Source organism: Triturus cristatus, chromosome 7 (assembly GCF_964204655.1).
Source record: "Triturus cristatus chromosome 7, aTriCri1.1, whole genome shotgun sequence".
NCBI lineage: Eukaryota > Metazoa > Chordata > Amphibia > Caudata > Salamandridae > Triturus > Triturus cristatus.
This window is the reverse complement of record NC_140590.1, coordinates 1,133,961,076-1,134,033,164: the sequence shown is the minus strand read 5'-3', so window position 1 is coordinate 1,134,033,164 and position 72,089 is coordinate 1,133,961,076. Positions and strand designations below refer to the sequence as shown.

The window sequence follows — 72,089 nt, the reverse complement described above, 5'->3', positions numbered from 1 at the left end:
GCCAGACCACTATCCAAATCAAAGACTTCACATACAAACATCATGTAATTACTTTGAAATCATTCACCAATTGCAATGCGAACAATGTGATCTTTGGGATTGTATGTCCTTGCGGGCTCATATACATAGGTCAAACACAGCAGAAAATCAAGGCTCGTATTCTCCAACACTGTAGCAGAATAAGATGGTTAGTATAAAGGGCACCTTTAGTGGAATATTTCAAAACTGCAAATCACAGTCCTGGTGATCTTAATGGGTGGTACTGGAGAAGGCATCCCTTGGCCCGAGAGGTGGCAACATTGCAACAATTCTCATCATAAGAGAATGTAAATGGATGTCCTTCCTAGATTCTATTCAGAACGGCCTCAACGAATCCGAGATCAGTCACGCACAATTAGCCTGTCTCACACTTGAATGAACCCACTAGTTTCAACTGTTATATACATCTGAAATAGGTCTATGCAATGTACAGCTAATGCGTAACTCTCTCCCATAATATTAACAACATATGATCACTTTCTCTATGGCAAGAAACAGACCAGATAATGCAAAGGTTAAAAAATGTGGATAGAGATGTATATATTTTTATTGTAAGAACTCTATATGTACATGCACCTTGCGGTGTGTGCTTTCATCATCTGTTGACAACTACGTGATATCAGGAATGTTTTGCAAGCAAGCCACGAACAATTCCTTATACTGTGTTATGATTTCGCGCTTTCATCATGTTTTATTATTTTTAAGGGATGCTTTCCAGTAAAAAAAGAGGGGTTATTTTTACTCACTAACTACAACAGAAGCTCCCCACAATTGTAAGATAACCGCCCGTTTTACTGTACTTTATGCATATGGAACAATCTCCTCAGGCAAGACACGTCTGGGTGTTTTGCGGTCAGCCAGCCTTCTTTCCCATAATGCAGTACCCTTCTTTTGTACAACAATAGGAGATTCCCCTTCCCCGTGTCAGTCTTCAAGAGATGTCCTAACCTTTGGAGTCTTTTTTCACTCCTAATGCCCATCTGTCATGCTTGACAGGTATCGAGTGTCTGCACGCTGACATCACGCTCGTGGTCGGCCTGTCAAGCTACAGCCTATTTAAATCACTTGGCTCAGAGCGTCTTCCCTTCACCACGCTGAAGAAGACGTTTCTACGCTTCGCTACATACATGGACTAATACGTATTAAATACGGTAAGACCCTGGATAGTATGGGGACCACAACTTTGTTTCCATTTCCCTTTTAGATCAGCTGAGTAATTTACCCGAGTCTCGGCACTATCAAGGTAAATTTATTTTCCCCCAACTCCCCGTTTTGAATAATTCTGTAAATGTGGCCACAACAGTATTTTTTCCACTCTCCTGGGTGGATGGCTTCATTTCAATTTCACTTTTAGTACGGCGTGTGCCTGACTATGTAATTACAAGCGGTTTTGGCTTCTAGTCCCTGGTTAAAACATCATGATTCCCTTTTCCCATTCAGGATCTGTCTCTTAAAATAAGGCACCTTAGATGTGCCGGCAAATATTTCCCGGTACACCTTTAAACAACAAGTGAGTGATGCCGCACTGCGTAATTTGCTTTCAGATTTTTTGCAATTCCAATAAGGTCCATTCTGAATCTGCACCTTATTTTCTCAGGTGCTCTCTCTTGAAGCCTACGTGCCCAAATACATCCCTCCAACAACAGTGGAGTTTTTCCAATGGTAAATTGTGAGCCTTTTGCGCCCTTTATGTAATGATCATAAATGTAGTTTTCGATACTAAAGACCAATGTATGCTTTATCCCGAGGGACCTGCCCCTCCCCTTGACCCTGTCCTGATGAAGACCCTGCTGTAAGGGATTTAATAATCTACCAACCAGGGGTCGAAACGTCGACATCTTTTATATCTATAGCCAGTCTGTTCAACAGCGATTCATCACTGTGTCATTGTATATAATCATGGCTATTTAATACCTTTTTATAACAAGAATTTGTTGGGTTTTAAACATAAGCACATTCTGTGTAAATAATATATGTGTGTGATTTGCACTTCCAACCCATCTTTTATCCTCACTTCAAACACGTCACTCCCCCATCTCCCATTCAAGCTTCAGGGGCACATTTGAAAAGAATTGAATAAGACTATAAAAGTACATACGCCCAGTGTGATTAAATAACACTGTGTGTAAACTATAACAATGTGTGTTTGAATAATTGTTTTGATTGTTATTTTGTATACTCACGTATTGTTTACTGGGACCATTGTTCCTATGTACACACTTCACCAGTGGCAGATGCTCACACTGTTCAACAGTGCTTACGCTTTTCACTACCCTCAAGTGCACATGCCCCACACTTTCCAGTATTACCAATCACTCACACAGCCCAACAGTGACGGATCTTCACACTGTCCACAAATGCTAGATATGTCACCTACCCACATGTGCACACTCCTCATCATGCTTTGCAGCAGTGCCAGCTACTCAGACTACCAAGCAGCAACAGATCCTCACACTGTCTACCAGTGAAACGTACAATGCTCCCTAGGACCAGACCTCATACTGCCCACCACTTGTTCCTCGTAGTAACTGTAACTAGATCTTCTCACGGCACATGATTAACTGATCATGCATTGCTCATTAGCTCTATCTACATACCCTTCTCAACAATAACATTCATCCATGCAGTATACAAGCTCCTGGTGATATCCTGTAGTGCTAGGTCATGACTGCCGGTCAGTGTACATTCCTTGTACTTAGTATCAATGCTTGCTTGTCCCACTATCCACAAGCATCTGCGTACTCTCCCCGAATACAATGGGCCTTATCCTTAAAGGTAAACGTACACTTTTGGTGCAGCTAGTGGGGCTGCAAACCCCCAATGTGAAGCATCTGCCGGGACTGCAGAAGCTGTTTCTGTTACTGGCAGATCTGAATTGGGTGTGTGTGCAGTAAGCCAAAGCCATAACATAAAATCAAAGGCAGAGTGTAACCATTCGCAAAATAAATGCTGTGTCATTTCATTGCTCAATTTGTACAATAATAAGTGCCAGCGCCCTGACCAGGAGACCACTGCAGTTTGCACCACCCATTGTCCCGTCATCACTAACCATTAACCATCTCTCTCACCTGCAAGTGTGCCAGTTCAGATTATTCCAGGTCCCCAAAGTTAAATGAAGGGCTGGGGAGGCAGGTATTAGTATTTTTTAATGTATGTTGCATTCATAAACAACTGCTGTTCTGCTCATCTCTAAATTAGATGAGCAGCACCACCATGTGGCAGTGTCTCATAAGTGCGTGATGACAATTAAGTGCCTGTGCCGAACACTGGAAACCAATTAAATGGCAGTGCCGAACACCGGGAACCACTGGCTCAAATTAAGCACTGTAAAATTGATTACATGAGCACTAAAGTTGTCTGTAGCCAGGTGCTAAAAAGGAAAGCAATTGGGAAAGCACTTGTAGCATCCACCCCAGCTCTGGAGCACACAAATTACTAGGCACACGAAGCTCTGTAGTACACGTCTTATGCCTTTGGCATGCAACCGTTAACTGATCATACTGCGTCATAGACTTTATTGACCACACCCAGACACACCCGCACACCTCCCTACTGATTACATAGCTTTGTAAACAGTCCGCCTAGGACCACAAGGATCTCACTGCACAGGATCGCACAATACTACAGCACCTATACATTTTCCTGTCTCACATTGTGTGATGAAGACAAACTCCAAATCAGTGAAAATTATCACAATCCAGTATGCAGTTTCCCAATCTGTGACGGTGCACAGTAATCCCTTGTCCTCGAAGGAAGTAAAACATGTGAACAATGGGTGCATAATTTTCGGCGAAATAATTGACTAATCCAATAGAAGCAGTCTGAATGAATTTAGCTTCTGCAGGCTTTGGTTGAGGAACAACAACAATATTTAACAATGTTCATCATGGTTACACAGCTCATGTAAAGGGAAAAACACTCTATCTTTCTGTGGAAAGCTCCCCTCTTCCAGGTTTTACTTTAAGACATTTAGTTGATTAGTTTTCCGAAGGTGCATTTACTTCCATCAACAACTATAAAATGTTAAACCTTTTCATAGGCCACTGAGGGTTGATTGCAAAGATGTGCACTATGTATGGAGGCATGAGCACCAACAGGACTGGTGGCCTCCCATGTATGCAAAAACAACAATTGATGGACAGAATGCAGAACAATGTCATACATTCACCCCAGTACATAGATCTGGGCCTAAATCCATCGTTTTTTTGCTCACCATGCCATTCCAGTTTGAACCCAGCCATATGCAAATCAGTCCTGACCCTGTGCCCCATGGGAACAGTCCAGCCCGAACTGCCAAGCCAGGTCTAAGAACGGTGATGGATTAAACCCAGATCAGTTGACTGGGGGTGAGTGCTTGCAATGTTCAACACTCCGTCCATCATTTCCTTTGGTTGTTGCTTTGTTGGCCTCCCATGTATAACATAAACCAAGGGGTGTGGAAGTACAACAGACTGGCTATAAGTGGTAAAGATGAGTGGCAGAGACTGACAACACACTTGTGTTTCTAATCATGACAAAGATGTAGCCATATCTTGATGAAAAGGCCAATTAAAAGATGGAAGACAGAGGTATATATAGCCACTTTTGAGATACAGAGTTTCATGTGGTCTTTTATATGGGCCATTGGTTCCTGAGCTTGTATAGATTCTAAACTTGGACAGGCAATGACCCTCAGGCTTAACATTACCAAAGGTGTGCCATTTCGTTACTACTACTGCCACCATTTCAAGCCAATTTCCATGTCCAGGTATGATGTCAAACCTGATCCCAATCCACACTAAGGACAAATGCAAACCGACCAGGGCAACAAGCCTTTAAATGAAGTTCAAGGAAGAAACCAAGAGTGGTCACAAATTACGCTCTCTCCTTTCCATCCACCTCTTCGAAGGTTCACTACAACCTGGCCCCCATTGAATATTTATTTTGAAGGTTTTTTATAGCGCGAACAAGACCCTCTCGGGTATCAGAGCGCTTTGCATGGCAGATGTAAACAACCAAAAACAAGTGTAAAAATATAAGTGATAATAGAACAAACTAGCATCTGATACAAACATCTGATACACAATAGCAGCAAAATTACAAGAGATAAACATAGTTCATGTGAATTTGGCCATGAGGATATATTTCACTTCTTTTTTGAAGGAGGCGGTAGAGGGGTTCTGCCTAGTCTCTGGGGGCAGAGCATTCCAAATCCTAGGAGCCATCCCCGTGAAAGACTGGTGGTATGTCTTTTTCTTGGCAAAACATTGCGGCTGCAGTAGAAGGTTGCTTCAACTCCTGTAGGATCTATTACAGCGAGAGAGCACCAGTTTCTGAGCTAGGTAACTCGAGGTGTTGTGGTGTATAGCCTTGTGCATCATACATGCGATTTTTAGATTAATTCTGGCCTCGAAAGGTAGCCAGTTGAGGGCTCTAAGGTCAGGGGAGATGTGACAATTCCTTTTGAAGCCTGATATGAGTCTCGCAGCTGCATTGATTGAGGCTCTTAGAGGGGCCATCGTCGATCTGGGAAGGCCACAGAGAGACACACTCCCATATTCCACTCTTTGGATTACAAGTGCTTGGACTGCCAGTTTGAAGTCATTTTCGGAGAGGAATGGTTTCAATTTTCTCCTTTTGAAGAGGGGCTGATGTGCTTCTCCATATTTAGATTTCTGTCCAACGTTAGTCCCAGCGATTTCGCTGAGTCGATAATAAGAGGTTGACCATTGAGTGCTGTTAGGTGGTTCATCCATTCAAGAATGTTGGTAGATTGGTTAGGCAGAGCAAGAGGAATTCCGTTTTGAGGGTGTTTAGTTTCAAATGATTTTCGGCCAGCCAGGTCTGTGTTTTTTGAAGCGTTGCGTTAAGAGATTTGATGTCGTCTAGTGAGCGGATCTTTATATAAAGTTGTGTGTCATCTGCGTACATGTGGTAGTGTACATTAGATGAGCTGAGAAGTTCGGTGAGCGGTTCCATGAAGAGGTTGAAGAGCGTCGGTGAGAGGGACGAACCCTGTGGGACTCCTAAGGTGACTGGTACGGGCTTGGAACTTTTAATCTTTGTGATCAGTTTTGAAGGAAGGAGGTGAACCAGTTTAGAACAGGTCCCGCTAATCCCATTCTGTGTTTCATGAGATCTAGCAGACTGTCATGTTTGACGGTGTCAAAGGCCAAAGATGGGTCAAGCAAGATAAGTAGACATGCTTCGTTTTGGTCAAGAATTTTTAATGCGTCGTCAATTATGTGGGCCATGGCTGATTCAGTGCTGTGACCTGCACAGGAGCCAGATTGGTATTGGTTGAGCAGGTTGAATTGATCAATGTGGTTGCCAAGCTGCATGTGCACACATTTTTCTAGGAGTTTGGCCAAAGTGGGAATATTAGATATTGGGCGATACTTATTTAGGTCTGTGGGGAAGTGCCGAGCGTATCCCATCCCTGGCCCATATTTCGTAACCACGAACACCCACCTACCGGCGCTAGGACCCAGAGTCCTCAGATACGGCAGGCGGCCTTCAGAAAAATAAACAAATCCTTCCGTGTGCCGCCCCTACAGGAACCACTTGCGCAGGACATCGCGAGAGGAGGTGGGAAGGAACCCGGAAGTGGTTGTGAGAGCGAGAAGAAAACGGACCAATCCACGGAAGGCCAGGGCGAAGAAGCCAGAAGAAGGAGGAAGCTCGCGAACGACGAGACGGCGAGGGAGGAAGATGCGGAGTCCGAAGAAGACGTAGAATCGGGAGAAAACAAAGACGAAGAGGACGACGAAGACGAGAGGTGGTGTGAAGACTGGTGGTCACCACAGGAGTAGGCTGGGGAGCGGCAGCAACTCGGGAGAGTTGCGGCGGAGCCGGTGAGTGGTTCGGGACCGGGAAGGGGAGGAGAGGGTGGGGTAGACAAAGAAAGGGGAAGGAGGGGAATAGGGACTGAGAGTAAGAATGAGGGCATGCTTGATGGTCGTGAAAAGCACCTACTCCTCATACACTAACCCCTCCCTGTAAAGAGACCAATAACGTTAGCGGGACGGCCTGAGAGAGAAGCCGGTACCCCGAGTGTTCACTGTGTACTTCCCTCATCATAGTCACGTATATTTCTGAGTTTCTTACCCTCACGAGGTACACTTCCCCGCCCGAAAGATGCGTAGGTTCACCCCCTGGGTATGGTGAAGGGACTATCCTAACAAAACGGGCATATATATTATAAGACTGACGGCTCCTCTTTCTTTTTATGCTCATGAGCCTCCGTGGGAGAACCTTGCCAAAAGAAGAAGACCCACCAGGAGAGGGCCCTACTGGACAAGACGCCTCCCCGGAGAAAGAAAAGAACCCAGAGGACACTGAGGACTTATCAACCCCCTCGAACCCTTTAAGCGAAGCCTTGAATAAAAGTCGCCGACGGGCACCCTATATACAGCCTCCTCGTCTGTTTATTCGGCCCGCCCTCCCACAAGGTCCGAGGGGTCAGCCGATGGCTTCTTTAAGATGGGGGATACCTGCCCTGCTTTAAGGATTTCAGGGATGGTTCCTTGAAGGAGAGAAGAATTAATAATCTTGGTCCACATAGGTAGTAATAGTGGATTGAAGTCTTTTATGTAATTTGTGGGAAGCAGGTCTATGAAGTGGTTGGAGGCATTCAGGGCCACAAGCATTTTTAGTATAGATTCTTCACTGTAAGTGTTGAAGGAGGACCAGCATGCGTTGTTTTTTAGGTCAAACTTTGTGGCGCCTATGAGTGGGGCTCCTGGCAGGGGTGAGGAAGAGACCATGTGCGTGTCTGAGAGAAATATAAGGTCGTTGAGCAACTCCGTCTTTAGATTTTCTGTCTTCAAAGTGAAGAAGTAGGAAAATTCTTTGTAGTTGGGTAATGAGTCTGGGTTAGCTAGAGGGGGGAGGGGGACCCCCTTAACTTGAGTTTTGATTAGTTCAAATAATTTTTGGGACGCTTCTTGGGTTGGTCTAATTGATTACTGAAGAAGACTGCGTTTGATCGTTTTATCTTTCTGTAGTATTAGTTTCTCGTGGTTTATAGTAGCTTGAGGTGGTCAGAGGAAGGTGCTGTTTTCCATCGTCATTCAATTAATCTTAGTAATCGTCTGTCTTCATTTAGCCTAACATCATATCAAGGTTTTGAGTCCTTTGTGGAGACTCTTTTCAATTGTAGGGGAGTGAGTTTGTCTAGTACCATGTTCATGGCATGGAAGTAATGGCTAGTCAGGTCCTGTACATCGGTTATGCCTTCAGGGAGAAGAAGGATGTTAGGACTGGTTGTTGTGAGTAAGTCAGGACCGACCTCTTTTAGATTTCTCTTCCAGATTTTAGTTCTGCTTGGTTGGACAGAGAGATGTTTAACTGGTTCATTGATGTAGAAAGTGATGATGTGGTGATCGGACCAATCACAAGGGAGGATCGTATCGAGCTGATTGAAGTCAGCTTTGGAAATGACAAGATCGAGAGTTGAGCCTTTTTCGTGTGTGGGACTGTCACATATTTGGGTAAGGTCAAGGTCTGAGAGGAAAGCTTTGAGGCTATTGATCCCAGAGTCGTCAAAGTCATTCCAGTGGAGATTTAGGTCACCAAGGAATATTTGTGTTTTTTTTGTCCGGCATTAGTAGCTATAATATCCATGAGGTGTTCAATGAAGGTGAGGTTATCCCCTGGAGGGTGGTAGAATGTGTGCAGTGAACACACTGTTTTGTTATTACTAGTGATGTCTAGACAAAGGTATTCACAGGAGGATAGAAACGATGAGTGGGAGCGAGAAACTGAGATGTTGACCCGGTGAATACAAGCAATGCCGCCACCAGGTCTATTGGTTCTGTCTAGTCTTGTGATGGCGTGGTTTGGTGGAACCAATATGTCTAAGATAGGCTTAGAAGCATCATTTAGCCATGTTTCGGTCAGAATTAATCGGTCAGGTTTATTAGAGAGTAAGAGGTCATCTATATCAACTGCATGTCTTGAGGCAGATCTACAGTTGAGGAGCATACATTTTAGACGAGCTTTGATAGGTTTTGTATTAGGTTCTTGTATGAGGGGGATTTGCATGAGGCTCTTTTCAACTATAACTCTAGGGTTGTTTCTTGTGACTTGATGATTATTGGAAGGGATGGATTGGATAAAGGAATGTTTAAGCAAGTTGTCTGCATGTGCAGTATTAGGGGTTGGATAAAGTGGATCATGGAATGGAGAAGAGAGATTAAATCTTTGTCTGATAGTGGATTTTTCCTATGTATCGGACAGTAGGAGGCATTGGGGTAGGGCACTGTTCTCCACCTTAGAGGCTGACGTTTCGGGGGACTTGTGTGCGGCTGTTGGGTAAGTTTCTCGTAGTTAATGTGGGGTGGAGTCCTGGATTCTAGTTCAGAGCATTTGAACTTAGATTGATGTAGAATCAGGTCATGTAGAGTTTGGAGGTCCTCTTTTATTTGGGATAGAGTAAGTAATATATCATCGAATCTGGGGTCAGGAGTGGGAGGTAACATACTTAATGTAGGAAATGTGGGTACAGGAGGTGAACTTGGGCCATATATGTGGTTTGGAGGGAAGTCGTCATCTGGTTTGTTTTGAAGCAATCTTTCTATGTGAGTGTCCGTGGGGGAGCGGGTGTCAGGGCGGGATGAGAAGAGGAATGAATGTCGGGTATTATTGGGACCATGGGAGTATTGGTGAGGGGAGGAGGTGCGAGTGTGAGGGCAGAATGTGCAGAGGAATGAATGTGGGGTAGTGTAGGTACCGTGGGAGCATTGATGAGGGGGGAAGGAGCGGGTGTGAAGGCGGAATGTGAAGAGGGATTGGTAAGAGCTCTGATTGGAACAGCGGGAATGTTGGTAGTGCTGGGAGTAGAGTGGGAGTTAGAGGAGTGAGTGATGTCTCCATGGGAGTCCAATAGGTCTGGGAAGTGTGGATATGCTGAGTGATTCACCGGGGGATAGTGTCTTGGTGGGGAGACAGGCAGGGAGTTGGGACGTGAACTGCGATTATGCTCTGTCAGGGTGTAGGGATGGGGACCTACTACTCTTTCCTTGATGAGAGGAAAGAGATTATCCAGTAGGTTTAGGTTGCGGTCCGATGATTGCATGAGGATGATCCCATTATGATAGATAGTGATTGTTGCTAGGGCTTTAAAGATTGGGAAGGGGGTGATAGATAACGTAAGACCATGTGCTGTTTTCCTCGAAGAGGAGATCGAGAGTAGGGCAAGAAAGGCTTTTCTCCATTGGGCTCTTCTCTTAGTATAGAAGATGATGTCGTTAGTTATGTGTCCTTTGTTAGTTCAGAAATATGGATCAGAGATTGGGGTTTCGCGGTGAGATTTAAGTAGAATATGTTTAAATCCTTTGTCTGCTTTTTTTGTCAGGTTGGGGGGTATTTGATGGAATAAGTGTGTAAACCTGTGCGCTTCATCGTGGGGTTGAAGCTTGTTGGTGGGGTAGAGCAGGGTCGGGGGTGTGTGAGGAGATTTGCAATGTGGGGCTGAGGAGGAGATAGGTCCGACGGAGAGACTCTCACCTGTGAATTTGATGAGTGGGGGATCTGGGTTTTTTGTTTGTGTTCTCTAGGAACCAGCCTATTCTCAATGAGTCCTTCTAAGATGGCTGCCACGCTTTCTACAAAACTCTGTTCTTGAGAAGGAGTCCTCTTTCACTTTCCATAACTTGGTCTTCTTGGGGTAGAGTCCTCTTTCCGTTTTTACTTTAACTGTATTGAGTGGTCCTATCTTTGTTTTCTATGGGGGGATTTAGTGGAGAAGTCCTCCGTCTATTTCTTAATAAGCCCAGACATGGATAGTCCCTTCTCCCTAGATGTCTGTTTTGCTGCCATTTTGTCTAGAGTGGCGACCTCTGGTGCTCGACATCTCCCCCAGGAAGGAGGTCCCAAAATGGTCACCCAATGTGTTCCAAAAAAAGACACTTTGAAGCCAACAGTCAATATAAACTAATGTAAAGATGCCCCATATGAGCTCCCCTTAGTGTGCACTTCGATATACCGATGAGCTCCCCTGAATAAGAACATCCGATTGCATCCGAAAGTAAAAACAATTAGGCATGGTGAGAGCATGTAAATTATCAATAGTGCAATCTGCACCCCCAACGGGGCCGAGAAACCAATTGAATCGAGGGTCTAGCTATCCCACGCCAGTCAGGGTGCCTCTTCAGAGTATGGAAGGGCCAGCCATCAATTTAACCAACTCCCTGTACAGCACCGGCAATCTCGAGCTTTTTCACGGTCTCAAATTCGAGAGATCGCGAAAGGATACATGACAAGGTAAATGCGTCCAAGGTTTGGGGGATTTTAGAATTTTGCATTGGTCACCCTAAGTGGAAAGGGTATGTCCAGACATGAGTCCTGTGCTAGCTATGCCACTGGATTCAAGCTAGCCTTGCTGATGTGGGGTGATAACCCAAAAATGGACCCAGGATGCTTGTTTCTGGTCCAGGGAGAACCTGGCTTGGCAGTTCCGGCTTGACTGTTCCCATAGGGAGCAGGATAAGGACTGATTTGCATATAGCTGGGTTCAAAATGGAATGGCATGGCAAAAAAAACTATTGATTTAACCCAGATCTGTGACTGGGGGTGAATGTTTGATTTGTTCTGCATTCCATCCATCTTCTGTTCTTTTTTACAATTTTTGAGCTAAGAGGGAAGGGAATGCCCAGATAATGGTCTGGTGCTTGCTATGCCACTGGATTCAAACTAGCCTGCCTGATGAGGAGTAATACCCCAAAACTGGTCCCAGAATGCCTTTTTCTGGTCCAGGGAGGACCTGACTTGACAGTTCGGACTGGACTGTTCCCGTGGGGAGCAGGATCAAGGCTGATTTGCATATGGCGGAGTACAAACTGGAATGGCATGGCAAGCAAAAAAAAACATGGATTTATCCCAGATCTGTGACTGGGGGTGAATGTCTGATTTGTTCATCATTCCGTTCATTATCTGTTCTTTTTGGGATTTGGAGAGAAGAGCCATGCCCGCTGGAGCAACAGCTGGAGTAGAAGAAAAAAGGTAAGCTCACAAATTCCCCTCCCCACCAACCTGTTTGCCCCCCTTGACCCCTTCTCCCAAGCTGTCTGTGACTCTCCCGCACCACTATCCCCCTCAAACTCACTCTTTGGGGACTGCGTGAGGGCGAGAGAGGAGAGAAGAGTAAGTCTGCCACAGTAGCAGCATGAATTGGTGAAGAAAAGTACGTTTACAAAATGTCTCTGCACTGTGTGCATGTGTGTGTGTGCGAGTGCATGCAAGCTCGTCTGTGTGTCTTTGTGTATGTATATTTCTGGGCATGTATGTCTGTGCAAGTGCGTGTGTGCTTGACTCTGTGCTGTGCGTGACTGTGTGAAAGTGCGTGTTTGTGAGAGCATGTGTGTATGTTTGTGTTGACATAAATGTTTGTGTGTGCAGATAAGTAGCACGTATTTTGCCACTGCCTCTCCCGCGCCTACTGGTAATTCCTGGCAGCGCGCTGGCGCTTGCACAATGATGGTAACGCACAGGCACAACGGTAATGACATAACATAACATAATATAACATAAATTAACACACAGTGATAATCAGAAATGTGTCTCTCAGTGACAAATGCAGTTACAGCTTGGAAGGGTGCGTTGCTGCTGTTCATGATGTTATTCATACGTGTGGTTGCGAAGTAATCAAGCACTGTTGCTGCACTGGAAATACTTTTCCTGTGTGTACAGGGAGATCTCACACTGCTGTATTTGTTCTGTGTTCAAAGAAAGCTTGCATTGCTGAAGGTGTATTGTACCTGATGTGTGCGTGGATGAAGTGTGCCTCTCACTGTTTTCAGTCGACCCTCACTGAAAACAGGGACATGAGCCAAAAACCCAGGACTGTCCGGGAAAATCCGGGACATCTGGTCACCCTAGCTCAGAGTTCTTCAATCTGTGGGGCGCGCCACCCCAGGGGGCGCGACACCATCTCAGTGGGGGCGCGCACTCCACCCTAAAATCTTAACTGTGTTGGTCTTTAACTGTCCCACATCGCAAGTCTACAAACCATTTCAAATGGAAGTTTTTCTTGGGTGAACTCCGGTAACAGAGGGTTGGAGGGGGGAGGGAGGGGGAGATAGATGGGGCACGACGTTCCCTTTCTTTCTCTATCAGTTATTTTTAATTGTCCCAGGAGGGGGTTAATTTGTAGAGCTGAAATACTTCAGCTGCAGTGGAAGGCAGGAAGTCTCTGCTAAAACCAAAAGCAAATGAACAGACAGTCCTGTTCCTTTGCGTTAGATTTCATAGCAGAGGAGACTCCTTGCCTCCCACTGCAGCTGAAAGTGACTGTCCCTTGCTTTCAGTTTCAGAAGAGGAGACATCCTGCCTCCCACTGCAGCTGAAGCATTTCAGCTCTATGAAGTTAACCCCCTCTTGGGAGGGTTAGCTCTTAGCAGAAAGGAGACAAAGTTTCTTTTAAAATTACACAGGCAGGCGCACAATGCCCCACAGGGCTAAAAGGGCTTCAAGTTGCCAAATGCCAGCCAGCCGTGTGTTGTTTAAACAGCCTGCAAATGACTTGTCTTGACATCAAATATGCTTATAAATAAAGAAATATGTATTCCTTTGTAATGTGACTTTTCTGTCTTTGTTCCCTTTTATTATCAGTCATGGATCATTCAGGCAGCCCTAGAACACAATTAAAAGTGCTCTCTATTCATGTCCTGTTCCAAGTATGCACAGACAAGTGCTGACAATACAGCTTTAGGTGATTGCTTATTTTTGTATCGCCTGGGACATCAAAATAATGACCTGGCAACCCTAATTATAAAACTGGAAGGGGCATATTATCAAGCGGCAGCGATAATTATCGCTGGCCGCGCTTGGCATGAGATTTATTATCGCCTGCTATCGCTGGAAATTATTGCCATGCTAGCGCTGTATTAACAACGCATAGCGCAATGGCGATAATTATTCCAGCGATAGCGGTGTTTTCCATGGAACATCGCTGGTTTTCCAGCGATGCTCCATGGAAAACGGCGATAACCTTGCTGATACGACCCTGTGGTCGTACCAGCATAATCCACCCCCAATGTAAAGTATAGGTAAGTCAGCATTTTAGCAGACGTTAGTTTTTGGCGTAAACCGCGGTTTTCGCCAAAAACTAACATCTGCTAATATGCGTGGGCCTCCTTGTAAACATCGCGATCTGCACATCAGCAATATTTTACTAGCAGTACTGCCCAGTGACGCCCCTTTTGCTTCTCGTTAGAGAGAAAAAGCGAGGCGTCGGGAAAACAGGCGCTAACATGCGCTAATGCATGTTAGCACCCACTTGTAAATAGGGTGATAGCTTTATCTCCGCTTTTTTGGCTTTTAAAGCCAGAAAAGGCCCTTGTTGATATGCCCCCAAATTTGTTACAAGATAAGCACATTTATTTCCTCCACCCTGATCCCTGGTTAATGCCATAATATCAATAGTTTTAGCTTATATCTGAAACCCTACGCTGCAGTCAATAACATGCTGAGTTACTTCAAGTGTCAGGGAATGCACATTGCATTCAGACAACTCACTCCTCATTCTCGCCCTTCACTTTCACGCTCACCCTGCACTCACAGCGATCACAATTCACTCACACTGATCACCATGCACTCACACCATTCACCTGCTTACCCTGCACTCTCAGTGATCACTCTGCACTCACAATGCACTGGCGCTGTTCACCCTGTACCTCACCCTGCAGTCACACGAGCACACTACTCAACCTGCACTCATGTGACACTTCACTCACCTGTCCCCCTCACTCCCTAATCTGGAATGTCACTCAAATAAGCCCATCACTAACCATACATTCATTTGTCCCACTCTGCACTTACACCCTCACCCAAATTCATATGGTCACCTCACTTACCCTGCAGTCACTCCTCTTACCCTACTCTCACACTGTTGCATGGGTCACCGTGCACTCACGTGGGTACTCTTGCCACCCACACAGCGCAGAGGGTTAACGTGCCTGCTACAAAGAATGTGTACCATGCAGATCAAAGAACTGAGTGTGAGTAAACAATGAGAAGTGCTATAAAAAAAACATGAAATGTTTGCCAGAAAGGTGCTAGAGAGAGATTGGTGCATTGTTGGTGAGTGGCAGTGAGGGAATTCATGGAGAAGGAGGAAATGGAGGAGGGGGCTGCCAAAACAGACAGTTGCACTGTGTGCGACCAGTGCTAGGGCCAGCCATGGCTGGCAGTGTTAGCCCCCACCTGAAGTTCGGGTGTAGTTGTGCCCCTGTACACAAGTATGGCCTGTCGTGTCCCATCAAGGTTTTCGTCCTAAATTACAAAAGGACACATTTACATGCATTGCAATCCAGCCTTTCAGGGGGCCCCTTGATAGAGGCAGCTCTGTTTTTGCTCTGATGGCCTGGAATAATTCCTAAACAGATTCTTGTAAATACTGTTTTGTTTCATTTCTTTTTAATGTGATTGATGTAAGAGAGTCTATTACTATTTGCAGGGAAATGTGTTTGTTTCACGTAACAACCATAAAAACGTTTATTTTAGATCACAAACCTGCAGTTTACTAAACACTCTTGTTGCGTTGAACATTACTTGCCAGATATGGCCCATGATATGCGTGTGGCGGTTGATTGTATAGGGTACCAGATTTCCGAAATTTCTGGTAGGTGGTGGGGGGGCCCAACATCTAAAAAAAATTCAGCTGGGGGGGCTCAACCTACGAAAGTTTGAAGACCTCTGCCCTAGCTGGAAGTTATATTCTCCCAACAGGCTCCTCTGCTGCCTTTGATGTACCTTCTCTGTGTGGAGACCGGTCAACCTTGAAACAATTTCTGACAGGGAATATGCGGTGGGGCCTTGGTGAAGAGGCAGGGCCATGGAGAGTGGACACTGAACCCCTCTTCACAGCCTGAACAGTCACCCCCTCCTCCTACAGCAAGAACTATTCATCTGAAGCCCCCCCCCCACCCCATGTCCTGCAGAGTTTTTAATTGGAGCCCAGCTGTGCTGAGCATTCACACCTGAGCTGTAAAGCTCTTCTGTACAAGAATTCACAGCTCACCTTGTGACAGTGGCTCTCCACTGTGAGAGCTGGCAGGCATGGGAATGTAATTAAAGTTCAGCCCGCTTCTGCCTGTTCTTTACCTGTCAGCACAGAAAGGAGGCTTGCTCAACTGCTGTTGAGCTAAACATGCTGTGTGTACTCCAAGTAGGAACTGCTGTGGTCTGTGGTGCACCCCCTCAATAAAAAAAAAAACGTTTTACACACCTATTTTGTGCATGAGTTAAGTTTACACCGTGGGATACTAATCTTTGCACGAGGAAACGTGCAATACTGCTGTCCAGGCTGCACTATTCAATATTAAAGGAAAGTTTAAAAGGCTAATGCGTGTGCTGCATCTGCATGTCTTTGAAAATTGTGCCCCTGCTTTCTGTGCTGAACCTGTTTTATGCTGTTGTGAGATGGGGTACTGCTTGTTTGCTGGCCGTGTTGCAGGTTCTCTCTGGGGTGAACATGTTCTGTTCTGTTGGTTTTTATTCTGTTCTGGTTTATTGCACCTTATGTTGCATTAGTGCCATGTGAGGGAAGCTTGCATCCCTCCTGCCTATAATATCCCCGTTTCATGTGTGCGAGAAGGTTGCACTGTTTAACTCTTGCAGCCCAAGATGCACCCATGTAAGGAAACAAACTGCATAACTGCTGTTCTTTCAACAGTTATGTAGTGATTGTGTCAGGGAAGTATGAACTACTGCTGTCTGTGGTGCATCTGTTCATTGCATGTGTGCATAGCTTGTGTGTGTGTGACAGAGAGACAGAGAGAGAGAGACAGGGAGCGAGAGAGAGAGATAGAGAGCGAAGAGAGAGGAAGGGAAAGAGAGACGGTAGGAAAGAAAACCATTTGCACATCTGTGAAACCACCATAAAGAGGTGATGCACTTACCATGAACAGCAACCGTGATAAGGTGTCTCCTTGCAGAATGGAAAATACACTAATGTAATCAATACTTAGAGTAAAAAATGCTTAAACAAATACAAAGTGTTCAGTAATAGTTAACAAAGCAAAAAGAGCCAGAGATCACCCAAGCCAAAAAGTTGATGAGCCTGCTAAAAATAATGAGATTATTCTGCCTGCGCGGCTTTGGCTCGTCTTACATCCCAGGATCATTGTCTGGTTTTGAATGCCAACTCCCGCCACTGCGGCCAGTGCACTTCCTGATGGTCCTGGCCGTTCTCAAAATTGACATACTAAATCCCTTCATGTAGGCATGAGTAGGCCAGAGAGAAAGAAAGGTGCCTACCGATGCAGATTATTTCATTTAATTATTTTATTCCGTCTGTAGATATCTGCATGAGGCTGAAATGGGAGACAAAGAAAAAAGGGGACACAAATCTCTGGCATCCAATGCCGACTCTACACAAAGCCATCACTACTTTGCCTGGAGGGCTTTATGTAGAGTGCACTGGCGTCTGCGCATGAAGGCCGGGTATTAAACGAGCAGCGCTGAGCTCACATGCAGTTAACGCACTGGCAAATGCACAGCAGAAGACAAGCTGAACCACATCCAAAGAGGTGGAGAATTGCCATCCAGAAGAGCGCAGCATGAAGAAATCCCTGGGCAATGTGAAAGGAAAATCAGAGGTTGCAGTGAAAACGGTGACTGATACGGCAGGTGAGTCCGACCATTTCAAGTAGGAAATACATTGAAAGGATCTTGTTAGAAAAGGATTAATAAATAGCCCATTGACAGTCTCACTAATTTTAATGAAATTACTACAACCCCCGAAGAGTATAAGATGTGTTCAAGTGCAAAGCCTTTACATCAGTGAGTGGACCTTGTGACCTGCAAAACTCCTATGTTCTGTAAAGGGACCCAATGTTTTGAAGAAATGCCTGTGCTTAATTTGACAAAGTGCTAAAATGTGCTCTGCTTACTTCCAAACATTGACATGAGGTATACTCCCGTAAACTTCTTGGCAGGGCTTGATCAATTGCACGAGTGTTGTCTTGAATTATTTGTTTATAGTTCATTATCACTTTTTTTTAGATCCACATAAAAAATGTTGTACATTAATTTCTACGCCAGTTGATGGATTGATTAAGATCATGGTAACCCCACTGTTATTTGTTCTGTTGGTCCAAGCAAATGCATCAAAACTCACGCAACAAATTAGAATTTATAACAGTGAGAACGGAATTCTACAAAGGTGCATTAAAATGGCCCTAAAACATGAGAACAGTATTCAGAGCCTTTATCATGACTCCAAGCAAATGCTGTTGCCACTTCGGCCTTCAAATACAGAAGGCGGGTGCCATGAAAAACTGGGTTAATTGTGGAGCAAGCATTTGATCACATATGTTACACTTTTTTGTCATTTGAAAAGTTGTGGTACTACCCCAAATCCCACATTACAGCATAGGAAAGCCATTTCCATAGGTACCAGTAAAACGCTGGTGCCAATTACACCTACTATTGGAGAAAAAGAAAGAAACATTGTTTTCACACGTTAGTACTCATCTAGAATTAACTCTGTAGAAACAGCACAGAGAACAGAACACTTTCCATGAAACTCTAAATGAGGGCCAACAAATCTCTCCCAAAACAGTGATTGCTGAAGCTAGGACAGGTCGATTTAATTCAATATTCTTTGTAACCGATGCAGGCTACTTAGGGCTCTAAATCGGCACTGTGTACTTCAGGGTGTTTCGAGTGACTAGAAGGACACGCTTTCTTTAGCAACTTCACTGCTGAAAAAATGCAGGAGCGGCCTGTGCAGCTAGGAGCGATGGAGCGGTGGGGCCGGGGTGGGGGAAGGGATTCGACAGACAACCACGAGGGAAAATTAAATAATTCATTTATTTTCCCTCATCGTCGTCTGTCGAAATCCCACACCCGGGCCTCACTGCTCTTGCCTGCACGGGCCGCGGCTGACTGCATCCCATTTCCTTTTCACGTATACAGTATAACAAACAGTCTGAAAGGAAAACCCCTGATTCCTCCGTTTCGCGCTCTACCATTATACATACATCCAGATACATTTTTCCATTGGTTGGAGTCTGCTATTTTCATTTTTTATTGAAGCTATTGGAGAGCTAGGGGAAGAGCAAATTTGATAGGTTCTGAGCATTTGTTGGATCTGCACTTCCTTACTAGTCCTCGCTTAGCGACATCTTGTTCTGCTCCAAAAAGAGGGAAGAAGCAGGAGGTCCTTGTCTGGAAGTTTTAATCAGCAAAGAGCATCGCCCAGGACCTCTTCTGGGGTACATGGTCCATAATAGGATCTAAAATTAGGATCATAAAAAAATCTATCAAGTCTAGGTCTTGATACGGATATCCTTTTACAAATTCCAAACGTAAAGTATCAAATTCCATTTAGTACCTGATATTTAAATGGGGCGGATATCGAATGATAATAATATAGGAGATTACAATGCATGGGATCGACTTATCAAGGTAGAACCAAATATCCTATTTCATCAATTGCAGGCGCAGTTTAAAGTTTGAGCGACATCTTCGTTAACCGGGACTTTGCGTTGGTCTTTTGAACATGTATCAGTTCTGTCGCAGCATTGTCCAATGTTGGGTAGGTTGGTGGAAGTGAGCGCTGTTCATATAGCACCAGTGCAATCACTGCTGATTGAAACCGGTCCAGATGACCCACCGAAAGGGCGGGCAGACTGGGCAGCACTGATGGAAAGAAAATCAGAAAATCAGCAGTAACATACCCCATCGAATGTAGCCACAAGTATCCAATTTCCTCGAAAATATTGGTTAAACAATATCTTAATTATTACTCTAAGAAACTTCCAAGATAGGGGGTGGGGGTCCACAACTGTTGACTACCCATAATTCACTCCTCTGAAATCGAACCTGTTCGATGTGTGTTTCCTGACTGTCCTGCGCTCTCAGCCTATTGGGTGGGGGAGTGAATGGTAATTTCAGAACAGAACAACTTAGTGAACATGATGAAAATTGATGTGCTGCCAAATATGTGATGCATGTTGCCATGGCATTATCAGGGAACCATGCATGTGGTGGAGAAATTATACCCCTCGAAGAATCGATGCGTACGGATTGTTTTATGTGTGTACTTATCTCTTTCTCTTTTAATCTTTTGTGGTGTTTTAAAAAAAATGATTGCCTGTTTGCAATTAATGTCTCTTAGCTTTGTTTCCTGTTTACATCTTCTATTGATGATATGCTAATGTATCATTAATTAATGTTGAAAATAAAAAAAGAGGTTGATGCTCATCACAACAGAGCCATAAAACATACACTTTACCAGAAGCCAAAAGTCGATGGGTTCCATACCAAAGCCCTATATTGGAATTTATAAGAGAGGCCTACAGCAGATGTTTACGTCAAGGTAACAGGCCAATTGCTTCAATTAAAAAGACCTAGGATGTTCTTTACAGGTGCACCAGGAGTTGATGGCTGTTCTAATAATGCCCTAAAGTGAGCTTCTTACTGTGATATTGAGGAGATGGCTAAATGGAAAGAGACGTAGGACAGGCTTTAAACTATCATGGCCATTCTAACTGAACTATGTACATGGGTTGGCTAATGGAGATTTTGAAAGTGGCCAAATAAACATAGCTTTAATACAAAAGCCCTCTATGGGTGGGAGGAGGCTTCACGATAGGCCCAGACGTTGAACGGTTCCGTTACGAAGACCTATTGTGGGATTTCCGACAGAGCCCTATACATTTATTCACTGTGAAAAAACAATTAAGAAGGAATGCTATCATGGAGGAACACCCATGAACAGAAGCAGTTATAATGAATCTTATTTTTTAGTCAACAATAATAAAACTAAAAATTGACATTGGATTTTTTTTCCTCATTAATCCTTAAAAATGCACTGGGAAAAGGCCCTTGACAAGTGTCACTCATAGAATTACCACCTAGGGATAGCCTTAGAAATGGGGTAGGTTGCTGTGCTAGGGTTGGAGGATTGGGGTTAGGGACACTTTTAGGATACAGTTAAAATAAAAGAATGCAGATGAAAGGTTAAAGCAGGGATTAGAGTTAGAGCTGTGAGTGGAGTTATGATTAGCATGGGCAGGGTGGTCAGAGGGCAGTCTCCTCATTCAGACAGTGTTATAGACTTGTTACCGTAGTCCAGGTAACGGGAATTGATGCTCAACTGTGGGTTGTACATGATGTCAATTCTCTACTCAAAGTTGTCTTCACTCCAGCTAAGACCCCCTCATGGCAGGCGGGAGGCGGATGGCTCTCATGCCAGGGCTCTTCGAGATGGTTTTAGTATCTGGGATGGGTTTGTTAACAAAATAGGACATGGAGTGGTCTTTATAACTAGGCGAGCAGTCTGGGCTCTTATAACAGGGCCTTTAGGTCACGATCTAGGAGAAGGATGATGAGGACAGCAGTCTTATAAGAGGTCCCTTATACCATGACCAGAAGCTGATGCTCTATGGTGCCTCTATGACAAGACCAGGGTTGATGGCCAGAGTGGGCTTTATAACAGAGACAGCCACTGGCTGACCAGCGTGCCATGGGCCCTAATGCAAATTTGAGCAATTGGTCCCCCATGCCCCAGTTTGGTAGTTAAAAAACTATAATTGTGGTAGTGTGGGGCCCTCACACCTCTGGGCCTCTCTACCACTGCAACAGTTGCACCATTGATAGCTACGCCCCAGGAGGCAGCAGTGGTTGGGGCAGGAGTGTCGCCTTCATAGCCTGGCTAGAAGCCAAAGAGCGGCTTTATGACGGCTGAGGGGCTGACAAAATCAGGATGTTCTGTTATGTTTCCACCGGTCTTACATCTGTAGCTGTGTCAAACAGCTGACTTGTGCCTGTAGCTGTCATTGGTCTGAAGCACTCTCATATCCGTGACACTCACATATGTAGCTGTTATTGGTCATTATGTCTTGTGCCTTTAGAAATTATGTCTATTGCTGTTTCTTGTGGGCAACCGTCTGATGTCTGTACATGTCCTGGATTTGCACGTCTTTTGGGTGCATACTTGTTTCATGTATGCCTGTCTTGTGTCTGTTCCTGTCTCCTGCTCACACCCACTTGGGCCTACAACTGTTTGAGAGCCTGCTAAGTGTAGTTTTCATGTCTATTTTCATCTCATGTCACCATGTCTGCACAGTCACGTGACTGCAGCCATCTCAAGTCTCTATATCCACAGCTTCTGGAATTATGCAATTTTGCAACCGCAGCTTTTCCACATAATTATGGATTTGCACATTTGAATCACAATCCATTATCTGCTGCATAATCTCAAAATTTTAACAAAGGAAAATGTGTTTATTTCTCATTACGATTAAAAGGAACTAAAACATTGTGACAAGTGTTGCTGCATAATGCAAGGCCCTTTGCAAAGGTTGACTGGAACCTCTATGCTGCTTATTGCTGTATTTGAGAGTTAAGATGGTACTAATGAGGTGAAACCTTTGCCTAGACTGTTCTACTATGTATAACAAGCACTGGCATCGCCAATAGGGCTCACCTTTAGGACTTTAAAAGTGTTTAGCCATGTAGACACGGCTCCCCACTGGTCTGTGTATTTTTGTACTATATTGTTTGGAAAACATAGGCCTGGCTAAACAGCTAAAGCTACTTATGGACAGACCTAAAAAGAAGTGATTTAGAATACTTTTAGTGCTTTGTTGTCCCAAGCAGGAATGTACCTGAAGTGGCTCTATAGCATAGGAAGCTGTGCAGTACGGAGGTTGGGCTTATTAATGCGAACTGACGTCAAGAAGAATGAGCTAGTTGCTATTTCAGATCCTGGTTTTAGGACATGGATTTCACCTTTCCTTTCTTTAAATGTCGATCTCGTTATGAATAGACAATCTGGGCAGTATGCCCGCACCCTCTACTCAAGATCTCAGGCAGTCTGGAGTCACAGACTGTCAGTCCTTGCATTTAACTTCTAGTAACCTCAAGGAAGCGGACTCTCCGGCACAGAAAGGGGTTTGTCTCGCATGGAGCTGACACAAGCGAGGCTCCTGCACAGACAGTGGGAGCCATTTTATCTGTCGGCAAATCCAAGAAAACTCACTGACCAGAGGAACCAAACCACAATTGCTGATTCTCCTCATGTTCTACTAGAAATCTTGCTGACTATTTCAAATGCAATAGCTCTGAACCAGGGCTGATAAAAACTAAAATAAAACCAAATGTGCACCGATGAAGAAGGGCACACGCAGCGTGCCAGGTCGCGCCAAGAAGCAGAAGCTGTTGCACACCGTTCTACAATGACTTGCAGTTTCCCTGAATATCAAGGGAGGGGGTGGAAGGCAGCCTTCGAAAGCCCTCCACTACTTTGTAGCTGAGCCTGCTGAGAAAAGAGGCCAAGGACCAGCCAGCGACGCTTGAACAACCTGCTGCACCTGGCTGGAGAGGTGGGTAGCCCTAGCAGAGCCTCCCACTCCTTCGGGACGCTGCTGCTCCACTACAGGCCCATGCTGCCCAGCGCCAGGGAGGAGGGCACTGGGGAACGGTGTAGGGAAATTGCCAGCCTGCAACACTGCCGGGAGCCCAGTTCCTGCTACAACTGGTGCAAACACCTACCTACTTTAGAGCTGGATGCCGGGCACTGAGAATAGCGGAATAAAAAAAAAACAAGGTCCGAGCACACCACATGGAGAAGCAATTTGGTCAGCAATGGGGAACTGAGAAACAGAAGTAAACAAGTACATTTTTCCTCTTTAGTTCTGGACAACATCTGTCCTCGCTGTGGCCCTGGAGAGCCAGTTGCCATGGGCGGAAACAACACACCGAAAGGCGGGACAAATGGGAAAAATAACCATAGAAATAAAAGGAATTTAGAAAGCCACACAAAGGAACGAAGGGAAAGTGATGGGCGTGGAGAAAGTCCACAGAGTAGGTACAGCTTGTCTCAAATGAGACAGCACATGCGCTGCCTAAGCAAAACCTAAAAATGACAAAATAGTGCACTAAAACTATCACAATGTGTGTCACGGCACACCGCCTAATTTGCTTTTTATTGCCACTTAATTTAGTCAATCCTGCGCCATCATTTGGTCCTCTCCTGGTACATAATTCTAGTGGCCCTTCTTTAGATGCTTCGGATCACTTGTGTCCTTCTGTATGTGATCATCATCTGTACTTGTCTCTCGCAACTAGCCATGTCTCATGCCAGAACAAGGCTTGCATCTACGCATGATTCACGTGTGTACCTGCCCGCCTCGCGTCTGTTCCTATCTCGCACCTATACTTGTTCAATTACTGACCTTTCTCTCTAGTCGTTTTTCCCGCAGATTTCTTTTCACTCAGAGTAACAGAGCAGTTAAAATGGAGAATGGCGGTGGGAACTAGAAGTGGCTAGCCTTTATCGTTGTTGACTTTTGACCCAGTGTAGATACGAACATGCCTAGGATGGCTGACCTCGCCGGCTAAACAAACGGGGATACATTAAACTATGAGGTAGGCTTGCTCAAGCCTAGGAGTACCTGGGCCTCGCTGGGTGTCTAGGCCTCAGGCGAAGGCTCGTCAGTTGAGAAGCTACAGCTCTTCTCTTCTTGTTAGTCTGTCAGTGGCCATTGTTATTACCGGAAGACACAAGGTAGCAAAAGTTACAATACAGCATTGAACAATGTCGAAGTAATTGGACTCCAGCTCTTGGAAGTCTGCAGTGACCAGCATGGTAGTAAAGGGGGCTTTACTGATCTGGAGGCGTTCGTTATAAGAGTCTGAAGTTTAATAAACAGTTCACAATCACTAAACCAGAACAGGGGCTACCTGTTGCTCAACCACTTTGGTGGAAGGGCGGGGTGGTAAATACTCAAACTGTTGCTCAACAAGCTCACAGCATAGGTAGGGGTTATAGGCCCCAGTTAAACTCCCCTCTGGGTGGGGAAGGGAAAAGGTGGGTTACTCTAGTAGAGAGGCGGGAGTGCATTTGGAGTGGGGGCCATTGGTGCAGGGAGGAATATGTCCTCTAAGGCAAGTTACCCTACACAGGCTTGCTCACTTACGCTTGTCATTTTCAGTCATTAAAGTCATTTTGTCTGCTTCTGTTGATAAGCTGCAGGGAAGCAGCCTACATGCAACACCAGGAGCAGCACTCTTTAGATCCACCCAGGTTTTCAGGCTGTCACTCTGCAAAGTATTACCTCTCAAAGTCAAAAGCATATTTCTTCCAGGGGACGGGAAGAAATGTATTTTGCAATCTTAGGTGGCCATACGTAATGGAAAGAAAACATTGTCGCGGGCTTCATTCCCCATCAGACTGGTTTAGGAGCGTAAATTAGGTGCCTCTGCCTTCAGAGACCATCAAGGGAAATATTAAAGTATGAAATGTCCATTGAAAAGGTGGGAAATTGCAGGGTGAAACAACTGCTTTAAACAGCTTAAAATGTTCATATTCAAACCCTCTGTGCACCAAGCACATGGATTTAAACAGGACCCACTCCTTCCCAGGCTGCCAATGCGAAGAAGCGAAAGCTGGTGAAATACAGTCTCTCGGGTGAAATCCAGGTACTAGTGTAGCAGCGTAGATCTGGACAAGCTGCAATTCTAGGTGAAATAGGGCAGAAGGTCAAGATGGCTAGTGTTGCAGTAGTTGCGACGTGCAGATACAAAAGCGTGCAGAATGTGCGGCAAAGAAAAAGATGGAGGACTCGCTCTAGTAAGTGCAGCTGAAAGAAGCATGATTTCACCCCTGAAGAAATCTGATGGGTTAGGGTCAAGGAGAAGTCGATCTTTACTCCAAGATCTTTCGCACTCTTTACGGGAGTGGGCACAGGTTCAAACATTCAGCGAGCAGGGTGTCAATAACGTCTCTAGGCCGCCTAGGATCCAGCGTTGTGTGTCTGTTATGATGCTGTGCAGGTAACATAACATAACATCACATAAAGTGTATCTGTAAATCGCACATTCACCCAGAAGGGTATCTCGGCGCTGAAAAACAGATGTTTATTGTTACCAAACTCAACTGTACTCATGACTGGCAGGAGGCCCCAGGGAGACCGTGAGGATTTACCTGAAGCAACAAGGGCAACAAAGTCCATCTCACTCAGGGAAGAGAAGCTAGATAAAATAGCCAGGGGTCAGTTAAGAAAGCTGGTGGTGACAGACGTAGGGTGTCAGAAGGAAGATGACTGGGATAAGGATGCTAGAATGGCTGTGAACTTATTAGTCAAAAAATCGTTTATCTGGTTGCACTTGTCCTCGGTTAGCTAGATCCACCAATTAAAAGGGTTCAAGCAGCGCTTTAATAACAGAAAAAAAGACTGTGGGGGCTTGAGGTGCATTAAGTATTTTATTTCAATAGAATTCATGTTTGACTATATAACAATACTGCACGCTTGTACAAATGACTAGCATTTTTTTCACTCCACTCTAGCTGCAGGGTCATAGCCAGGGCCACTGGAATTCTGTATGTCATTCTGCGGCAGGGTCGGACTGGGACAGAAAATAGGACTGGGCACCGAATAAAAGTGTCCCCCATTAGTGAATTAAATAGCTAAAATAAAGGGCCAAGTTTGCAAATTGGGGCACTTTTGAACGTGTAAATATAAATATAAGCTCTATAAATGTTTAACAAGGTATGAAGGTTCGCACGAATTTCCACTTGTTGCACTTAATGTTTGTTTTAGTATCAGTGAAACCAAACAGTAACAAGCATTTTCAATGCAATAGGTCTCGCATTATTAAAGTTTGAGTTGTTGGCACTGAAAATGAGATTATAATTTTTTTGTATTTGTACGTGCATTAAGAAATGAAGTACTTATAAGCTAAGCAACCTATTAAAAATTGTCAGAAATGCAAATAGATGTAGCAGGTTATGCAGATGATATTAAATATCTGAAAAAAAAATGGAATTAGTTTTAATTTGAATACTGTAACAGTTATGCAATACTTTTAAGAATATGAAGGTGATACGTATTGGGTATGGTAATAGTTGTGTAATCTTTTGATTAGTAAGAAATTGTTTAGTGTTATTTTTTATGTGATGTTTGTTAAAATATTCATTGTAATATTCATAACAAGTTGGCAGGTATGATGACCTGAGTGAACTTGTTCTCCCTCTACAGCAGGAAGTCACTATAATGGAGGCAGGGCTTTAAGTGGAATGAAAAGGCTTTGGGGGGGCTCTGAAAGGGACGCGGCCAATGTAATGAAGGGCATTGCTTAAAACCACGAACTGAAAACCCGTGCTTAGCATAGTGCGTTGCCCCACTGATATTTTGCTGCTTCATTATTCCATCCAGATACAACAAGTAACATTACACCTACAACAAGCCAGGACTGTTGGCTTTGTCAATGGTTGTTAGTTGCATTAGACAAATAAGCAACAACTATGGCTTTGATGCACATCATTTTGAAAATATAAGCATCATACTTCCCATCAGCTTTGCATTAATCGTGATTGCCCATGCGCCAAGATAACCATATTGCCCCATCAGTTTAATCCATTAAGCAAAGGCCAATAGCCCAAGAGGTGGACCCACAGAATGCATAAGATAAAGCAATCATCCCAGAATCGCAGAGAGCAGCTGTGGTTTCTTCCATTAAAGCTAATTCCAGTCTAATGATTTCCAGCATTGAGCACACATATAATATATCGTTTTTACATGTTTTGTATTTACATTGTGCTCTCGTTGCTAACCGTAATCTAGAGCTTTATATTTGAGATCAACTTGGTTTACATCAGCAGACTCCAACGCAAAGAAAATGGGTATGCTATGTAGTGTGAAGGTGACGGGAAAATAGTAAGGAAAGCGCTTTGTCCTTGAGGCCTGACAATAAAAGCAATGTTGTTCTGAGTCAAAAGCAAATCTAGGTCGTTTATGTGCATTCCAATATGCGCTAGACTGAAAAAGTGTTGCCAAAGTGCAAACAGGAGCTACAAACACTTCGTGCCATTAACAGAAGGCAGGGTCTCCCACTGAAAAGGTGCACCAAACTCTCATACTCATTTCCTCACTTCAGGAATGGTCGCTCTGTTCCCCGGTACCATCTATTTCTTTACCTTTGGTATAATCGCAGCACCCGCGCTTTACTTTTAATGTTATAAGTAAAGCGGGGGTGCCGCGATTATACCAAAGGTAAAGAAATAGATGTTTTTTTCTATTCCTTTACTTTTAGTATAATCGCGGCACCTGCGCTTTACTTATAACATTAAAAGTAAAGCGCGGGTGCCGCGATTATACCAAACGTAAAGAAATAGAAACAAAAATCTATTTCTTTACCTTTGGTATAATCGCGGCACCCGCGCTTTACTTTTAATGTTATAAGTAAAGCGCGGGTGCTGCGATTATACCAAAGGTAAAGAAATAGATGTTTTTTTCTATTCCTTTACTTTTAGTATAATCGCGGCACCCGCGCTTTACTTATAACATTAAAAGTAAATCGCGGGTGCCGCGATTATACCAAACGTAAAGAAATAGAAACAAAAATCTATTTCTTTACCTTTGGTATAATCGCGGCACCCGCGCTTTACTGTAAAGCGCGGGTGCCGCGCTTATACCAGAAGTAAAGAAAAGCAAGTGGCACGCGCATCACGCCTGACTCTCGGCACGATCACAGCTCAACCCACGGCCTAATAGTGTCTATTACGCGCTTGGTGCGCGTAATAGACACCAATAGGTCATGGGAGGAGCTATGCGCGCGCCTCAGGCCAATTGTGTGCAGTCTTTTGGAAGAAGACGCACGCAAAGGCCAATGGGGGAGCTAAAAAGGAATCGCACACGCACATGCATGTGCGATTCCTAGATCGATTTCTGAAACCCAGAACAAGAGGACTCTCGCCTGCTCAAGCACTGCTGCGCAGTGCAACACAGGTCGCGAGACCTAAAAACCTGCCAAGCAGAGAATAAAAAAGGCCTGCAAGCAGCCAAAAAGCCAGCCCACACACTGATCTTATAGATCAGCCCATCGGGCATTACCTGATTGTCCTATGGGCCAGCCCAACCCTGTTAGCGGTGTGGCATTTTCCACATAATTATGGATTTGCCACAGTTGCCACATAATCCATCATGTGGTGCATAATCTGGACATTTTTATGAAAGAAAAATAGTTTCTTACTCAAACGGATCAAAAGTTACTAAAAATGAGGCAACGTATGTTGCCACACAGTGAAAGGCCCTTTCTTTACAAACGTTGCCTGGTCATCTTTCTGTTGCTGATTGATGCATTTGGGTGTCAGACTGGTACCAAAGAGGCGATACCTTTGCCTAGGTAGTGTTAACATGTGTAAAAATGACAAAATAAACAGGTAATACTAACAAAAAATGTGCTGCAGTATGTTGCGTAATTTGCCTTTTCTTGTCAAAATAATTTAATAAACCCCTCCGCATACTTTGGTCCTCCCCTGCATATTTCCAGTAGCCCGGCTCACAGCTGTTGCCAGGGGCGTTCTGTGACTTGAAGGGAGAACTTTTGAAACATTAATTCCTTTGAGAACTATATACAAGTTTGACAGAGATTTTCCCAAAAGGCAGATTTTAAAAGGGCCTAAATGAGCTGCAGCTGAGGTAAGTAGATTGCATGGGGATTCCACAAGCAACTAGGAGAACACATTACAATCACAAGTGGAACCCAAAGAAAGAACAGTGCTAACTTTTGCTCATCTGTAGCTATCTCATGTCTGTAGTTTTCTTGTACCTTACCCTGGGCCACTGGATTTATGTGATTTTGCAGTCATGTTTGCCACATAATCTATCAGCTGTTGCATTATCTGAAGATTTTAGCAAAAAAATAGTTTATAGCTCTAATGGATCAAAGTTACGAAAAATGCAGTAACAAATGTTTCTACACAGTGTAAGGTCCTTCACAAGTGTTGATTGGTCACCTATGTTTTGCTTAGTACTGTGTTTGGGTGCTAATTCGGTACTAATGGGGTGAAACCTTTGTGCAGGCAGTGGTAACATGTAAAAATTACAAAATAAATGAAGTAGTTCTATCACAAAATGTGCTGCATTAAGGCACTTAATTTGCATTTTCTTGCTGCATATTTTGGTCACCCCCTGCCGCATAATTCCAGTGGCGCTAATCTTACCTCTCTTGTATATGAGTTTGCACCTCTTTAAGTTACGGCCTTTGTTCTTTTTAGTTTTGTCAGCCCAAGACGTGGTACAGACGGCGTCGGAATCCACCAAAGAAACCACCAAAACAGGTAATAAAGGTAGGAATCTTAAATGTGTCAAATCTGACTGTCCCTCAACCCTACCAACATTGCATATGCACCTGCCTGGCGTGGCTGGTTCATTTCTAACCCTGTCAAACTTTTACACAAATCGACTGTCCATGTCATCATCTTGCCTGGCCCGCAGGGGCGTAGTTTCCATTGGTGCAGCAGGTGCAGTGGTGCCCGGGCCCCTGAGGCCTTAGGGGCCCATTGAACACTGATTATTGCTGTATTTCACAGTTCAAACAGAGGTCAGAAGGACTATTTCCTTCCTTGCACAAGGACCAATGACACGCTGGCTCTGCCACTGCGGTCTGCTTTTAGTATGCATCCGTAGTGTAAATATGCAGAGCACTATCCTTCTTCTCACTAGGCTTGGGCAGTGGAGATGAATCTAACCAGGCAAATCCAAAACACTAGCCATCAATACACACCACAGGTGCACGTGCACACACAGAAAGATCCGATATACATTGCACAGAGCATCCTGCATACATCCAGACAAGACAGAAAACGATGGATGGGATACTCAAATTAGTCTCAGCCATGATAGCTATCCCGGGCTATATTCCAGCCAATTGTTTTTCGCCACCCCATGCATTGTCCAATTCACAAAGGGCCTCCGTACTTGTGGCGGGACCTCCATACTGCAGTTACCCATTGCGCAGGTCCCGCCACGACAGCGAGGCCTCGGCCAAGAGTGTGGAGGCCATATTTGAAACAGGCGCCCAGTGACCAACTATATGTAAACCAGCTTTGGTCAATATCTACGAGGAAGAGACCAACCAGAACTGCCAGGCTATGTCCCCGAAATGGCCTTTCAGCTTAGGCTGAGCTTTCCCTTTTGGAGCCCGACAAGAGTGATTTGCATATGGGTGGTCTCTCCCTGTATTGACCCAGACTGAAAAATGTGATTGGCTGGGTTGCACCCAGAGCAATTACCAGTGATTTAGATAATTGAAGTGTTTCTAATCGTTGCTTTTTTTCTATTCTGCATGCATCCATCACAGAACTAATGTGCTATATTTCAGCGATCATGTTGCCCCCAAAAGAAAATTGGCCACAAGATAAACCATGTACAATTATCCAACAGAGCATATAAACAAGAAGATATCCCTTACACCACCACAGCTGAAAGATGCAACACAACAATCCAAACACACCACCTTTATACCTCCAGCACAACAAAACTAGCAATGCAAAAACCAAGTACACACATCAAACAGACACAACAGACAAAGCATCACATATACCCTTCCATAGCAGAAAAAATGCAACACAGTCAGCAACATCAGATCTAGTCAGTTTCCAATCACCAAAGCAGTGGCGTAACATTAGCCAGGGCGATGTGGGGGGCCCCTGAGCTCCAGGGGCCCCCCTTCAGTACTGTGCATGGGTGGAGGGCCCCCTGGCCTGAGAGTTCCTGACTGGGTCAGGATCATTGGGCCCCCCCTCAATGTACTTTTTAGAGGGGTCATCTCAAGTTTTTTTATGCCACTGCACCAAAGGGCAGATTACTGCCCTAAGAGATGTATGAGCCAGGCCCTAATGAAATTGCCAAACGTACCATAGAAGAAAATTCCACCCCAAAATTCGCAGTCATGCCGCTCTACCAGAGATGGGCCAGAACACAATACGTAGAACATGTACCCACAGGAAGATTCCCACAGACGACTGGCGATGCTACGCGGCCTTAATAATGGCAGGATGTGCACTATGCAGAAGTCCATAACTTATAATTACATGTGACTGAGTCAATCCTGTCACTACTGGCCTTTCAGTGGAAACAGCTGGCAGTGTTGGACTGGCCATTTCCCAGTGGGCTGCTGGTTAGCAGGTTACTTTCGGAGCTGGGTCTGCTGCCATGACCCAACCACCTGGGGACCAACCTAAAGCAGTGATGGGCTGGTTAGAACATTTTGCCAGGGCTGATTTTCATCTTCAGTCCAGACATTCTGGTCTATGCGTGAGTAACTGATCAAAGCCGTACATGTAGTTTGCATTCTGAAACTTGTAGCCCTGCTCATCCCAATACACAATCAGGACTACCAGTACCAGAATGCGCAAAAAATCCTGGCAACTCATGCACAGATCGGTTGTATATCAGAATACCATTGCATACATTTTGCCTGACAAAAATATTGTGGCCTAAATATCATTTCTGAAAATACAAGACCACTGCATTTACATTTTCGATTAAATCCAATGAGGCAATATTTTTGGGAACAATGTTGTTGGACAATATTTAGGCAAAAGTATTCTTGTATATAAGAGCTATGTGCCACGTAAAGCACTACCTCTTCTGCTGCCAAAACATTTAGCAATGGAGTACCTTTGGACCCATTGCTTGTACCTGGGATGGTCTTTCAGTGTCCTTGGGCTCCAAAATGTTCCCAGGTCCATGCATGAATGCTCAGCTAGTCCTAGCTTTATTCTCTGTATTTTCAGGTTTGTTGTCTTGTGCGGGAAATGAGGGGCATCCAGCCAGATCTGTGATTCGGCAGCTATTATGGAGTCGGATCGGGGATTCACCTGGCCCCAGTGAAATATGCTGAATGTGTTCCAGTGTAATTTGCTGACACCTGAACAGGCTCAGTAGTGCCCGTACATTATTTGCAGCAACATGCATGTGGTCAAATTGATTTCTTATTTTCGATTCCAGATGAGCCCAAAATAAGTGCCAAATTCAAGGTGTCATCAGCCCTCTTTTAGTTCCAGTATGATTTTGGTCAGGTGCTTTTTGGAGCATATCACCTAGGTGCCTATGCAATGGAGGGAAGCAAAGACACACAGCTCGTTATCACTTTGCAAGTACTTAGGAGAAACTACAATAGGAGGCAGGCTTTTGACTTTGTTCAGTTCCTGTATATAACAGATATCTATCCATTGTAAGAATGTCAGATCTATAGGTGTGTATTTGTAGCTACACAAATAACAATTTAAATATCACTAATTTATTTATTCAATTATTTTATAGCACTACTTATGCTAATGAAGGTTATCAGAGCGCTTTACAAAACCCATACACATTATAAATTGACAATAGATCATACAAGTGTGTAAATCAATGTACAGGATGTGTCACCTAAGACAATGAGGGTTATTAGATGGAGGAGTCACATATTGTCTGTACTGGTGGGCATTATATGATAAAGGTGTCTGGCCTGGGGAAACACAAAGTAAGCATTTAAAACATAGCCAGTGCGTGGGGTTGCCCGCACTAGTAAGACTCAAAGAAACCCTTTTTAGCACCCTTATAATAACCATAGATTGAGGAACAAAACAGTAAACTTCCAAACCCATGCCTTGCATTTTGCAGGCAGCTCCTTGGTTCCTTGATGATGGTTTATAGCTCACTGTGCTACATTATCAGGATTGCAATTTATGAAATATAAGTAGCAAAAAGCATACCCACTTACCTATTTACATAAAATAAAAATCTGTCATATGCATGTTATGCAACACATGAACCCTCAATGTTACTTTATGAGTCAATACTCTGACTAAACAAAACACAGGTCTCTCCAGCAAGTGCATTAACCACCAGAGTTACATTACCATTATTATTATTCTCCAAGATTTACCGTGCACCCCAACATTCCTGGACCAGCTACATTAACCCTATAAGATATTTTCAAACGTAGTCTTTGTGACCAATTGAGCCAGAACAGATTTACTGTCACGTTTGACTTTGTCGCCAATTTTCTTGTGGCTTGGCTTTAAAAAATAAATATTTAACTGACTCTCCGACTTTGTTTTTCATGACTTCACCCTTCATGACTCCTCCACTCTTCCCATCCCCACACCTTGAGCCCCTAATATATGGCTTTCCAGAGATTCTTTTTGTCTAATTCTAGCAGAACTATCACATTATGAATTCAGTACCACAAGTCCAGAATGAATAGACAAACCTGGACCAGTTGAGCTACTCACACATGGGCCTAGGGAATCCAACATTTTTGGTTTTCCCTGTACGCCATTTTGTTTCCTTGCCCCATTCCAGAGCTCTCATATTTCCCAGTTCCACGAGTAGCTAACACAAATCAGTTTTCTTTCCAATTTGGGATATGTGTTCCCCATTCATAATGGCGCCAACAAGACTACAAATCCCAGAATGCGATGGACAACTCTAGACTAGATGTTACTCAGACAGGAAATTTAAGTGCTTTGTTACTCCTGATAAATCTGTTAAAAGTGTAATTCGGCGCTGCAAAAACCGTTTCTCCTGCGGTCCGTTCTATCAACACATGAGGACCAACCAGTTCTATTTAATCATTTTTCTGATCTTTTTTCCCCGCATTCCGACTGATTACATGTCCGGCCCGTCAGCTGCTGATGAGGCCTCGAAGCAAGCCCAGAGCGCCATCGATGCAGCGACCGCCAAAACTCAGGAGGCCATCAAGGACTTAGCCCAGAAGATGTGATGGCCACGGTGGAGCAGGATGAACCCCACACAATCTAAGCCACCCCCAGAAGCGACGGTCTGAGGCATCCCCACAGACAATTCTTTTACTTCCGCAGCACGTGTCTCGAGAGCTTGGAAATGAGGGGATTGCCGTCTAAATAAATCGTATTTTCCAGTTTCCTTTGTCCGTGCGCCCTCGTGTGGTTTAAAATTGTAATGCTAGAAGCGTTTGGATGGCCTGTCAATGCAAGCCATCAACAGCCTGACATGAATGAAGCATGGAACCTGTGCTCTTGGTCCTGAAATGGTTTTTCACAGCAGTTTTAGTTAACCGACAGTGTTTATTTAGAATCAAATGTGTCTGGTCTGTTTTGATATTAAAACATTCCCTATTAAAAAAAACTGTTGTGTAGTTTTATGGAGAAAGCTTTGTTCAAGCTAGAAAAGAACCGTGCTTTCGATGCAATTTCATTTTTTTTCGGATGAGAGGGAGCAAACTGAACAACTTCCTCAAGAAGTGAGCGAAATTGCGAAGTTTTTGCTCCACGAACTCGACAACTTTTTCACAATGTGAAAAGCTCTGCAAACATTGCAAGGATTGGAAGGTTTTAAAAAGTGCAAGAAAATATCCTGCAAGAGTAGGTTTTATGGAAAACACATCTCAGTACAAATTACATTTGGGTGAAATTATCTTGCAAATAAAGTTTCAGCAAAAAAAACCCAGAGCAAAAACATTTTTGGGGAACAAAACTTTCAATCGCAGGTTTTGCTTTGCACAGTTGTCAAACCTTCACAATCCTTGCAAAGTGTGGCGTTTGTAAACTCCGTAAATGTTGCATTCTCTCCTGGACGTATGTTATACTGAAATCTGAAGGTAGCTTTGTTCCGTTGATAGGGACATGGGTCCCATGAGCAGAGGCAATCCGAATATTCCGAAAACTAGTTGAAAATCTACGAGAACGCTTTTAAATATTTGTGGGGGGAAATAAAATAAAAATGTGAAAAAGATGATGAAAATCTATATTGATGTTTTCTGTTCAATTCTGAAAATAAACAAAGTACATCATGCTGCACTCACCTTGTTATTTATTTTTCACCTTTGTGGATGTTTAGAAAGTAAAATTGAAATATGCCAGATGCTTCTCAGCTCTTGTACAGTGCTCATTCACCTCCCCCCCCATTGTGTGTCCTTGTACAGCGGTCTCTGTACCCCCTTAGGCACACCAACCTATCTATACCCCCATGTCATAGTCTCTACACCTTGTTATTATTCACACTGGGTATCTCAGGATTAGCCTAACCAGCTACGTACTAATCCCACCATTACATTAATTCACACTTAAGTACCCCTGGTGTAGTGATACTAAGAGGGATAGAGGCTAGTACACTGCCTTAAGATATGCCCAATCACAATTGATAAATAGGTGTGTGGTGTAATGAAATTGTGTCTATGGAAGGAGTCCTTTTTAAGGATGAGAACCCTCACTCACCCAAGGCTGATATGTTTCATCATTGGGTCCCCTCCTCACACCCGGACTGCAAGGTCCATGGTGTGGGCTACAACTCCCAAAATGGGAGGAGCAGAGGTGTTTAGATGAGCGATGGAAATAGAGTCAGTGAGAGACAGAGTGCATGTGAAATTATAATATGGGGTGTTTGTTAAAAACGACTTCCAGAAGGCAAAAATCTCTTTATTCTGTAGGCCCAAAGGGGTAGAGTTAAAAAGAGGACTGGGGTCTCTTAAACAAATATTCCCCTCTTAGTGGTCAACATGTTTCTGCCCATTACTGGGCCCCAAAAGTGGTTCCAGGGCATTCATCAGGACCTTGATTCATTAGTCACTGTGTTCAATATGCTCTTACAAAGCAAACATTTTTTCTGGCCTGTCAAGGATCGAAATGGCCAAATTGGTGGCCCGAATGTGTAGCAGGTCCACCGTCGTTCTCCTCAAGGATTCAGTGGTATCCATCCTCAAACCACTAGGTACATCCAGGAGTGCCCCACAGTAACGGGGTGCTTAGGTCCTCTCTGGAGTCCCGGCGGGGCTCAATCAAGGTCCTGATGAATGTCCTGGAACCCTTTTAAGGACCAGCAATGGGCAAAAACATGTTGACCGCTAAGAGGGGAATATTTTTTTGAGAAAGGTAATCTGGGCGGGTAGCACAATATATCGATGAAAATTACCGGTAAGTAATGATGCCATTCACAGCAAGTAGTGTTGTTAACCAATGGTGATCGTTACTATTACAACCTCCCCCAACCCCCTTTCCTTGACCCCAGTCCCTGCTCTTCCTGTTCTGCAACTTCTTCATGCTTTTCTCTCTGTCTGCTTTTTCGGGTAGGAATACAAAATCCATAGCTAACTCTTAAGTTTTGAAAATCTCTAGAGAATTTCCAGATTTTAAGGTGATTATTAAATGTGCAGTTTTTTCTGTAAAACTCCTGCTGCAGATTTGGACTGTTCCTACTCCTTGGAGTAATTTTGTTTTCATGTTTGGGGTTGTATGACATGACATGGTGGTTAATTATATCGACACACAGTTATTTGGTATGCCGTAGATTGCCCACCACTACACGGTCATGGTAAGTATAGTATATCGGTTTTTGCCTTCACATCATCCCCTAACCCTCTTAATGATGGTTTTCATATATTATGCTCACCTATACTTCCCTTGTGATGTAGTGGTATAATAAAGTAGCCTATTCAATAGAAGTTTTGGCATGCACTATATATAGTGATGGTATACCATATTTGCAGAAAGTTTTCTTAAGGTCGTTAGGAAAACCTGCCCCCTTGGAAACCTGCACTGCTCTTTGTTCAGGTGAAACTGGTTTTCAGATGATCTGGGAATTCCTAATTCATAGTGGCATGTTGGGAAAGGGCAGGGTATTCCTGTTTCATAGTAGAATTTCTGGAGAAAGTTAGCTCATCTATATTTTGGGATGATCTCGGTAAATTGTGCTAACTATTCTCCCGGGTTGAGAGGTCTGGGAGGTGTGTCACAATTTGTTTTTTTTGTGACAGCTCCATTGAACACCGTACCATTGACAGGGTAGAGTCAGTGGCTCTGCTTTGTGAGGGAGTGGTGGTGGTGTTTCTTTGTGAACTGTGGAGCAGGGGCCACGTGGCACTCAAGGCCCACATGTGCACTAGCACTTTTCTTCAGAATGCTCTCGTTCATGAAAGCCATTGTGGCAATGGTCACAATGAGTGCCACTTTAAACACATGGGACCAGGGGGTATTGCAGAGAGGAAGGACATTGGGTGCCAAGTCCATGGGACAGGAGCCAAGCTAGGTTTTCAGAATAACCACTTACGGTGTAAATTATGTAAATATAGGTTAATTATATGTAAACGTATCATGTGTATATCCTACAAATCTGTCATGGAACCTAGCGCAATCGTATTCTTTTGCCTCTGCCTTCTCCTAGGATTCAGAGGCCTTGCAGGGATCAGGCATCTGAGTGCAAAGCACTCCCTCACGTTAGACAGACCTTACAGGGACAGATCTATGACAACAGGGCTCTCTGGAGGTCATTAATATGGGCCAAGTTCTTTCTACCCTCCTGGTAGAGAGATGTCCTAAGCATCTGTCTCGAGATTGTGGGTTTGGAGTTCCATTCTTATCAGTGGCGGCTGCCACTGAGTAGCACAGGTAGGGCGGTGGTTGGGGCTGGTGGGCGATAGAAAAATAAATTTAAAAAATGACCTACCTTGCCGCCGGATCGCTGCCTCACCTTGCGTCATCCTCTTCTGCTCCTGCTTGAAGCAGGAAGCACAAACAGGCTCCCCTAGCCAATCACAACGCTGCAATGCAGCATTGTGACCAGTCTGAGCGCTGTGGTTTGACGCTCAGATAGGCAGTGGGAGCCTGTGCATGTTCCCCACCAGGCTGTGTATTACAGCCTGGTGGGGAACATGCAAAGTGTGCATGACTGTTTGGCTGGCCCAAAACAGTTGGCAAAACAGTCATGCCCACCACTCCTCCCCGTGCTGGCTGTGACACAGCTAAGCCCCGCCCCATAAATCGTAATAATAAAAAGATAATAACGTAGTGTTATTATCATTTTATTCTTCCTTTATCCACTGCTCAAAATGCAGTGGGGCGAAGCTCCTCCGCCCTAGCTGAGGAGCCACAACTGATCCTGATGGAGAACTTATCAAGGCATCAAAAAGATGTAACTGTCCAGTGGCAAAGGACCAAAGTCTGTGTTCAAGAAGGGTCACGTGCCTTATAAGTTATCCGCACTCCTGTCAGTAAGAACTGTAAAGATTAGGAGCATGCTGGACACTACCTTTTTAATTAGAAAGAAAGCACACTTAGGTAAAAGTCAATGTTAGTAAACTCACTAGACACATTGTATAAAGAGTAGGGCAGAGATACGCAACATAAGGAGCTCAGATGAGCAGCTTTGAAAGCTCTGTGCTCTTGCACATACGGCACAGCACAGGCAATAACAAGTCTGGTCACCCTAAACATTGGAACCCGGACCAGTGCCCGTCTTTGACAGATTCAGCACCTGCGAAACAAACATGTGCACCCAGGTCTCAGTGCTCACATTTCCACGTACTTAGGCGCTATCGCAGAAGAAATAACACGGAGATCCTGGCTCATGAATATCGAGTACAAGAATATCGAAGTGCAATAATATCGTGGACAAAATATCGAGGGACAAAATGCTGAAAGGTAAGCACACAGAGGGGAGTATGGATTTACTATTCTTAACTCCACATTTACGTACCTTGAAGATATAGATGTTGTCAAGGTACATATATGAGGGTTAGGTAGAGAAAATCCATGCATGCTTACCTTTCGATATTTTGTCCACGGTCAGTGGCAGCTCCTCCGCTAGGCGGAGGATCGTCACCCAGCTGCTTTTTTGCAGTGAAACAAAAGGAAAATAAAATGATAATAACTTTCGTTATTATAATTTTATTTTCTCCTACTTATGTAGCGTTACGTGAGGGGGGGCAGGGGCAGGGGAGGAGTGGTAGGCAGCACCCTCCTAAGTGCGCAATGACTGCTTAGCTGGCCCTCTCGGGCTGTCCATGCAGGCTGCATCGCAAGTCTACATGGAGAGCATGCCCAGGCCTCTAGTCAGCGGCTGAGCGCTGAAACACTTTGCTCAGACCAATCACAGCACTGCTAAGGCATTGTTGTGATTGGCTGACTGGGAGTCTGGGTGTTCTTCCTGTGGCAGAGTGAGGGAGGACTACGGATGAGAGACGCGGCGAGGAAATGGCGAAAAGGTAAGTTTTCATTTAATTTTATATACCTGCTTCCCCCCGCAAATCCCGCCCCGCACCCCTACCTTTGATCCATGCCAGCAGCCATTCTCCACGGTATTCTTGTCCTATGACGTCCTGGACTCAATACGCAGGAGCTGCGCCTGGCTCGAGGCGGGTGCAAATACTAGGATCATGGCATGTCCCGGTACCATTCCTAATCATTTTTTAGATGCTTTCCGCTCGTAGTCTGAAAATCCCGCAAAAAAGATTGGCAAGAGATCAAAAGTATAAAATGTTGTTTTGCTTTATTTGAACTAAGGAGGCTCACAGGGTTCAGCCAGAGCAATACAAACACCAACACCAGTCACAGGAAATGTGCCAGGATGTTTTGCTTGTTTAGTTTAAAGCTATCCTAAGCTTCATCCTTAACTTCTGCAAAACTGAATGTTTTGCTTCTGTGTAACTCTTGGGGACAGATCACAAAACTGTTATGTTATGTTCTATTTATTTCTAAAGCACACTAATTACCCAAGAGGGTATCGAGGCGCTTGGCAGGTGTGTCGGTGTGAGGTTCCCAAGGTGCTTATAGGAAGAGCCAGGTCCTCGGCTTCGTGCGGAACTCAAGAAGTGAGGAGGAGGCTCTGATGTGTTGAGGGAGGCCGTTCCACATCATGGTTGCAATTTAGGAGAATTCCTAGTGGTTGTTTCATCAACAGCGCTTGTATTAGAAGATAAATACACATATCCCTTCAGGATATTATGTCATGTTCTGTACATCTGTTTATCTCTACTGTTCTTAGGTCCTGATCTAGTGTTTGACTGACAGGTACTGTCACAAATGTGGCGGATATCATGTGTTCCTTATTACAAATGCATTAGGATATAAGGCGCATGTCATAAGGTGAAAGGGATATCCATCATGTTTGCGATGGAGTACCTGTCTGCCAAACTCTAAATAAGACCCCTGGGACTTTAATAGTCTGAATGTCCCATAGGTTCTCTCTTGAGGTGTAAGTCCCAACCCCCTTCTTTGTCTGGGTCCCAGTGACCCTACTGCACAGTAATTTAGTATTTCTTAAAGAGGTGTGTCCTCAGCTCTTCTCTAAATTGGGATAGGATCGAGATGGTCCTGACCGGTATGGGAATGTCACTCCAGCTTCCGATTGCATAGATAGAGCCTGATGCTGTTCGGGCGCTGGGTGTGCATAGAGACACTGGAGGTGGTGAGCCTGTCAGCTAGATAGGCATACGTGCCGGTCATAATGGCTTTGTAGACAATGTATGTGGTTTTGATGGTGGCCTGGGCCTGTAATGAGAGAAGGCGTAGTGTAATGTGATTGTCTTTCTTCAGGCCCTTGATGAGGCCTTGTAGTGGCATTTAGGATGCCTTAATGGGGGAGGGGGGAAAGTTAATATAAAGACTGAGAGGCTATTGAGCCAGACATTGGCACCATTTGAATGGCAGTCCTGGAGTTACTTTTTGGGAGGAACAGTTTCACTTTCTTTAGAGGAAGAAGCTAGGAGCATGTACTCCTGGTTCAGCAGCCTAGCCTTCAGGAGTCTGAAGATGAGAGGGTCTCCTGTTTTTTTTTTAAATCAGGAACCTGCCCACTGAGTGGTCACCTACCAATGATTAGTTGAGGTGTCACTCAAAGGTTTAAAATTAAACACTATCCTGATGTTCAACTTTCTCTTCCCATAATTCAACGCCAGAGTAAGTTTCCTTTGCCACTAACAATAGGGCAACATAGTACATGTGAACAGCGACCACAATTGGCGCAGGGGTTGTTTTCAATAATTCCACAGCCAGAGGCATACGTTGCCAGCTTTAGCACCAAAACAGGAGGGTCCCTACAGCTCTACCTTGTGGTGTTTGCAAAGAGACTACAGCATGAAGTATCCACCTCACACACCACAGACACACACACACCACACACACACGTCTTTCACAATCATGCCATGTCTTTCACTGTCTGCTGTAGAAAGGAAGGATGAAATGTCAGTGGCAGAAGGGGCCATTGGCCTCAGTTTCATTGTCTCCAGTTGGTGCTGGACATGGTCGCCCTCGAGTTTGCCAATGTCTACAAGCTGTCAGTGCTTGCAGCAGATATCAACCGAAAACCCGCTGTGGTTTACGCCATCTTCTGCCTGTCTGTGCTGGTGGGGCGTAAACCCTGCATTAGTCGGTCTGACATACGGAGCAAAAGAAGCTGTGTTGACATATTGGTGGGTGCACATGGAGTGGGCCTGTCAAGCCAGGAGATGAGGCGAGAGTGAGGAGTTCTGAGTTCATTAAATGGGGTAAGGCACCAAGTAAATTGGAATAAACTGTGGGTAGGCAAAAGTACCCCAAATTTTCAAGGGCTGCAGCATTCAGAGGCATAACAACAGCTTCAATCCTGCAGGTGCGGTAATATCAAGCCACTACACTTATCAGTAGCAGTCATACAGGAACACCACATCAATGTTAGATCGAAGCAAGCAAACATGCTGAAACAACTCCCTAATAACCTTCCGCCTGCAAGGGTGCAGACGAAGCAGTGCGCTGGGGATTCTAAGAAACACGGTGGGAAAAGGACCCGAGCAGATACACAATTATGCATTGATCTGTAAAGCATTTCAAGTCCTGCATGTATTCCAAGAAATCTGGAATTCGGTTTTGGGATATGCCATATGGTCTGGGCTTCTGGGAAATGTAGTCTTTCAGAGGAAAAACATCCTGTCTTTTAGAATGTCTGACCCTACTCTGAAACCAAAGGCAAGTTCTGCACATAGTCCAAGTAGGTCAGTACAGGGATATGGCACAATGTCACCTAAGTTAGTCCAGAATTGGAAAGTTTCCCAGTTATGCCCGTTCGTGGGAGGCATCAGAGTGCGGGCAGTGAGTCGTGACAATGCTCTTCCTAATAATTGTATTTAGCCTTGTGGCAAAACATGCAGCCAGGAAGGGCTGCAGTCAAAGCAAGTACACAGAAAAAGAAAACAAACACACTACTTCCACAGAGTGCGCGTGGCTGAGGCCCGCCAATAGAGGTCAACCACAGGAGATGGCGAAATATTCCAAAGACACAATGAAAAATATTCAGAAGGAGCTCACTAGGCAGACGACTTACCTACAAGATGCATTCTTCCATGTCTATTGTGTGCATTCCATGTGACTGGTGCCATGAGGGCCAGAATGCCAAAAACTGTAAAATTGGACCCTGGAAGGAGATCCTGCACCCATGAGAACATATGAAGGGCGGCTGGCCTTGAGGCCGCTCCCTCCATGCTCACCCGCATCTTCTACTCTAGCTCCCAAGCAACTGTCTCTCAAGCAGCACTCCCTCCCACCATTTGATTAGCATCTATGATTTTAGCATGAAAGCCAGATGGCATACCTACATAAATTATCCAAACAACAATAACAGATTCATCAAAATATCTAAAGACGTGACAATTTCCCTTAACAGTTGCATTTCCAAGCAGCAAATTCCTCATATAAAACAATGGTTGACCTACAACTCTCTCTTTTTATTTTATTTTGCTTAATTCAGGTGACGTGGATTTCCTGTACCAAAGCTGCAAAGAATTTTTTTATTTTTTATTGCATACACTGGCGTATATTAGGTCTCATACTAAGAAAATAGGTTGCAAGCCCGGCCAGTAAGTAGGGATCTTGTAGGCAGTGTCAAAGCCATCTCGGGTTTAATAAGAGCCCCACCATATAGTAACTTAAAGATGGGCATCTTAGGCAAAATTTTGAAACCCTCCAGCTCCTGGGCGCTCTGCTGCCCCTGACCCTTGAGCGATAGTTCCTGTAGGCTGCCCTTGGTCTGTGTAGCGGCTCCTGCTGGTGTTGTGACTCCTGGCACATACTCTCTCTTTAGGATGACGACCATGGCGATATCCCCAGTGGACTTTTGATTGAGATCGCACGCTTGCTGGTCTTCTCCTAGTCCGGGTTTGGTCTCTCATTGCCGGTGTCTTCTGTGTCAAAGGCTCCGCATCAAGGAGATGTGATCCCCTGTGAATCCTTACCTGTGAAGTGCTGAATGGCGCATTCGCGACACGTAGCGCCTTCATGGTTAGTGGTGAGTTTGGGGCCAGGCGATGCTCTACTCTCCCTTGACTCAACCCAAGGTCCACCGATGCTTGGGAGGGACCCATGCTCAAGGGCAGGGCTTGCTGCCAAAATGCTGGACTAGGCTTCGCCTGCCGCACCTTTCCAGGAGCATGCAGAGGCCACAGAGTTCCTCTTGTCATGCCAAGGGGCAATGCCCTACTCCAGGCCCACCTTGTCCATATAATCCTATAGGGAGGGGCTATTTTTCCAGGCAGTTTGGGGGGTTTCTCTGAGTAATATTCCCATCAAAAATGTCTGGCTTCTGTTAGCTTAGGATGTTCCTCTGGTAGTGCCCACCCCTTACCCAGGCCACAATGGTTGCCCACCTTTGTGGCCCCTGCTGTAGATCCCTCTACCTCCAAAAAAGAATCCCAGCTGAGGCAGGCATTCTTTCCGCTCTTCCTGGCATGTTTTGTGGGTTGAAGCAGAGCCAGCCTCGCGCCACGCGCTGCCGTCGCCTGTGCCAGGCTGACCCTGGATGCCGAGTCTCCTGGCGCCGGGGCGATGTCAGGGCAGAACAACACAGACGGGGCCTGGCTCAGTCTGTGTTATTCACGGCTGTGCTCTCACGCAACTGTATTGTTTTCCTTCACAGTGTGGTTTTCACTCACACAAAAGTCTGCAATTATAGTCAGTCTTGTTGAATTTCAGGCACATTGCAACAGGGCAGCCCGCCAATCTCAGTTCAGTGGAATCTGCATAGTCGTTTCATTGAAAGGAATTTCGTGTTGCTTCGTTAAGGTTTGTGCTCCTCATAGAAAGCAGAGCTTAAAGCCCCGGATGTTCCACCCCTGTCTCAAATGATTCCCTCGAGCTGAGGATGTTGTCCTTCCTTGAGGTCAGAGCGGCGGGACCAGGGCCGGACAGGATACTTTATTCCACTGGATGGGTGGATCCTTTCGAGGAAGGTTTTGAAAGACCAGGGCCACTCCTGATGCATCTGTCAGTTTCTTTGGCTCCACTAGGTTAACTACAGCAGGCACGAGGAGGCTTTAAAAGAGAGAGAGAAGGGAGGGATAGGGAAGGTAGACAGAGAGAGTGATCAGAGAGGCGGTAGGGAAAGGAGAGAAGAGAAGAGAGAGCAAGAGAGAAAATGGATGGATGGATGGATGGACAGAAGGATGGATAGATGGATGGATGGATGGATGGATGGATGGATGGATGGACGGAAGGACGGACGGAAGGATGGATGGATGGATGGATGGATGGATGGAAGGACAGATGGTCGGAGAGAGATTGCGCAAGGAGAGGAAAAGAGCGGGGCTGGTTTGAGCTTTTTTGCCTAGGCGGCTTTTGGCTCCCCTGTCCCAGGATGGAATACACAGTAAATGTCCCATGACCACAATGTTGTCAATCGCTCAGGGTTCTCCTACCAGAGTCAGACAAATAAATTGCTCAGGAGGTTTGAAACTAACCAGGTACCAGGTCACCTATTCTCTCTGCCCCACCCACAAAGTACAGGTCGCCGAAATGCATGTTCATTCTAGGCGGTAGCTATCAATAAGGCAGCGGGTGTAATACCACCGGGTCCACCGCAGTGAGGGGTCCGCGCAGTGAGGGACCCACTGCTCACCAGTATTTCGTGCTTTTTACTACTCAGATACAGGGCATGGGGCCCGTTTTCTTTGCTTGTATTAGGTCCATGACAGCCTTATTATGCCACTGTGTCCAGTGTCCTAACAAGCATTTGCAATGCAATCGGTCTCGCCTTTGGAAACTTATATGTATTTAGCTATGCAGCCCATTAGCCTGGGTGATGAAACATCCACTGTTCTTTAACATGGAGGGAAAGTAAGCACCAAACTGCGTGACATGCCAGGTATGGGAAGACATGGAGAGAAATATTGCTTTTCAGCGGTAAATTGTATAGTCCAAAGCTCTGTTTTTAATATAAAATCAGGGCCTTCAGTTGTCATATCACTGAAAATACAAGATTTGAAAAAAAGATTGTTGTTTACGGGTGCTTGTGGAAGACAACTTCTATGGACTGGAATCTAGAGAATGCTAAAGTGATTCTGGTATTTTACTGACCTCTGCTGGTCGTTTTCTATCAAGAAAGTTTAAATAGAGACAGTTGCCAGAAAAATTAAAAAAAGAAAGTCCCTCAGCAGAAAGCAATTCTGGTATTATATTGACCTCTACTGGTCGTTTTCTATTAAGACAGTTAAATAGAGGCAGTTGAACAAGCAGTATACAAATCTGTTCTTTTAATGACCTCTACTGGTCGTTTTCTATCAAGACAGATAAATAGAGGCAGTTAAAGAGAAAAAAAAGTTCCTAAACGGAAGCAGACAAGTCCTATGGCTGGTCTCCAGAGCCCACAAGTACATTTACATATAAATATATACTAAAGTATATACAAGAGGTCTTGAATGTTCGACCTTAAAAGGGACCAGCTCTTCATTTAACTGCCCACGAGTGATGGTGGCAAGGGAGTCAAAATAAAAGTGACCTCTACCCTGCCATGTTGGTGCCAGGAGGAGACCGCACCTGTGGTGGCACACTGGTGTGACACTTGTAGGTAATTTCACTAGTTTCCAGCTTCATGTTGCTAGGTAACATGGTTGGGCTGGTGATGTATACTGCAGTGTTAACAGGGCTGACCCATGCCCTGATCGGGGTCTTTTATGCATGCTGAAAACCTATTAATGTGTGTGTGTCGCGTTATTTGCCTAGGCAGGCATGGCACATGTTTAGGGCCTACAGGAGACACTTCAGAGCCTGTGCTAAGCTCCCAAGCACACACCAGAGGCTGGCTCACACTTATACAGGAGACTGCCCCAGCTTGGTACCATGAGCCTCAATACAGAAAAAATTAGCCCTTTCAATGCAATACCACAGTTCTGCCACTCACTGCCCAAGGACTAGTCTGATCTTCCGTCCATCATTTGTGTGTCTTTTACTTTCTCATCCTAAGTGTGCCCAATATGCCCAGACGTGGGTCTCGAGATCACTGTGCCACCGACTCAAGATAGCCTGGCTAATGAGGGGTGTTGCCCAGAAACTGGTCCCAGGGTGCTTGGTTCCGGTCCAGTGAGGACGTGGCTTGGCAGTTCGGGCTGGACTGTTCCCATGAGAAGCAGGGTCATGAATGGTTTGCATATGGCTGGGTCTAAACAAGGGGTGCCATGGTGAGCAAAAGAACTATAGATTTAACCCAGATCTCTTGACTGGGAGTGAATGTTTGATTTGTTCCGCATTTCGTCCAACATTTGTGTGTCTTTTGCTGATCTTCAAGAAGGAGCAGGGATCCCCTCATGGGGGTGCCATGCGGGAGTAGGTCAGCCTGTGCAAGGATACCTTTGTAAGCCCTCGTCCCTTATATGCACCCTCAGGTGCGCAGTAACCGTGTGCCACATCGTCGATGGTTAGGATAACAAGATTCTGAAAAACAAAAACCAGGACCTTCCACAAATATAGAAGTATGACTACAATTTTACTTCAACCATGGACCAAGGGCCACAGATGATTTATCGATATAGACCAAACAGACAATGAGACAGTACGGGTAATTAAATGGAATTTTACACTTACTATCATCTGTTTTATTCAAATCGCTTTCTGATAAGAGCTGCTAACTAATCCTGCACGGCAACACATGAAAACTTGCCTCCATGTGTAATAGACGAATGTATGACGTTACAATGCATACATTTACAATGCATGCCTTTACAACACAGATTTTACATCGGAACATCCTTTACAACGCATTCTTTTACATCGCATGCCATTACATCGCATTTTCCGAAACTACCTTTACAACGCATTCCATTACATCGCATTATACCTTTACAACGCATACCATTACTATGAATACCATTATATCGCATTTAAGGTAAGTGTTGGAGAGTGTAGGGTTAAACATTACTATTCTCACTCCAGTGAGAGCAACAGTAGGGTAAGTGTTGGATAGTGTAAGGGTACTATGCGTTGTAATGGTATGCATTGTAATGACTTGCGATGTAATGCCTGCGTTGTAGTGGCATGCGTTGTAATGACATGCGTTGTAGTGACATGCGATGTAATGACATGCGATGTAAAGGATGTTGCGATGTAATGACTGCTATGTAAAGGTAGTGCGATGTAATGGCTGCATTGTAAAGGTTTTTCCCGTAGTTCACCCTCTTTGAATACCAGATATTGTGCTAAATGTACTGAAATTTGCCTGGACACAACTGGTACTGTCCCGGAAAATTTGGGAAGCCTAGTTACTCTATGAGCGGTGCTCAGAGTACCTCCAAATAGAGTTTTTTGCTGATTTGTCCATATCAGCAGTACAGCGTGGAGGCATTCACTTATTTGCAGGGGGCAATCATCCATACCAATGTAGGAACACCCCCTTGAGTTTACACAGACGCAAAGTGCACCCACAATATCCTATTAGAGAAGTGGCCACACAAGCCCGAAGGCCTGAAGATGTGTAGACAGCAGTTGTAGTCCGCTTACTTCAGTAATACAGCCTGAGGAGGCTATCGGTGAGTGTTCTTAACAATAAGGCTGTCAGCCCTTGGTCCACTGGAAGGCGGAACGGGGATATGCAAGCCTGAAGAACCAGGGACTGGACTTCAGTGTTAACTGTCACTGTCAATCAGTGCTTAATTTGAGCCTGTGGTTTTCGGTGCCCATCACCAGCACTTCATCATCAAAACAGCGCTTTTCAGCACCATTTAAGGACACATTCATTTATGGTAGGCACGGGGAGATTAAGTGACTTACCCACAATCACAGGATTTTGAGTCGACACCGAGACTCAAGCCTGGCTCTGAAGTCAGCAACTCTGGCCATTATGCCACATCCTCTCTTCAATTTCATGGTTAGTAGTTGGTTGTGTTCTAGGCGGCGCTAACAGGCGAAATGGGCTGGTGCATGCTGCCTCCTGACGAGAGCCCTGGCACTTATGTTTTTACAGATGAACCACTGCGGTCAGTGCCTTCACACTGTGGCATGTGCTGTCTCTGTAACCTGTATTTCACAAAAGGCCTGAAAACTGATCTGTGCAGAGCCATCTTTGCTTGAGCTCCTTTGAAGTGGGGTAGCGATTGAAGAATATTGGACTGGGGCCCTCTGGGAGCCGATTTGACTCTAACGTGTCCCTCATCAGAACATCCACACTCTTAGCTTCAGCGACCTGATATAGCAGTATGGTGAGGCTCAGCACTATATAAAACTAAAATAAATAAGTGAAAGACTGGCACACTCTGTACATATGGGGCATATTATCAAGAACGGCGTTAAAATTATCGCCGCTTTAGCGGCAGGAAACTGCCGCTAAAGCGGCGATAATGGGCTTGATAATATGCCCTTGAGAATTCCAATAGAAGCCCAGGTTCACACCAGAACGATAATTTTAACGCCGTTCTTGATAATATGCCCCATAGTTTTCAGAGAATTAGGCAGCAATCCATCTGTTGAACCACTCACACAGCACTCCTAAATATTGTGTAGGGAATATTGTGGGACCTTCATATCGTGGACAGAATATCGAGGGATCAAACTTTGAAAGGTAAGTATGTATAGATTTTCTTTACCGAGCGCCACATATCTGTACCTTGAAGATATATGTATTTTCAAGGTACGTAGATCTGGAGTTAAGAATAATACATCTATATTTCCTCTATATGCACTTACCTTTCCCTATACCTCAATATGCCTTGGCTTGATATTTCATGGTACGGTCACACAGAGCGGGCACCTTTAGGTCCAGTGCAATGTCCACAGGCAAAGGATGCTGGCCTAACACTCGAGGATAGTGGAGGGAGCTAGACTGGTGGTAAAAGTTGGTAAAATCTCCTTTTTTGTGGTCAGCTTGGTTTGAGGCACTCCTCTGAGAATTCATTACTCTGTCCACGCGTAGCATCTGATTTATACCTGGAAGCTATTGAAGAAAACTTTGATGGTATTAAAAACATGTACAATTTGTGAATAAATGGGTAGATTTGCTGGAGAATCCACCGGTGCTATTTCCTGCACCCTTCTATAGGATGGTGGAGGATATACGATAGGATAATTATTCACCCTGGCTTGTGTGTATTCCAACAATGACTTCAAGGGATACTGATGCAGCAACGTCATGAGCATCTGGAGGGGGGGGGGGGGCATTTTTTTTTCTGGTAGACAAGAACTCTGCCCCTTTACAGCCTGAAAAATAAAAACGTTTTGCATGAGAAGCAGCTGCCGAGTCTCATCCCCGTACGTCTGATTTCCGGCTCGCCAATCACAGAGCCAGGTTTCAATCTCAAGGTCAAATCAGAGCAGGCGGCGGAAAGGAAGGTCAAGGGAGAGGCGTAAACAGAAGCACTGACGGCAAAGCCTGATAAGGACAGCTCGGGCTCGGCCCAGGCACTCTTCCCGTTCCCTGGCAACAAGACCATGCATGGACTCCAGTTTTTCCCTATAATTAAGGTGTAAAATGGAATCTGCCTCGACATTTGCTGGTAATCGTAATGTTTCTCCATTATATGCATGAAAACACTCCAAACCAGCCGCCACTCTCCCACCCCCATGGTCTTGGGCTGAGTCTTTTCCCACATTACACTCTGCCCTTTAGCAGCTCATACTTACTTGCCAATATGACAACACAGCTTCTTTTGCTGCCGTATGTCAGACCGACTAATGCAAGGTTTACGCCCCACCAGCACCGACTGGCAGAAGATGGTGATGAACCACGCCGGGTTTTCGTTTGATATCTGCTGCAAGCACTGGCAGATTGTAGACAAGACATTAGCCAGTCGTATCCCCAGGTGCTTGTAGACATTGGCATCAGGGCCGGCGCTAGGCATGGGCAATGTGGGCAGCTGCCCAGGGCCTTGCACTCAGCCGCGGCCCGTGGAGGGAGTTCCGTGGGGCGGTAAGGCGGGGCGGGGGAGGGGCAGTGTGGGGGGTTCTAAAAACCGGAATATGAATAATTACAGGTAAGTAAACAATTAAATAAATAAAACAAATTCGTTTTATTTATTTGATTGTTCACTTACCTGTAATTATCCATATTCCGGTTTTTAGAACCCCCCACCATGCCCCTCCCCCGCCCCGCCTTACCGCCCCACGGAACTCCCTCCATGGGCCCCGGCTGCTTGCACTCAGCCCACCAGCATGGGGCCTGTACCAATGCAACACACAGCGGGTTCTCTTGTACCCCTGCCGATCCAACTGAAAGATCAGTGTCTCCTTGCAACTGGGCCCAGAGGAGGGGACCCCTCCCTGGGCCTCTCAGGGATGGGGTGTCACTTCCTCTTGTCCCATTTGCAAGGAGACACATTTTGCAGGTTTGTCCTGCAATTAGGCCTTCTGCCCATTCAGAGACACTGTGGGACGCCCTTTGTTTATCAATGTAGCGCCCCCATGGTTTTAACTTTCCGCCCACAAACTGTGAAACAATTCTCACACCTTCAGCTCCATAGGAGCTGTAAAAGAGGTGGTTGTAGGTGGCTGAGAGGAGGAGCTGCGGCCCAGGAGGAGTCTGCACAAAGCACCTTCTGGAGCCCTGAATGTGTCATTTATGTAAATTAGAGGGGCCTCGCACATTCCCTTTCTGCCCAGTGCCCTGAAAATCTTAGAACCGGCCCTGATTGGCATACTCAGTGGTGACCATGTCCAGCACCAACTGGAGACTATGAAACTGAGGTGCATGGCCCCTTCTGCCACTGACATGGGGGGAGAGAGCTAGAGATAGAGAGAGTGAGAGAGTGTGTGTGTGTGTGTGTGTGCGTGTGTGTGAGTGTGTGAGTGTGTGGTTGTGTGTGTGTGTGTGTGTGTGTGTAGTATTGCAATGCAGCCTTTTGGTGTAGAGGAGGTACGCACAAGTATCTGGTGCAGCGAGGAAGGTAGACCAAACCTTCCAAACAATTCTACACAAAGTTTGTAAACACTCGCCACTCCAGGAGCTAGTTTGTCAATACTTTATTCAGCATACGTAGCTCAATCAACACGTTTCGACCTACAAGGTATTTGCCGTGTGGTGAGTCAATTTCTTCTTTCTATTTCAAACAATTCTGCCCATCCTGCCTTTCATGTGGCATTCTGGGAATTGCAATGCTATACACATATACAAGTTTTAGTCTATCCTCATCAAACTAATTATTCCATCAACATTATAAACTGGTTAAAGAGTCATCCACTAACCTGATGATGATCCCGGGGCACACTTTAACTACTATTTATCAACAGCCCATTGCATCTATATTATTTGTTAAAACAGCATTATTTTCAATGGTTACATTGACGACCACATTGTTATGAAGGTCAATATTGTACAATACCACAAGGATCGATAAAGTGAATATTGTTAACACCATATAGAGGTTACACACACATAACGAGGGTTATCTGCGGTAATTTGCAGCATATTCAATTATAATTGTCCTCTTGCGGCTAGAGTGGCCAAATTGAGAAAACTGCACATTATTTCATATCACAAGTTATGTTAACAATATAGTAATCCAAATGTTTTTAAATTTCAATTGAGATTGTATGATGAACGTATATATCATCACTCATTTGACCCTGTTATAATGAACCTCACAAATGCAGTTTATATGTCCTGTGCCATCAACAAGTATAATTCATTATTATCATTGAAGGCTGGGGGGGAGGACCAGGGCCCCCACAGCCCACTAGCTCGGCTGCCTGCATCCAGACGAGTGCAGTGGGAGCCGCCATTGCTTCCGCCCAGAAGGAGAAGTTTTCTTTTGCTCCCATGGAGCAGGAGCAATTTGGAGAGAACAGGCGTAAAAATGTTTTGTGCTTCTACCTGGCGGGAGCAACTTGGTGCTCCCACTGGGTGGGAGCACATTACTCTTTTCCTGCTTGCGCTCTTGGGTAGAGAAAAGATGGTGTCCTAAGGGTTTTTGGATACCATCCCTAATCCTGGCATGGGGGATGGGGTCCCCGAAGCAATGGGATGGGGTCCCTGGGGCCATGGAATGGCTCTTGAAGAGGTAGCACACTGCCCCTCTCCTCACACAGTGACATGCAGGCCCAGGAGATGGGGTCCCCATGGTCTTTTCAGGCTTGGGGAGGGGGTCCCCTCCCCTTAATTATTATTATGACCCTAGGGCTTTTTTAGGCTTGGGGCACACGCCCACTCTCAATCTTTATATGGCACAGAAAGAAGAGGGGTCCCCAGGGTTTTTTAAAGGTCGTGGATCAGATATCAGCTCCAGGAGATGGGGGTACCTGGTGCCTCTTAGATGCTTTGGAAGGGTGCCCAGCACACCCCTCCCCATAAATCATCAATACATGGGTCCCCGGGCCATGGCCCGTCCAGGGAGGGAGGTTATTTTTTTGCAACATATGTGAGCCCTTGCTATTTTTTTTTAATTAAACCGAGGATTTGTGGATCCTCCACAAATTTACGGCAAATTGTAAAAGAAAAACAGTTTTTTACTCTAGGGTCAGGGTATCCTTACCCTGGTCCCTTATATATATTTTTTTACTTTTTACAATGATTTTGGACAGAGGCACGAGTCCTAAGATGCCTTCCACCACTTGGTTGTTGATGTGGTGTTGGCCAATCAGATCTGCTCTTGAGAGCCATCAGCTAAGTGGATCCTCAGCAACGTGATATATGCAAAGTTTTTGAGCTTTAATTACTCAGAAACCACTGAACGGATTTACATCAAGTCACAAAAAAGACTCCTTTTGGACAAGCATTTGGTTTACATACATTTAGTGATGTGCAGCTGTGTCTAAAGTTCCAATGGAAAATTAAAGGGGAAAACGAATTTTGGTAACTCTCCTTTTTCTTGCCCGCTCACTTGACGGATCACCCCAAAGCTTTCCATGAAGGAGCTGAGGTGATAATAAACAAACCAAAACATGCATTTCCTATGGAAAAACTACCCAGTCACCTCAGTATAGTTCTGCATTGGCCACAGTTTCTATAGGAAGAGCATTTATTGTTTTGCTAATAACTTTAACGTTGTTTGAGAAATGTTCAAAAAACTTTCCATAACAAAAAGTTGATACCCTTAGATTTTTCCATACTCTTCTCTACTTTCCCCGCAGTCTTCCACCCCCTTTAACCTGCAACCAAGGTTATATTTAATCACCTTTGCCTTCTCCTTCCTCTTCAAATTTAGCATCCTGAGGACATTTTTTTTTCTTTTATCCCTATGCTCCCCACACCCTGTGCCCCCTCCACCCCCATGGGAAACCCCCATTTAACTCCCTGGGCGCTACAACCGCCCTTCGTGACCTCCCCATTCCTGAAGAGAAAGAATACTAATGTTCACAGTTGAAAAATTATAAATGAGGAACCGGCGCACATATACATATTTAACATCCTGTCACTGCGCTACCTAGGCAATAATCCTAGACGCTCATCCCTCCATCTGCACCAGAAAGGTGTCTACTTCTTCCGGATTGGTGAAGTTATACATCTTATTACGCCACATTATTTTTAACAATGCTGGGAATTTTATCTGCACCTGGGCTCCCTTGCTCCTAAGCTCACTCATTCGAGATCCCAACTCCCACTGCCTCTGCGCTATTCTTTTACCCAGGTCAGACCTTATTTGATAACTGAAATCTTCATATTTTAGTATTCCCTCCTTAAATGCACTTCCTAGCACCAATTCCTTTACTGCGTAAGTTTGAAAATTTATCAAAACTTTCCTCGGCACCTTCCTAGCTAGATTCAATTTAAAGGGATCCCTGTGAACTTTCTGAATTTCCATTTCCAACTCAATTTCTGCCCTATCTTTCAAGATCCCTTCCCTTAATAGCTTGCATATGAAAGCTTTAATATCTTCCTTCTCAGATCCCTCCGGTACTTTAAGAACTCTCAAATTATCGCGTCTATCTTGCATCTCCAGCCTCTCCATGTCTTCCTCTAGTGTTCTGTTCTGCCTTTTTAATTTCTCTAATTCCTTTGAGTTCTCAGTCACTGCTTCTGACAGGACCTTCACTTCCTCTTCCAAGATTCCAGTTCTCTGTGCTATTTCGTCGAGTTTTCCTTCCAAAGTCTCTAATTTGTCCTGAATCCCTCTTTGGTTACTCTCCGATATCTCAAACTTTGTCAGAATGTCTTGCCTCAAGCTCAAGAACATCTTTGTTATCTGACTCTCCATTCCTCCTGTGGCTTCTTCTACCGGCCCTTCTACACTCAAACTCGACCATGTATCTATGCCTGTACCTGGCTGACTCTCTGGATTCTCTGGGTTCTCTTTGCTTGGAGTACCCCCTTGGGGAAGAGGAGGAGAGACCCGATGGGAGGGAGATTAAATGATACTAAGACAGCCATCCGCCTCTTCATCTCCCACCCCACTCTTGCTTCCCTCCAAGGCATCCTGAACGTGTCTCTCAGATAGCACGGAAAACCTATTCTCCAGCTGTATTGTCGCTGCGGGTAGAGTGCTCTTGTTTCTCCCTCCTTGTGGTGTCGTGATCTGTTCCATAATCTTGAAGTAGGAACTGAAAGACGGAAGGGGTTTTGTAGAAGTACATGACACCTTAGTCCACACCGCTTTAGTTTCCCTCCTGATTTTCCCCCTTTTCTCTTTGGTGAGACTGGGACCGGGGCCTTTCCACCTTCCCCCCTCCCTTTAATATTTCCTGCTCACCCACCTCCTTTAGGTTCAGGGACCGAGCGTAGAAGGTATCTGTTTTTACCTTGTGTGCTTTGCGCTCCTTACGTACCTTGCAGCCTTAGTCCCCCCTTACATGGGAATTTTTCTGCCTCTGCCACCTTTCTAAGAGGATCACACTCTTCGCCTGAACCGTCAGCCTCCCTTTGCGAATCATCGACCTCCCTGAGTGAAGAGTTACTTACTGGCACATCAATAGTAGTGATAGTAGTGATTCCCTCACCACCATCCACCAAAATTAGTACCTCTGAAGGGGGGCCCTCTCCATCTGCCTCCTCACACCTCCAGCCAATGCCTTCACTGGGCTCCCCCTCGACTCCTCACTCAAGCTCCTCTCCTTGCCCCTTCGGAAACTTGACCGGCTCTTTTCCGACTTCCCCCAACCAAAGGGCAACTCTTCCAGCACGCGGCGCGTTCCACACGCCTTTCCCCTTCGGGTTCCTGACGTCTAGTGCTGACGCTGCCTCTGCCTCCACCAACCCGGAACCCGACTAGCAGCGAAGCAGCCCGCGTCCTACTCCAGCGCGCTGCCGCTCTACGCCAGGTTCCTTCAAAGAGCTCCGCGTCAGCTCCCATGAGGGGGTGTGTCTCTCGCTTTATCTCGTTTTCTTTCCAAAAATGAATCAATCACAAGCTTATAATTACATATATTGCGTATATTCGTGTTATTTCTACCGTTTTCTGCCAATTTTAGCTGATTTGCGCCGTGTCCTCTACTATATTACGCCATTCTTTCCCCTCTTTCTCGGGAGCTCCCGCCATGTTTCCATTTGATGAAAAAAAAATACTTTACTTTGCATTTTAGCAGAAGTTTCATAACATGGAATGTTAATGGGTTAAGGGGGGGAAAAAAGACACATAGGGTGTTAGAATTCTTAAAGGAAAGCGTTGCAAAATCATCTTCCTACAAGAGATGCATCTAGAGAGGCAGGAATGTAGAAAGTGTTTTAATAAGTTAGGTTGGGTTCAAGAGGTGCTGTGTTCAGACCAAAGGGGGAGCACTAGAGGAGTGGCCATTATCATTAGGAATAATTTAGGAATCAGGGTGGTGTAATATGAGACGGATGATACAGGGAGATGGCTAGTGGCCACTATTTTGATACAGGATAAGCCTTTGATCTGTACAGTTTATTATGGGCCTAACGAGGATAACCAGGGACCTTTAGCAAAGCTTTAAACCTGCCTATTGGAAACAGAAGCTCCCATAATTTTAGGAGATTTCAACTTGGTCTTAAATAAAGAATTAGATAGAACGTCATGTGTGAAATATGTTACCCCCCCAAGAGATTTTGCTAGACTTAAGAACATGATAAAAGAATTTTATTTGGTGGACATTTGGCGTAGTAAGAAAGAAGGGATAATAGATTTCACGTATTATAGCAAAAAGTATAGACATCATTCCCGCATAGATTACTTTCTCGTAGACCAGGCACTATATGCGGACATAGAAGTAGTATCGCATATTCCAGCAATTTTATCCGATCACTCTGCAGTAGTAATGTCTGTGAACCTCCACCAAAGGGAGGGGCAAAGGAGATGGACGCTAGACAGGACTATATTACTGGACAAGGAAGTGATAAGAGATTTGGCGGAGAATACTGAGCAATATTTTCAGGTAAGTATTGGTTCTGCAAATGAGCAATTGGTCTGGGATGCCTTCAAGGCATATTTAAGAGGAATTTTGAAGTCTATACCAGGGGAGGAAAGAAAGATAGCAAAACAGGATGAGGAGAGTAGAATAAGAGAGATCACGATGAAAGAGAGGGATTTACAGAAAGCCTCCTTAAAAGGTACAAGCAATTTGTCTACTTTGGTTAAAGACTTAGGGGATTTGCAGGCTAAATTTCAGGCCCAATTGGATAAAAAACTACTTGAGAAATGGAAGGCAAGTAAGCTTCAACATTTTGCCTATGGTGAAAAATGTAGGTCTCTGTTGGCCTGGAAAGTGAAAGTAGATAGAACTAGAAACACAATAAAAAGTTTAAAAAGTAGAGAGTCAGGGGAGGTGCTCTGTGCGAATGTAGACATATGTCAAGAAGCCAGAGGGTTTATGAGTGGGCTCTATAAAGAGACTGTATTTCCAGACCAAATAAGCATTAAGAAGTGGTTAATGCAGGAAAACCTTCCACAATTGGCTGAAGGACAGAAGAGAGTTTTAGGAAGGGAGATAACAGAAGAGGAGGTTAGGATCCAGTGCAGAAAAATGGCCAGGGGAAAAGCCGCCGGGCCAGATGGCCTTCCAGTTGAGGTATACTTATGCTTGTTAGATATTGTGGTGCCCGTTTTCACGTCATTGTGTAACAGATTATATAGTCTGGGAGAAAACATTCCCAGCTCATGGTCAGAAGCCACGATCACGTTAATATTGAAACCCAATAAAGATCCACAGAAAGCAGACTCCTATATGTCCCGTTTAAACGCCGATTATAAGATCTATTCGGGTATTGTGGCATCACGAGTGGCAAAGGTGATAAAAGAGGTTGTGCACTCTGATCAAAGGGGATTTATCCCCGGGAGGCAATTAAACGAGTTAACGTTTCAGATGATAGGAGTTGTGGATATTGCGGAAGCACGAACGATCCCCTTGACTGTAGTGGCAGTAGATGCTGCTAAAGCATTTGATCAAGTTAACCGGAAATATCTGTGGGAAGTCCTAACTGGTTTTAATTTTCCCCAAAATTTGATGAGGGGGGTGAAAAACCTGTACCAGAGTCCTAGAGCCAAGGTTTTGACCAATGGAGAGGTATTGAAGTGGTTCAGCATAACAAGAGGCACAAGACAGGGATGTACCCTGTCTCCGCTTCTATTTAATTCATATATAGAGCCCTTGGCTAATTTGATTAGGGCGGATACTACGATTCTCCCATTTACTTTTAATGGGTTCAAAGTGAAACTGGGACTCTACGCAGATGATCTGAATCTATATACAACTAATCCCCAAGAGGCAATACCTAGTTTGATGAGAAAAGCGAAGAGTTTTGGTTTAATCTCTGGCTACATGGTTAATATAGATAAAACCGAGATTATGGCAATGGAACCAGGAAATAAGTATTCAGGGAGCCAAAACTCGAATGTGTTATTTGGGGGTGATCATTACGCAGAAGTTGGAAGATATCCCAAGAGGAAATTGGAAGAAAGTAAGTCGGGAGATTTCCTCTACATTATCGAAATGGGTGAATTTACAGTTAAATATCTATGGTATGGTAAACCTCATAAGGATGATTATACTCCTGAAAGTTACTTTCCATTTTAATTCTATTCCCTTAACTTTTAAAAAGGAGGATATAGCTAAGCTACAGGGGAAAATTAGTAGTTTCATGTGGGCGTCTAAAGGGCCAAGGATAGCTTGGAGGAAGCTGAGGAGGAAACTGGGCGTGCGGGGATTGGCATTACCAGACCTGCTTGTTTACTGCTACACTATCCATTTCAAAAGTTTGCGTATGCTAGCAAATAAGCCAGAAAGGTTTTCATTGGGCTTACTATTTACAGCAATGCTTGTAGAAGTGAGTCAAGGCCAGCATCACTTTTTGTTTAAGTATGGAGACCCAAAGTTTTTTTAAAAGGTCAGATTGAAGATCTTAAGTACGGCAATAGGAACATGGACATATGTCCGGAAACAACTGCGAATTCCATATTATTCTATGCGGGCACCAATTTGAGACTCCCCGGGTACCCCCGTCTGTTTGAAAGATCAACTAAGTAAACCACTAAAAGATGGGGGTATTTTCTACTGGGCGGACCTTATGATAGATGGAAGCTTAGTGAGCTGGAAAATGCTGAGAAACCTGACTAGGGGGAAGTTAACAAGGTTCAAATATTATCAATTGGGTTCCTGGTGGGCAGCACAAGACTGGGCACAGGAGGAGGGAGACTCCAAGCTAGAGCAGCTAACAAGAACAGATCACTGGAGGAAGGAAATTTCTTGGCATTGGGTCTTTGTAGGGGCAGAAGATACGTTAGAGACCGATATTAGAAAACTATGGAGTGAAGAGCTTAAAGATGAGGAAGCAGGTACCACATGGGCGAATTCCTTCGATTTGTCATGAGTGGTTTTGAAACCAGCTTCACTTAAGCGTAACCATCCATTCACTGTTCACAGAGTTTATTGGTGTCCAATGAAGGTGTCAAAGGCTACTGGCAATAAGTATTGCTGCCCAAGATGTAAGCATGAAGGAGCGGACGATATGCACATGTTTCTGGAATGCTTAAAAATTACGAAATACTGGTTGGAGGTTTGTAATTTCCTGGGAGAGATCTGAGGTAAACAAATTAAGGTAAGCCAGCATTTGGTATTCTTTGGGCTTCCGCAAAATGAGGAGCTGGGGAAGGAGGTTGGTTCCGAGCTTATTTTTTATGTGGTTTTACTTGCAAGGCGTGAGATTTGTAAGAAGTGGAAATCAGAGGATCCCCCATCTTTTGCTGAGTGCCTAAAAAGTGTTATACTAACAAGTGAATCCGATATGGCCTGTGACCCAGCAAGTAGGGATAAGATCTGGACACTACTGTTGGAATGGAGAGAAAAAACAAGCGGGTTCAATGATTAAGCCAAATGTGCTGGTGGCTCTGATGTCTCCACAAATTCCTTCCAAGGGCGGCATAGAGAAATGGGGACGTGTTCAGAAACGGCACCCTCCATAAGGAGTACTCCCTCCTCTCTCTGATGGCCATCACACTCAGTATGGAGAGATAGGAGGAGACTCAACATGAGAGTTGGCAAAATGAGGACTAAAAAAATAAATAAAAATAAAAACTTGATACCCCACAGCCCCTTCCTTGAAAGTTTTCGTAGTGAGCTGAGACAAAGGTAGGGTCCAAAAAGTAAACATAATTTTCTCATGTAATTTCCAAAGGAAATTTTATGAAGTGATGGAGAAAATGCAGCTGAAGTGAATAGCACCAAACTGGGAAACTTGTTAGATCTTTACTCAGAAAGTATGCTTTTTTGAATTTGGTGTAAATACGTTCAGCAGTTTGAGAAATTAGCATTTAAATTATAATATCTGGACAGTTGGTCCAGCAGCAGCTCTCTAGGCATCCCACGTTAGCCCTAATTAAAACAATTGAGAGATTTGACTGTCCAAGAGGACTTTTTTCCATCTGTCAATTCAGTCTTGCAGGACCACGACCAAGTGATCTGATTGGCTGTTTGCACCATAAAGAAAAATGTTGGGCCATCATTAGAGGACACAGAGACTCAGTCCTCGTGTCCTGAAGTTAAAATTAAAATCAGATATAAGGATGCATGATAGGGTTATCCTGATCCCATGGCACTTCTGGGGGGGGGGGGGGGGGGGGGGTTGCAGGTGATCCCACATCCCCCACCTACCCAGCCCAAAAAAAGACAGTTATTTTTCATGCCGCAGGTCCCGTGGAACTCTGAGAGGACCTTGCTCAATTGCCCGTGAGGTACTGAGGAACTTCCATAGGAGACTGGTACCGAATGTTTACACAAGATTCACTGAGTGAAATTATGTCATTAATGATGTTCTTTGAAATATCATTAGTGATGTTATGAATTATGCCATTTAATATGTCAGGAGTAATGTATTATGCAAGGTCATAAGCAGTACATGATGGGAACAAAAGTTATCGTTAGCTCAGTAAAGTGTAACTGGTAAATTTCTGTGTTCTTTTGTTTTTTTGCTGTGTTATTACAAGACTTGCATGTGGTCAACTCTCGAGCGGCTTGTGTTCTTATAATGATGTGGTTTACCCTATGGCAAAGCAATTAGGCTTGCCTTGTATGTCGATGTGGTCATCCTTTGACAAATTCAATTGGCTTGTTTTGTATAGTGATGTGGTGACCCCTTGACTAGGCCATTAGGCTTGACTTAATATAATGAAGTGATGACCTCTTGACAAAACCAGTAGGTTTGCCTTGAATATTAATGGGGTCACCCCTAGACAAAACCAGTAGCCTTCCCTTCATACACTGATGTGGGGCCACTTGACAAAGCCCATAGACTTACCTAGTATATTGATGTGCTCATCCTTAGACACAGCTAAAAGGCTTGTTTTGTATAGGATGTAGCAGAACCTTGACAAAACCATTGGGCTTGTCTTTATATAATGACGTGGTGCCCCCTTGACAAAGCCAATAGGCCTGCCTTTCAATGTCGATGTGGTGACCCCTTAAGAAAGACAATAGACATGCCTTTTTTTAAATGGCATCCCTTTATATTGTGATGACCGCTCTTATTGGATGGCTGAGCATGGAGGTGGAGGTTCGCCGCCCCCGCTGGATGTTGGGCACAAGGCTTGTCCATCATAGGCCAGTGATGTTATAGTTAGGTACGGAAGAAAGATCACACTTTGCGTTATAAAAACAAATATTAAAATGATGTTATAGTTAGGTAGGGTAATACTATATGTTAGAAAAGATATTCAGAAATTCACTGAAAAAACAAAGGTTAAGGTGACGTCATAGTTAGTTCTGGTAATATCTTACCTTAGCTTAAAAAAATCTAAGACATTCACTGAATTTTTTTTATAAAGACTCAGTATAGTTAGGGGAAAATGTCAGTAAAATATCATTTTGTAACAGAAAAAACACTGAAATTCACCAGTTATAGATTACTAAGCGAACTATAACTTGTGTCCTCATGCACTACTTATGACTTTGCATAATACATCACTTATGATATGTTCAATGACATCATTAATAACATCACTTATGACATCATCCGCTGATCCTCTGTTCAATTTACTCTACAAACCAGTACAGCCTTTGAAATATGTAAAAGAAAGCGATAAATGTGTAAGAATAATGTAAAGCATAAATTACATAAACATATATGGTTAAACAAAATAATGTAGATTTACCAGCTCAGATGGACAGAAAATCTGGATTTTATTAAAGACACAGAAGCTAATATTATTGCCCAAAGCTCTTAATGGAGAGGTCACTCCCTGTAGACACCCAAGCCATATTAGGTGGCCAAGCCCCTACTACGCACCTACTTTGCATTTGCCCTGTGCACAGCTTTCCATGTAGAGGCCACTGCCTCCAGACACGCAAGCCACACTAGGTCACAAAGCCCCTACTGTGCAAAGCTGTCACCCTGTGCAAAACGTTTCTTTAAAAAAAAAACTTTTTATTGATGCTTTTCCATATTTAATAATTACATAATCTAAGCAGGTATACAGAGGAAAAAAACCAACAGGCGCAATAAATATGTTAAAAAACATTTCAGTTCCTGATATATCATCATCCTGTAAGACCATATTATCAGTAATAGACAGAGGGTACATAAAAAATTCATATCAATGTGCAATCCCACAAGGGAACCCTTCCTTAGCTTACCCATCTGATACCCTACTTTCCTGCTGGAAACTAAGTAATTCAGCCAAAGGTCCCCAGATCTTTCTCCCCTTCTGCCTAGCTCTCTTTCCCTTATGTTCAAATAAGACCATTTCTAAATAAAAAATTTAGAGAATTCGACCTTGCCATTGAGTGAAGAAAGGACCCTGCGGTCGAACCATGCTGAGGCAATACAGATTCGACATACTGCCATAGCAATAAATATAAGTGGCTCTTTCCCAAATACCTCTGATGTCCCATCCACCCAGAATAACATAATTTGAGGAGTTAAAACCAACCTGGTGTCAGCATTTTTTCCCAGAAACCTAGAGATTTGTGACCTAAGTAATTCAAGCTGTGGGTATGTGCTAAACATATGAATCAAATCTGTGGCCGATGCCCGGCACCTTGGACAACTTACCCCATCGTACCGCCCTACTTTCAAATATTTGCAGGGGTACTATACAGGGTCAGATGTAGTTTTATAATGGTGCGCCTGAAGCCCTGTAGAACGTAGTACAGTACGGCTCAGCTCAAGGGATTCATAAAAACGAAGATTATAAGATCCTAATTTTTACTGCCATTTGTGTTTATATTTCTCTAGATCATCTAGCACTGCATCACATAATTTTATATATTGAGCTAAATGACGTTTTCCCCTTCCCTGACAGAAAGTCCAGTAGTGGGACCCTTTCAAACCCCAGTGCCTGTCCCGCCCCCCATTTTCTTATACATAAAATCGTAAATTTTGTCGATATTAAAAATAATCCCTATGGCTCAGGTCAAACCTGTTAAAAAAACTTTTATTGGAGAACCCACTAACTACAGACTCTCAAACCCTGCTAGGTGGTGAGGCCCCTACTGAGCACGGTCTTTGCCCTCTAAACTCTTCAATGAGATCTTTAAGGAGATCAGACACTCTCCACACACATAAGCACAATTAGGAGTCCAAACATGTTGCAAATGCATATACTCATTAGCGAAGCAGAAGCTATAGCAAATTTGCTCTACATGCAGCTCACTAAATATCTTTTGGTGTCAGAAATGCATACCAAGCTGTCACACTCATTGGATGATGTCATCAGTGCTGCCATCAATGATGTAATTTGAGATGTCATCAGTGATGTCATCAATGGGGTAATTGAACATGGCATGAATGATGCAATACATGAGGTCATATGCAGTGCATCACAGGGGCTATAATAAGCTAAGTAAAGTATGACTGGTGAATTTCAGTGTTATTTTAAATGTAAAAATGTCTGTGTGTGTGTGTGTATATATATATATATATCCAAAGTACCTCCTACAGTAGAAAGAGCAGAGGCCACATGGGGGACTAGTCGGAAACACCTTTATTGAAGTTTTGCAGCATAATGCATTTCGGCCAAAGTCGGTCTTCTTCAGATGCCTTTAGTGTTCAGGAGGCATTAAGGCACCTTGATTTGAAAGTCCAGCAGCTTCCCCATTGGTAGGGACCCGCTCTGCCCCCTTCCCTAGTACTTGCTCACCATCCCGCAATTCATAGGAACTGCAGGTCCCAGGATGCACCTGATCTAGGTAGGTGCTGCAGGGGGGATATACAATCCAAGTGGAATATTGGAATGGCGGGGTGCAGGACGAACAACGTTGTAACAAAATTGCCAATTTCCTGCTTGGGTGGTTCTCTGACCCACCTAGACTATCTGGAGCCACTCCTGCTCCCCAGCCTTCTGTCATCCAAAACCAAGAGAAGCAATCCACATTCCAGAAGAGGCACACAGGATGACCGAGCAAGAAAATATCTACTTTCTAAAAGTGGTATTTTCAAACACAGAAAAAATCACCCTTCACTAAAAGATGCATCTTTAGATTCTGAGTTCAGGCATACTATGCTTTATTTTCCTACCTAATTCCCCGGGCCAGTTATGTTTATAAGATGTTATAAACAAACTCTCCATTCTGTCCTATGGGGTACAAGTAGCCTTGCAATAGCGAAAAACGAAATTGGCCGTTATTCGCTATCAGGACATGCCACACACACCAGGGCATGTCCTAACTTTCACATACACTGCACCCGGCCCAAAGGGTTACCTTGGGCCTACCTTAGGGGTGGCTGACATGTAAGAAAAGGGATGGTGAGGGACTGGCAAGTGTGTGCACTGGCCAAGTCGACATGGCAGTTGCAAACTGCGCGCAGACTCCGCAATGGCGGGTCTGAGTTACCTTTTCAGGGCTACTCACGTGGGTGGCACAATCAGAGCTGCAGGCCCACTAGTAGCATTTGATTCACAGGCCCTGGCACACTCAGTGCACTTTACTAGGGACTGATAATGCCAGATTCTTATCTTATCTTACCATCTTTTACCACTCTTAAGAATCCTCTGTGGACTGGACCTTTTTACCTGCTGTGAAGTGTAAAGGGGAGAGAACCAACTCATTCAGATAAAATCAATAACCAATCAATTCCGACGCTGAAGAATCACTGACTCCGAGTTAAGTTTTAGGGGATTTATTATAAAGCCAAAAATAACGGAACATACAAGCACCTCATGACGAGGTTAAGAAACGACATGGGCACTAATACAAAGTTTAGTCTACGCAACAACCTAATTCGATGGAGCATAAAAAGAATAATGAACTCTAAAAATATCAAACAAAAGATAACTGCTCCAATATCTAAATCAGTCTTCGTGGATACCTACAAAGGAATTGATTAGCCTGTCCCTACTCTACCACTAAATTGACATCCCTTCTTAGCATTTCCAAAGCAAGATCAGGAAAAGGTGTCAGCTCGTGAAGACTTCCTGAGAAGGGGTCAGAAGCCAAAGCTACTGATTCGTCTCTAAGTCTCCTTCCTCAGTATCAATCTCTTCCTTCTAACGGATCTCTGCTCCATCTACCCCCATCTGCCTCTTCTCTGATGCTCATCCCTCTGGCCACTGTCCCTAATACAAAATGCGCAACATGGAGGACACGCCTCGGTAACAACTCTTCTGGCTGGACACCTTCTGAAGGTAAATTTCCGTTGAAACCTGTATTTCATCCAATAACTGTTGAAACGTCCTTGAGTCCCAGGCTCCTTCAGCACCGAAAGTATCGGCTCCTCATTATCTGCATTCCTGGAGACACTTGTTGCAAACTCTCCTCCATACCTAACTACTAAAACAAAAGGGTTAGTCTTAGCTAACGAGGACGGTATCCTTGCACTTGCAACAGAAGCCTGAGAACAGAAAATCCTTCCCTGCACATGAAATTCACTGACTACCTCCAAATGAGAGCCTCCCCAGGGAAAGTATATTTGGCCTGTACAATTCAGCTAACATAAGAAATGCGAGTAGGCCTTTCATAGCAAAACATGGACGTTCATTTAGGCCTCTACACATCAAAACTACACGCATTAATAAACGTTGCATCTGTAAGCACTATATTTCATTACATTTAGTTTATAAGTAATCATTCCTACATGTGCAGACTTTAATATTGTGCACATTTAAATCTAATTCATTACATTGCACATGAATTAATTTGTTAGGCACTTTGCAATAGGCAGTTACATTTAAAGGTTATTTTACTCTCTTGAGTAACACTGATTACATTTCTAACATTATAGTCACTGTTCATTATTACGTTTACACTTCTAATGATCATCGGTTAATACAACATAATAGTATGTGCAGGTGCGGACTAAGCGTGATTATAACGAACCCCTAACATTTTCAAAACCTCATGGCGCTCTATCAGTTCCCCCCTTTGATGACCAGTGTCATCACCAATATCACAATTACCTGGAGAAAGAACTGACCTAAAGAGAGCTCCTAGCCATTCTTCCCTGTCGGAATTTCTCTAGATTCTTGATATTCTGATAGTTACTGTCCTGCAGTCTAGCCAGCCTTATCTCTTGCTCCCTAAGGGACCTTTGAACTTGGTTTAATTTGTACCACTGATAAGCTCTAGCAAATCCCCACAAGCACCCACACAAACCACTATGATAATGATAGGCTTCAGAATATAACCAAGAATACCCTCTCCAGATTTGCAAACCAATTTCCCACACTGCCAAATCCTTTTCCAACCTTTTTCCAAACACCCTCTTCAGTCAGATCCTGGCTCTCATGATGGATCACAGTGATGTTACTTATATACTTCTCTAGATCTTTGCTGTTGTCTGGTATATAAGTATAGCACTCTTGAACCTTCAACATTTTACAGACTCCGCCCTCATTTGCCAATAAGACATCTAAAGCAAGACGGTTCTGCATCACCATCGTCCTAATCGACAACATCTCTCCATCCACAAGTATCAACTACTTAGCTGTATTCATTGACAGCTCATCAACAACAGTCGCCAATCTCCTAATCTTCACATCATTCAGAATCACTCCCAGACTTAGTATTGCTGCCACAAAGATATTTCCAATCACTGCTCCTGCACTCGCACCCCTCCTCACTCTAGAGGGCTTTCCATCTTCCAAAAGCTCTTATTCTTCTGCGTGGTATATTTTGGGAAAAATAATTCCTAAATAACAAGTTCCATACCAATTTGTAGGCAATCTCACATACGCATTCTTTCCACACACAAAATATACTGTTGGCACCACTTGCAACGAACCCTGCAGAAAATGCTTTGCGGATGCTTCCACAGTGAAGACATGATCACATGTAGTCTGTCCCACATAGACCTTATCATAATAGGTCTGTACACATTTCACACACAGCTTCCCCTTCTGCAATAGGTCCAATGCTATAGGGCCATAACTCCCTTTGCTCTGTGAGATCTCTCCTCCTCAGTCCAATCTACTGGATTTTCCCCAGTATCACATGTTTTTATTAGCTGTCTATATCTATCTTCTACTTGGTCTACAAATTTCTTCTCTACCTCAGTTAATGAACAAGTCAGATTGTGTCTATGGGCATACGTTGTATCTAACGTTGTAATTGGAATGAAATACTTCCCAATCCTATTTTCCTGCTTATAATAATCATACTTATTCAAGTGCTTGTAAGCTGGTACCTCTGAAAGCACTGCATCGTAATTCGAAAAGAAGTACTCATAATGGCCTCTCCCATAGAACATACTAAGCAACAAACTACATGAAATTCCATACGTCAGTGGAAGATGGTGGTATTTAATCCTCTCATCCCCTGAGGCAGGCAACTGCATACACACATAACAATCTTTCGCATCCATCGCCTCAACATACTCGTATAGCAGCTTAGCATACACAGTAAGCTTAAAATCACCTCTAGACAAATCTACATGCAATCTACGACTATCTTGATCTAGCTAAGCTTTTTCAGCTTCTATGATACCCTCTTTCTAGGTTGAAGTACTGGGTATAGGTGTTCCCTTCACCTCTACGACTCCTACCTCATGTGGAATAGCAACTGACTATAATTTATTTATTTATTTATTTATTTTCGAGATTTTTATTGCACGAACAAATACCCGAAGGTGTCTCGGCGCATGTGACAGAATGAGAGACTGAGCCGCAGGATTACTGATTAAACAGCCATGTCTTTAAGAGCCTGCGAAAACTTATCAGATTGGGGGCAGTTTTTATGGTGAGAGGTAAAAGGTTCCAGAGTTTGGGTGTGGCAACCAAGAAGCGTCTGTCTCCCCAGGTTGCCGTTCTCGTGCGGGGTACTGGAAGCAGGCAAGTGTTGGCGGATCTCAGCTGTCTCTTGGGACTATACAACTGGAACGCTTCAGTCAGAAACATAGGACCGACGCCATGCACTGCCTTATAGGCGATGCAGAGGGCCTTGAATTTAATACGGCCCTCTACTCTTAGCCAGTGAAGGTGACGAATGGCTGAAGTGGTTGGCTGGCGGCGGGGGATGTCAAGAAGAATTCTTGCAGCCGCATTCTGTATGGACTGCAACTTAGATAGAACGAGTTTCTGAGTATTAAGGCAGAGGGCATTCCCGTAGTCGATTTTGGAAAACACTAGGGTGGAGACCAGGGTCTTCCCAGCTGAAGTGGGAAGGTAAGGCAGTATTTTCCTAATTTTCTTTAGAATGAAGAACGCAGATGACACAACCTTGTTGACATGAAGGTTAAATGAGAGCTTGCTGTCAAAAATGACTCCCAGGTTTCTGGCCTTTTTAACTGGGACAGGAGGAGAGCCCAGCTGGTTAGGCCACCAGGCAGAGGACCAATCCGGGGAGAGTTTACCAAAGGTCATGACCTCGGTTTTGTCCGAGTTAAGCCTCAGACAATTGGAGGACATCCAGGTACTGACAGTAAGCATGGCCCTTTGAAAATTAGCTGCCACCGCTGGGCCGTCCTTGTGGATTGCCAGAACCAGTTGGGTGTCATCTGCGTATGATGTAAGTCGCAACCCATGGGCCTTTATTACCCTCGCTAAGTCTGCTACATAGATATTAAATAGCGTTGGACTTAGCGAGGAACCCTGTGGGACTCCACAGGGGAGTGCAGAGACAGGAGAATAGAAATTACCCAACTTCACTGTCTGGGTACGGTTGGCAAGAAAGGATGAAATGAGATCTCAAGCCATACCGTTTATCCCCAGGGCTGTGACACGGTCGACCAGAATAGCATGGTCGACCGTGTCAAAGGCTGCGGACAAATCCAGCAGGATCAGGACAGCCGCACCTCCCTGGTCCATAATGGCTCTGATCTCATCTGAGGCCTTTATTAAAGCGGTCTCAGTTCCATAACCTTTCCTAAAGCCAAACTGCGTTTCGTCGAGAAGTTGGTAAGTATCGATGAAGTCTGAGAGTTGTTTATTCATCAGAGATTCGCATATTTTGGCAGGAAAGGGGATACACGCTATTGGTCTATAGCTGGCCAGAGCTGTGGGGTCCAGGGAGGGTTTCTTCAGAAGAGGTTTGATCACGGCCTTCTTCCAAGGATCTGGATAGCGACCAGTTTGAAATGCGGTGTTACAGATTTTCATGAGTGGATACGAGATCACCTCGCTGAGGTTAGCCATCACTGAAAGGAGGGCAGGGGTCTAAGGGGGAGCCAGACTTGGTAGTAAAGATAAGTCTGCTGATTTGATCTTGTGTAGTGGGAACAAAGAAAGAGAAGGGTTCATAATCAGTGGCTAGTTCTTCACCAGTGCAGACTCTGGATCTTGTCCCTACGTTCCCTGCAAAGGATGAATATATATCTGCCACCTTAGTAGTGAAAAAGCTGGATAGAGCATTACAAAGAGACTGAGAGGGTTCAACCCCAGGTCCCGTAGAGGGGGTGGACAGAGTGGTAACCACTGAAAACTATTCTCTAGCAGAATTGCTGGCATTTTCGATTTGAGCCGAGAAAAATGCACTTTTTCGGGCAATGATAGCCTTTTTGTATATTGTAAGGGCGTCTTTGTAGGAATGCTTGGCTATGGGGCAGTAATATTTCCTCCAGCGCCCTTCTAAGTTCCTGCAGTGTTGTCGGTGGAGCCTAAGCTCTTCGGTATACCAGACCGCCGATGGGGATATTCTGTTAGGTCGCGTAAACTTCTCCGGAGCCACCTGATCAGCAGCGTTCCGGATCCAGTGTTGGAAATCGGAGGCTGAGAAAACAGGATTGGCTATCCCCGTAGAAGAGGATAGTGTCAGGATATCTGCCATCTGATGGATATCCGCATTTTTCCAAGCACGGGTCACTAACCTGGTTCGTGGCCTGGAATGGGGAGGGTGAGCGTGCCGGGTATGGATTCCAAAGATAATGGCCCTGTGATCTGACCAGGTAAGAGGAAGAATATCCAGTACAGAGATGTCTGGATTGTTAGTAAACAGACCATCTAGTGTGTGCCCCGCCTGATGTGTGGTTCCCTTCACCAATTGATGAAGTCCTGAGATTAGGAGATCAGCAGTGAGTTGAGTGGTTTCATGGTTGTCCTGTTCTTCCAGAGGGAAGTTAAAATCTCCTAATATCATGTATTCCGGCGAACTTATGATGAGATCATTAAGATCAGAAAGTGTGGCAAGGAAAGAATTTCGGGGCCCTGGAGGTCGATATAGCAAGATTCCCTTGAGGGCTTGTTTATGATTGATATTAATAGCAAAGGTGGCTGCTTCACAGTTAGTGGACTGTATGGGATCGAGTGTGGTGCGGTACAGATTTTTGTAAATGATAGCAAGTCCGCCACCTCTTCCTGTATGTCTGTCATGCCTAGCGACACTATAGCCCTCAGGGGTTGCCAGGCAAAAATCCGGTCCTGACCCAGCATCTCCCCAGGTTTCAGTGGCAAAAAGAAAATCAAGATCATGGACGAGAATAAACTCGCTGATCTGTAAGCTGTGACATGGAAGGGAGCGCGTATTAATGAGCGCTGCTCGACAGCCATGGAATTGAGTGATATGCAATTCATGAGAAAGTGTGTTGCTAGGGGGTCTGAGGCTGAGGAGCCAGGGAAACGAGGTTGCGGAAGTTGGAATTGACACCCAGGACAGGGGGTGGGGGTAACGCCCACTACAGTGGAGAGAGGCCAAATAATCCAATGTCGGTCGGAGTGGCCAGGGTTCAGCTGTCTTAGTTGCAGAGAAGAGTAACACACTAGAGGGCCAGAGGTTATGGCCCTGGGCCGAGTCCGGTCGCGGAGGCGCAGCCTCCGGCGCGCCCACGGCGCGCCCGCTGCGCGCGCGGGCTGCGCGCTTGCATTACTCTGATTTTATAGTCTCCCCGTCTGAGAGCGTTGATGCGCGTTGCAAAATGGCGCTCAAAGTATCGGATCTAGACCGATCCAAGATGGCGCTCGTGACTTGGAGGAGAGAGAGAGAAAGATCCCGCTCAAGCGGCAGGTGAGTGAATTCTGTATTTTTAAATGAGGGTATGCGGATAGAAGTACAAATAAAAACACAATGGAACACAATAAAAGACCGAAGATCCGGTCAGTGAACTAGCAGCAGCGAAGGAATAAAATTAGCAGCAACGAATGTCCCCGAGTAGGCAGCAGCAAGTACCCCCGGAAAGACAATGGCCCCGTAACAACTCACTCCTGCGGCTGAGACTAAAGCGTAATGTCAAGAACAGCTGCGCGCTTGCATTACTCTGATTTTATAGTCTCCCCGTCTGAGAGCGTTGATGCGCGTTGCAAAATGGCGCTCAAAGTATCGGATCTAGACCGATCCAAGATGGCGCTCGTGACTTGGAGGAGAGAGAGAGAAAGATCCCGCTCAAGCGGCAGGTGAGTGAATTCTGTATTTTTAAATGAGGGTATGCGGATAGAAGTACAAATAAAAACACAATGGAACACAATAAAAGACCGAAGATCCGGTCAGTGAACTAGCAGCAGCGAAGGAATGAAATTAGCAGCAACGAATGTCCCCGAGTAGGCAGCAGCAAGTACCCCCGGAAAGACAATGGCCCCGTAACAACTCACTCCTGCGGCTGAGACTAAAGCGTAATGTCAAGAACTACAAC

At 44.6% G+C, this 72,089-nt stretch overlaps 1 long non-coding RNA gene across 2 annotated transcripts; it reads left to right on the top strand.

Annotated features, from left to right (window-relative positions):
* Positions 1-17,410: 17,410 nt before the first annotated feature.
* Positions 17,411-35,579, top strand: LOC146811239 (uncharacterized). Of its 2 annotated transcripts, none has more exons than XR_014965800.1 (3): positions 17,411-17,649; positions 30,032-30,103; positions 34,436-35,579. It is a non-coding gene; the product is annotated as an uncharacterized LOC146811239 (long non-coding RNA). The 2 variants fall into 2 exon arrangements; XR_014965802.1 differs by having other exon boundaries at positions 17,417-17,649; positions 30,032-30,094.
* Positions 35,580-72,089: the final 36,510 nt, after the last annotated feature.